Here is a 72,089-nt window from a genome sequence, read left to right on the forward strand (position 1 = left end):
TTGGTGTGATTAAGAGGTAGAAACTTATTGATGTGCAGACATGTAGTATTGTGGATGCTTGTATGAAATTTGGAGGATGGAAGCAGCCGTAAAATACATTGCATTCAAGATCAAGATGGTTTCAATTTGTAGACATTAGTAATTCCTGGACGATGAAATTTACTGCAAGATTTTGGACCAGCTACGACTTTTTCATGCAGAAATGAAGCAGGAGATCGTTGGAGAACAAGACCTGAACGCCGCATGAGAGAAGACATACTAACTTGGTAATGGATGTACTCTTATCTACGCCATTTCCCCCTAAATAACATTTTGTTGTTCTCTGTTCTCTTTCAAATAATTTTTGTAGTGGAAATTGGTTTAACGTTTGCTCAGAAACGCCACATGGACCACCCCAACAATAGCTTTTCCGAATCACGAAGTCCGATAGCTTTTCTGTAATACGAATTCCGATTTGCATTTCATTCTTTCCCTTTTTCACGGTCATTAACGATTTTAAAAGCCCTTCTTATTCACCATTTCTTCCCACATTTTCAACCTTTTCTTTTCTTCTCTTTTTCTTTTTTATTAACCTCTACAACTGACACGTCTCTTGTTCTCATGTCTTGTTAACTAATTTTTAATTGGAAACTAGTAGCACACAAACTGAAAAACTAATTTTATGCATTCTTTTGTTAAACTTACATGTGTTAATTAATTCGGCGAGTGATGCAAAAAACTGTTTCTATCATTAAGTTTGAATCAATATGTTCCATAGGAATTTGTAAATGTTCAGCAAACGGATTTGTCCATGGCAGCATACCATTCATCTAAGAAACAGGGCACTCTTGAAACAATTAACTGCCAACAGTAAATATGAACGTAGAGCACAACTAAAAGATTATAAGTCATTTAGTGCACTATACGAAACGGTGCGATTAGATGTTGTGGGGTTAGTAAATATTTACGAAAAACGTACAACACAAATTATTATGCTGATAGTAAAAATAAAAATCGTGTGTTCCACTCAACAGGATCACTTCACGAGAATAATCATACTATTTTGTTCTTAAGATAAATGGAAATAAGTTAGTTTTAATACACCGACCAAAAATTCAAAGATTTTTTTATTTGCACAGCCCAGCTCATTTCATTTACAAGATTACAAAAGCGAGTGCAGACTAACACTTTCATTGCCAATAAGTGCATGGAACTGACTCCCCTGTTTTAACAGTTGATGAATATTACATGAATATATGTCAATCTAAGTATGATAATCTAATTTCGTTTCATATTGCAATTACAGTGGGCAAATAAAATCACTTGTGCATGCGCTGGAGCCCTATGTTTTGCTGTAAAAGATTTGCAGGCGATCAATCAAGTGTACAAAATAGTTGCAAATGTAAATCACTTGTATCCAGAATTATATTTATATTTGCGTTAAATTATGGTAGTAAAGGAGGTTAGTAATTCATAGTACTACAGAATAATAAAAATTATCACTTTACAGACGTGACAAAATATTTCTCAACGACTGATAATAAATTTACAGTTCTTTTTCAGTAACAACAATTGATCTATTAACACAAATAATATTCTCAAAAAGTGGAATTCTGATTATTACATACCGTGGTGGACAGAACATTTCAGTATTAGAGAGCTCTGCACCTTAATGTGACAGCATTTGGAGTACAGATTTCATTTCTATAAAACTAATAAACATTTACTATCAGATACAAGTAAAATGATTAAATCTCTGGTAATAGATCTTATCAGGGTACATAATTTTACAGCTTCATCTCTCTGGTGCAAAGGTTTTCTTTTTCTTGTTTCAACAGAATCTTCGATAGGATTGTCTTTGTGTGTGATCACCATGAATTATTTTAGTTCATAGAAACAGGAACTTCTTTTTCAAGATAAAAATTTAACACTTGCATTGCAAAAATTGTGTCTAGAAAAAATAAGTTATCAATCCAGCAATTCTATAAATTTCTTTTCTATGTGAATAATTCTCTGTAGATTTCTATTAAAAATAGAAAAAATAGTGTGACGTTAGCAACTTTTTTACAAAACGCTCTATTACACTCTGCAATTTACATAGTTCACCTAAGAACATAAGTGGCTTTCCTTTCAATTCATTAATGGCGTTTTAATTAATGTTGCATTAACGGTTAATTTTTTTAGCTGTTCATAACACCAGAAAATTTAATCTAAGCCCGACATTTGTGTACGAAATTTTGGAAATACGGTGCGATTTTATTGAAAGCTGTAGAAATCAGAATTCATCAACGATTCAGCTGCAAAGAGTTTGTGTCTAGCGTTTACTCATTTGACCCAACAATGCGTAGTACGAATAGGATGCATTCACCAGCTGTAAGATAAATATGTATTATGAGACGACAAGAAGTAATCTGCTGTTAGTATAAATCTATGAGCACACAATCCGTGACCATCTGGATTACAGCACTACTGGACACAGACTGTGTAGCAAAGTATATTCTATACAAAACCAATAACAATTTAGAACAAACATACACACAGAGATAATCGAAAATAGTAAGAAAAGCACGTACACCTGTATCTATACACATTGGACGACTTTTCAGTAGTAAATATGGACTATTCTGTTGAGTGCACAATATTCATTTCGAGTGCTTACATTATTTCATTAAATACGTCAGCAGAAAAGTCAATCATTTATTGTGTTGTAAGGCACTGATTCTCTTTGTCTAACTACGTCTTCCTCTATCCTCGAGCATATTGAGCTTCATCTGGTCATTTCCGATATCTGATTTTCCTGACAAATTACTTTTAATTGTGCAGCAGCTGTGTCGTCCACAAATTCAGAACTGAGGCTCCTTCCTTTAAGCGGCCTTGTTCGTATTCATATGGATGTTGTGATTCTGAAACTTCTTTAGCTTGAAGCTTTGAATAATGGGTAAAACTTCAACTACAGTGGTCAAAAGGGATACGGACGTTTCTAAGCAATTCGACAAAGTACTGTACACGATATCCACTTACATAGTAATTTCGAGCAAACGAGAAACTCAGTGCCAGAGAAGGTCTCAAGTTTAAGTACTGGCATTTCGCATCAGTCACCTACGGAATATTTTCTCACTGAATCATGCAGTAGAGCTGTATGTCCTCGGGAAATATTACAGCTGTAACTTCCCTTTGCTTTCATCTGTTCCCAGTACCAACATAGCAAGGCCATGTTGGCTAATGTTATAAGGCCATGTCAACAAATCATCCGCACTGTTGCCCATGCAACAAGCGAATAGAGTGCTGCCTTTCTTAATTAAACATGTATCAGTTCACATCTCCACAGTTAAACTCCCAATGCCGTTGCGGTTACGGTACAGATGTCTGTATTCTTTTTCCTCACTCCAAGATTCGTAGACAAGGTTTCATTTTCATGTATTTTACATGAACCTTCCAATGAAGCCATATCCCCTAACATACAAATCCTGACAATCAGTAAGTAAAGGTAATTTTCCTTTAGTATTAATTTAATTATCAAAGTAAATTTATAGTGAAATTGATTGCTTTACTTAAGTTCGAAAGTTAATACTTTCTAGCCGATATTTAATTTCAATTTAAAACAGAATCACAAGGTTTAACAAATTTTATCAGACATTCGAAATAGGTTCTCATAATTGCACTGATGTTTTATACGTACTTTTGTTCGGTGAGAACGCTTGGTCTTATGTTCCATTGTCGTACCAGCGTTTGGAATATTATGTGTTACTTACAAACTCAGAGTAATATTAGTGAGTACAGTGTTAAGGAATCATGTACACGCTACCATGAGGATGTAGTAGACGTTGTTTTCCAGAGGAAGTTCAGATCAGACAGTTAGAAACATTTAATCGATTTATAGAACTTTTCGTTTGACTAGCTGTGGCGTTTGTGCTTAACAGAAAATAAAAATTAAATACTAGCGAAAAATTTCTGCCATTTAAGTAACTTTGTTGCTGTTTTGGTCATCAGCCCAGAGACTGGTTTGATGCTGCTCTCCATGCTACTCTATCCTGTGCTACGTTCTTCATCTCCCACTACCTACTGCACCTACATCCTTCTGAATCTGCTTTGTGTATTCATGTCTTGGACCCCCTCTACGATTTATACCTTACACTCTGCCCTCCAGTACTAAATTGGTGCTCTCTTGATGCCTTAGAACGTGTCCTACCAACCGATCCCTTCTCCTTGTCAAGGTGTACCAAAAATTTCTTTTCTCCCTCAATTCCATTCAATACCTCCTCATTAGTTATGTGATCTACCCATCTAATCTTCAGCATTCTTCTGTAGCACCACATTTCGAAAGCATGTATTCTCTTTTTGTCCAAACTATTTATCGTCTATGTTTCACTTCCATACATGGCTACACTCCATACAAATACTTTCGGAAACGCCTTCCTGACACTTAAATCTATACTCGATGTTAACAAATTTCTCTTCTTCAGAAACGCTTTCCTTGCCATTGCCAGTCTACATTTTATGTCATCTCTACTTCGACCATCATCAGTTGTTTTGCTCTCCAAATACCAAAACACATCCACTACTTTAAGTGTCTCATTTCCTAATCTTATTCCCTCAGCGTCACCCGACTTAATTTGACTACATTCCATTATTCTCGTTTTGCTTCCATTGATGTTCATATTATATCCTCCTTTCAAGACACTGTCCATTCCGTTCAACTGCTCTTCCAAGTCCTATGCTGTCTCTGACAGACTTACAATGTCATCGGCGAACCTCAAAGTTTTTATTTCTTCTCCATGGATTTTAATTTCTACTCCAAATTTTTCTTTTGTTTCCTTTACTGCTTGCTCAATATACAGATTGGATAACATCGGGAGAGGCTACAAATCTGTCTCACTCCCTTCCTAACCACTGCTTCCCTTTCATGCCTCTCGACTCTTATAACTGCCATCTGGTTCCTGTACAAATTGTAAATAGTCTTTCGCTCCCTGTATTTTTCCCCTGCCACCTTTAGAATTTGAAAGAGAGTATTCCAGTCAACATTGTCAAACTTTTTCTAAGTCTACAAATGATAGAAAAGTAGGTTTGCCTTTCCCTAATCTTTCTTCTAAGATAACGCGTAAGGTCAGTATTGCCTCACGTGTTCCAACATTTCTACAGAATCCAAACTGATCTTCCCCGAGTTCGGCTTCTACCACTTTTTCCATTCATCTGTAAAGTATTCTCCTTAGTATTTTGCAGCTGTGACTTATCAAACAGATAGTTCGGTAATTTTCACGTCTGTCAACACCTGCTTTCTGTGGGATTGGAATTATTATATTCTTCTTGAAGTCTGAGAGTATTTCGCCTGTCTCATACATCTTGCTCACTAGATGGTAGAGTTTTGTCAGGGCTGTCTCTCCCAAGGCTGTCAGTAGTTCTAATTGAATGCTGTCTACTCCCGGGGTCTTGTTTCGTCTTAGGCCTTTCAGTGCTCTGTCAAACTCTCCACGCAGTATCATGTCTCCCATTTCATCTTCATCTACATCCTCTTCCATTTCCATAATACTGTCCTCAATTTCATCCCCCTTGTATAATCCCTCTATATAGTCCGTCCACCTTTCTGCTTTCCCTTCTTTGCTTGGAACTGGTTTTCCATCTGAGCTCTTGATATTCATGCAAGTGGTTCTCTCTTCTCCAAAGGTCTCTCTAATTTTCCTGTAGGCTGTATCTATCTTACCCCTCGTGAGATAAGCCTCTACATCTTTACACTTGTCCTCTAGCCATCCCTGCTTAGCCATTTTGCACTTCCTGTCGATCTCATTTTTGAGACGTTTGTATTCCTTTTTGCTTGCTTCATTTACTGCACTTTTATATGTTTCATCAGTTAAATTCAATATTCCTTCTGTTACCCAAGGATTTCTACTAGCCTTCGTCTTTTTATCTACTTGATCTTCTGGTGCGTTCACTATTTCATCTCTCAGAGCTACACATTCTTCTCCTACTGCATTTCTTTCCTGCGATCTTATCAATCGTTTCCTAAGGATCTCTCTGAAATTCTCTACAACTTCTGGTTCTTTCAGTTTGTCCAGGTCCCATCTCCTTAAAATGCCACCTCTTCGCAGTTTCTTCAGGTGTCGAAATGGCTCTGAGCACTATGGGACTTAGCATCTGAGGTCATCATTCCCCTAGAACCTAGAAGTACTTAAACTTAACTAACGTAAGGATATCATACACATCCATGCCCGAGGCGGGATTCAAACCTGCGACCATAGCGGTCGCGCAGTTCCAGACTGAAGCGCCTAGAACAGCTCGGCGACAGTGGCCGTCCCCTTGCTTTCAGCCGTTCGCAGTACCAGCACAGCAAGGCCGTTTTGGTTAGTGTTACAAGGACAGATCAGTCAATCATACAGACTGTAGCCCCTGCAACTATTGAAAAGGTTGCTGCCCCGTTTTGGAACTGCTCGTTTGTATGGCCTCTCAACAGATACCCCTCCGTTGTGGTTGTGCGTACTGTATGGTTATCTGCATCGCTGAGTCACGCAAGCCTCCCCACCAACGGCAAGTTCCATGGTTCGTGAGGGGTTAAGTAACTTAAGTCACGAAATAACGAATATTAGCATGTGTCTAATTTGAATTGACGACTGTTATTATTTACATAAAAAAAAGATGGTTAACCAGGACTGAATCACACCTCTCACTTGCTTAAGTTTGTACATAACTGTATTACACCTTAGAACTCATACCTTGTGCAATGTGTTATCGTAATACATGGGTAACAGTATCACAGTCAAATTGACGAAGATGTACTGAGATCGGGAAAGCAATGAGTCAGTATGTTTTAGTTAGACCTTAACCTCATGTCAAGTTAAATTCAGAAAAATACAGTAGCAATATCTCCAGTTTTTTATGTTGCATCAAGTACTGATGTTTAAGCTACCATGATAAGTGTCTCTGCACTGACCGAGACGAAGGCTTCCCTGTCAATGGGGTAGATGTGCCCAGCTGTGAGGACCAGTGGCTTCTGGGCGCGGCTGATGATGATCCTGAGTGACTGCTTGATGCGTCTGGCCGTCCCCACCCAAGAGCAGCTGTATGCTGCCAGCGACACCGCCTCCGCCTACAAACAGAAACACACCTTAAGGTAGTTTCTCCGTACTGACATGTTGAGGAATCATCACTTGTGCTGAATTAAAACTATAATATTTGTTTCCTCGAATGTGACAACAAAAAAATGGTTCAAATGGCTCTGAGCACTATGGGACTTAACTTCTAAGGTCACCAGTCCCCTAGAACTTACAACTACTTAAACCTAACCAACCTAAGGACACCACACACATCCATGCCCGAGGCAGATTTCGAACCTGCGAGCGTAGCGGTCGCGCGGTTCCAGACTGTAGCGCCTAGAACCGCTCGGCCACAATGGGCCGGCATACGACAACAGGTTTTCTGCTAACATCAATCGTTTATTTATTTTCTCCACTGGTTACTTAGGTCTATTCTTCCGTCTCCATCAACGGTGACCTAATCGATATAATAGGAAATGTCTGGACTGTTTGACTCATCATCACCCGTCATCAACAGAAAACTATAGAAACTAGAATTTGGCAGAGGTTGTTGATCTCATAGTGTACGCAATATGCAGGAAGGTAGTTCGCGAAATTTCACCTCTAACAGAGGCTGAAATAGATGATGAAACGTTTTTTGAAAAGATGTCTCTATTAAGGCCGTTATGACACGAGAATTACGAATATTGGTATTTGGCCTGTCGTTCGGAAACAAAAAAATTATGTGTTGAAGTATTTTGTGAGATTTAACTCATGAAGGAGCTAAACAGTAGATGTAAACTTTTATTTCAATAAATCATTCTTAAACAACTACTAAACAATTTTTAAATTAACATCTATCAAAATTAATATTTCGCCTCTCGGTTAGAGATTTAAAAAAGAGAATGGGTTTCTGTGTTTTCGGGAATATAACCCCTAAGGGGATGAAACAAGGGAAGAAAAGTTTAACGAATTACCTAATTATGAAAGCAATTTTGAAGCTAAATCTATAAAAACTTCTAATTGACTTTTCCGTTGGAATAAAACATACGAGTTTTAGTATTTTTGGAAACTCAACCCCTAAGTGAGTGAAATCGAGTATGAAAATTGTTACGAAAATATTCCCTCACCTTAAAACATTTTAAGAGTAAATTTGGAAAGGGATTTTTTTTTAAAATATATGGCCATTAGAGCAATTTTAGTGCTAAAACTACGAAAATTGGTATTTGGTTTCTCAATTAGAAATAAAACCATACGTGTTTCAGCATTTTTAGAAATTCAGCCCCTAAGAGAGTGAAATATTGGTTAGAATTTTTAAAATAAATTGTTATTAAAGATCTAGTAAACCTTTTTTAAAGCTATATCTATCAAATATGATATTCCACTTCTCGGTTAGAAATAAAAAATATGTGTTCCAGTGTTTTTTTTCCAAATTCAGCCCTAAAGGACTGAAATAGGGGATGAGGGTTTTTATGGAAGTATTTCAATATGAAAATAGTTTCGGAGCTAGATGTGTGAAAATTTGTATTTAGCTTTTCGCTTACAAATACACCGTATATAACGAAAATAATTAAACTCTCAATAACACCGGACAAAGTAGACAAAGACAGCCAGTGCGTGACTTAACATTCATAAGTATTCTAAAAATGTAGGTCATTACCCAGTCTATTGACGTTGTCTAAGTGCGTAAGACATTCTGTGTGCACGTTAATCATTATCAGCACAGAATCCGGCACTAAAGACGACGACACAACTTGAGGTAAAGCATCCACAGTTATCTTGAATAGCTTAACACGTCCTGCACATATAATCCAAGTTCTCGTCAGCATCTGAACCTCAACGTTGACAGTTGAGGTCATTTCCATAACTTGGTATGGTCCCTGCAACCGAGTTAGCAGTTTCTTCGTTACCTCCATACGTGTGTATGGCTTTGTTACCAAACCAAATGGCTAACCCTATAATGTGGCAAACTTCCCACACGTTGCTCCGTCCTTTCTTCACTTTCAGACCTTTATATTTTCTCGTCTCACTTTCTGAAAAACGTCTCGCGACCATTTGCAGTTTCTTTTTCCGGATTCGCCGTCGGTTCCAAGGTTTCGTTTTATCAACTTGGAAGTCAAAGGCTTTTCCTGCCGTATACCACCTAATGCAGTTGAAGACCAGTGGCTGTATGCGCTTTAGAATTGTACGCCGCGCTCATATATGAATTGTATCGGCACCACAGTTTCAGACAGGGGAGTTAGATTTGGTGCAATATTTCGGAGTGCACAAGTTACAGCCAGGTGCGGGGCAGATTGCAGTAAGTTACGCTGATCAGCGGTTGCGAAGTGGAATGGAGGCCACAGGGGCCATCGAACCGCTGAAAATCATAAACGCAGTGGTTTGCATGTCGCATGTTACAGGGGGAAGGGGCCCACTGGCGCAACCAGGGTGTGGGGCGTACGTGACTCAAGAGCGATGCGTTAGCGAAACAGAGGCGCGCAGCCAAGTATACATAGGTGCCATTTTCTAACGAGATTCATTGAAGTGTGGCAGCTCTCCTGGACGGCGGCAAGTGTCACACCGCCGGGCTACACGCGGCAACACATGGAGCGACAGCGTCCCAGTCCATGGCGGGTCGCTGGTTCGACCCTCTGAGGCCGGCGCGGGGTCCGCAACCAGCCAGAGGCGTGCCAGTCTTTGGCTCGCTACCACGGGCAGTCGTCTCGGCTCCCGACACAGGCCGGAGACTTCCCGAGGCGCGGGCCGCAAATTCAGACGCCGGATAGCGGGGGCTGTCGTTGCCGCCACGTTCCCCGCTACACCAGCCGGGGAAGAAGCAGCAGCGGGGCCGGCCTACGGCTCCCCCGGCGGAGCAGCGCGGAGTCAACGGGGACAGTGGCCGCTGAGTCGGCTGCTGGCGCAGCCATCCTGACGTAACCGGAACTCTACACCTGGCGAACAAGGCCGGCACGACACAGCATTGTGTTGCACAGGTCGCTGGGGCAGTGGCCTCAGCATTACGGGGCCTGTGACACGGACCGAGGTCAACGAAGCACTCTAGTGGGAACGGATAAATCATTTGAAAAGCTCGTCCGAGTTTTATTTAATACGGCACCTCCTGGCACCCAACCACAACAGAATGCACACATTCCACTTGTCATGATTACCGTTCATATAACAGCTTAACATCTTAGAATTCGAACGATGAACACTCTCCGTCCTCCCGTTTGCTGAAGGGTGCGTAGGACTTGTTCGGGGTTTGTGAATGTGAAGCAGTTGGCACAGATGTTTCATCATATCAGACATAAGTCAGTGCCCCGATTAAATTAGAGTATGGGGGATGTGTGCAACCAATTATTCACCATTTTTGTGCTACCGTGTTGGCATGCTTCATAGGAACTGCAGTCATCGCTATGAACCTTGTATATTAGCAGTTCATTATGGAAAAGGAAGGAAACACAGTCTTTACAAATTTTAGACACCCTTGCTCCCATAGTTCCTTTCTCGTTTACAAAATATCGCAATCTTTCTCGAAAGATCTTTTGTGTACCACCAGTGGAATACAGCTTCACGTAGGCGTAGAGTGAAAGTAATAATTTAAGAAAAGCTATATTAGGCAGTCAGTCACATCGATTATATTTTTCTAGTGTAGATCATGATGTGTTACCTTCTTCACCTTCGATAGTGCTTGGTGAGGGGAAGCCTTACTGAAAAGCTTCTACACACATCAAAAAACGTTTTGCATCACCTCGGTTCCGAGAGTTCCAGAACCTGTACCGAAAACTGGAATAGAGATCAACATAAACATTATTTTCGCACTTTGTATTGCTCATGTTCTACCAACATTCAGCGACACCTTCGGAGGTGGTGGTCCAGATTGCTGTACACCGGTACCGCTAATACCCAGTAGCACGTCATCTTGCATTGATGCATGTCTGTATTCGTCGTGTCATACTATTCACAAGTTCATCAAGGCACTGTTGGTCCAGTATGTCCCACTTCTCAACGACGATTCGGCGTAGATCCCTCAGAGTGGTTGGTGGCTCATACAGTTTATAAACAGCCCTTTTCAATGTGTCCCAGACATCTTCGACAGGGTTCTGGAGAACATGCTGGCCGCTCTAGTCGAGCGATGTCGTTATCCCGCAGCACGTCATTCACAAAATGTGCACGAGAGAGGCGCGAATTGTCGTCCATGAAGACGAACGCCTCGCCAATATGCTGTCCATATCGTTACGCTATCGGTCTCAGGATGGTATTCACGTATTGTACAGCCGTTACGGCACGTCATGGACGTCGTAACACGACGTCCGGTAGCTGCACGAAAAGCATCATTCAACATGGTGCATTGCAGTCAGGGTTCCTCCGAGCCCTAATCCGTAGGTAGCGGTCATCCACCGTAGTAGTAGCCCTTGGGCGGTGGCCTGAGCGGGCCATGTCATCGACAGTTCCTGTCTCCCTGCATCTCCTTGTAACCTCCCCCTCACTTATCGACCTTAATGATAGTGAAAAATTAAACCGCGTGTACCTAATGGAAATTTGGGAAAAACAATCGTCACCGAAGTTAATCTGTCGATAAAGAGGGAGGAAAGGGTTACATGCAAATGAAACTGGTGGAAATTAATTTTGAAAAGGGGTAAGGTTAATAAAGAAAGTAAATGTGCGGCCATTACGTTAACAATTAACTAGCGGTAATTAGATATTTGAGATTTGGGGAAATAACGGTCGCCAGTCCTACGGACAATTACTATAGTAACTGAAAAAGAAAGGTAATTACACATATAATTAGCACTAGAAGCGTGGCAACTGAAGGTTGACACTTGTAGTGTGAAAACTGAAAGTTTGTCAGAAGTAATAAATTTCGCTACACTCTGACTTAATTTAGCAAAAGAATTAATAAAACTGGAAAATCGAAAGTTAATTTAGTGACTGAAGTTAATAGTGAGCTTTCTTTCTGAAGCACATCGAAATTCAGTAAAATACAGTTAGTCTTGGACTACCTCAACAATCATTTCAAAAGCTACTTGAATCTACGCAATTTAGAAATAAGAGATTTAACTTTGAACTTGAATTAAATGATTCTGAACAATTAACAATAGTAAAATTTAGTACGTACCAAGCTGAGCTGCAGTCACAGGTAACTAAAATACGGAAACAAAACTCGCACTCTTAATTTGTGCTTGTGCAATCTAAATATTGTAGCCAGCTATGAATACCTTAACTGAACTTTGAAATTAAAGCAGTGAAATCGAATGATGCTGGCGTTTGAATTTCAACGACACTCGGGTTCATTTCGGAAAAGGAAGGGACCCTGCTTGGTAATGCAATTGGGACAATGAGCAACAAAGGTTCATGCTCAGTTGCTGTAATTTTGTGAAGCAACAATTTTAAAAGTTTGAAAAGCTGAGGTCTGCCATACAGTGCTAAAACTTTACGTGCTTCCAATCTTCCTTGTAGGTTGATTGAAGGTTTGAAGCCGTCGATCGAGGAGGTGGCGACAGTCACTCATTGTCGGCCGTCGCTGTTGCAGAAGCTGGATGTTGGCGCGCCTTCTTCTCGACACGGTCACCAGACGAAACGGGCTCTTGATGTGCGTCAGCTAATGCTTCCAGTCCGCGACACCATGTCAGAAACTATCACCGCAAGTCGAGCGCAATTACATGCTGCCAAACCCCGAAGGCACGGCAACTCGCGGGAGCTTCACGCAACACACCTGCTCAACCGCACTACTCCAGCCAGACCCTCTCTCTGCTCAGCCCGCGCTCCACGCGGCAGAGATAACACTACCAAAGATCCTAAACACTTTCGTTCTTCACACGACCTATCGATGTATTCGTTCGATAGTGTAGTTTTCCCTAGGCCAGACCTAGCGTATAAATACAAATAATATTCACAAAACAAACCAATTATACATCGACATAAATGCATATATATACAAATAGTAAAACAATTACAATATATAAAGACACAGAAATGTCATATCTTGAGGTAACAAAACAAGGAAAAAAATTATAGTACAACAGATGGAAATAGGACGATATGCATTTCCGGCGTTACACCAGTTATATATCGACATAAATGCATAAATATATATATAAACAAATAGTAAAACAATTGCAATATATAAAGACACAGAAATGTCATATCTTGAGGTAAGAAAACAAGGAAAAAAATTATAGTACAACAGATGGAAATAGGACGATATGCATTTCCGGCGTTACATCCTCCATGTCTGAACAACCCCGCTTTGGTTCACTCCGAGATGCCTGGACACTTCCTTTGTTGAGAGCCCTTCCTGGCAAAAAGTAACAATGCGGACGCGATCGAACCGCGGTATTGACCGTCTAGGCGTGGATGAACAACAGACAACACGAGCCGTCTACCTCCTTCCTGGTGGAATGACTGGAACTGATCGGCTGTCAGAACCCGTCCGTCTAATAAGGGCTGCTCATGCGTGGTTGTTTACATCTTTGGGCGGATTTAGTGGCGTCTCTGAACAGTCAAAGGGACTGCATCTGTGATACAATATCCACAGTCAACGTCTATCTTCAGGAATTCTGGGAACCGAGGTGATGCAATACTTTTGTGTGAAGATGGTAGGCAGATTTTTTTTATCACTCCTAAAATAACCTTACTAGGCCTAAGATCGAAGTGTTAACAACTTTACAAATTTATAACAATATTAGACAATTTGGACGTTAAAATAGAATTGTGACTCTAATATAGATACTAGCCATGTTTGAAACGTTAAGTATCACTTATACATTAATAACACTCTTCCAGTAAAACTGCTTCCCCTGTTAACGTTCCATTTTAGCCAACGCGTATTTTGTGTAGTTATAGGGCTGGTCATGTTTCTTAAGCCTAAAATGGAGAAGTGTCCATAGTCTGCTTATTATAGTTTTAGTCACGTTTATCTTGTAGTGTTGTAGAGAAATTTTGAGGTGAGGCACTTAATATCAGAGTCGACAGTCATTTTACAGGCATCAGTATGACTGATATTTTAGAGGTAGAACTAAGATTGTGTTTGGATGCTGAAGCATTTAATTTGGGACTCTTTGGAGCCGTACACGAACTGTGGTTCAGAGATCGAACAAAGTTTGTTAACAAGTGCTGCTCAACTTATAAGTTAGATCACTCGCACTAAGTTACACTAGTATTGTTATTATAGTTAAGCATTTACGATAAATTATCGAAACTTTTGAACTTGGCACCAATTTACAGTATATTCAGGTAATGTTTACATATTTTTGATAAATAATACAGACTTGAAATTGCTGCCATATTGTCAATAACTTTAAGTATTTTTGATAAATAATCGAATACTTGTGGAGCAAAATTCAGATCCTCCACGCACTTTTGTACGTGGGGGCATAATGGCAGCCAGATCAAACGAGCTACTTCCATCATTGTTTTTCATTTTTTTGTGAATTTCCTGTTAGTATTACTTGGTTTCTTCCGCCATTTTGAATTTTTCAGTGATGTCATTTTTGCTTTTTTTATTTCCTCTCTTGAATTCCGTGGCTGCATGGCCAATTAGTGCAATTGGCGGTGCGTGCTCCAACCTTGCAGCAGGTTCCCCATCGTCATTCTGTCGAGTAATGATGTTAAGCTAGATGACCATACTGGCACTATTAGAAATGTTCTAAAGGAGAAATCTTTTTGCTCACACAGGCTTTCATCTTCTTCCCTGTCTCTGATATTCATGAATAATATAAATCTAACACTAAACACTCGTACGTCACGAAGCAAAGGCTTAGTTACGTGCGAGGAACGAAAACTTGCTATCTGAAGAGCGAACAACTTTTCAGGGTCTCGCAGTCAGCAATGCCGTCATTTTTCTTGACGCTTTGCATGAAAACTGTATAACAACCAGCTGCATAGTTGTAGGGCGTTCATGACTTGGACATATCCATACGTTCCCTGACCACATGGTGACAGTAAACGCAGGATGGGCAAGGCCAGATTATGGTTGCCCGACTAATAATACACCTTATATCCTCAGGCACACATGCGCCGAAATTTTAACATAGCACAGTGTTAAATGCGCAGTGTGATTACGTCAAGTTACAAACTATCAGGAATGATGGAGCCCTTTGATCACATATACACCTCGCACTTCCATCCTTATTGTGGTTAGTGCAATTAACATCGTCATTATTGTAATGTAATTTAATTTTTTTATTTATATGTTATACTTTGAAGTGATGTGAAACGAACAGCAAAATAAGAGTGCTGTACCATCATTTTCCCACATTTACTAAAATAGTTGTTGTACGAGACTTCTACGATATTAAGGACAAAAGCAGCATAATATTGTAGCATCCTATTTTCATAGTATCATTAGGGTTTGTTCACCACGCTATAATGCTTTCGAGACTTTTCAAGTCTCGATTTCCGTACCTAGTTCGCTTGTTTTCTTAACTTACACGAACAAGTTTTTAGTACTTAACTGTCTCAGATATATCAACCGGTGGAGACAAGTTTGACTGAGATTATTATGCTGTTGTTGTTTCTTATCGTTTGGGTCCATTACAACATCTATCCACTTTAAAGGTGCATCTCTGTTACAGATACGTCTGTAAGTAATGATTTTTCAGTTGTCATCAGTATTGTGAAAGGTTTGATGTGGACGGCGACGACTCCTCTCCTGTGCTATTTTTTCATGTTTTCAACTACGATTCTCGAATATATATTGGATATATTCCAATCTCCGACTTCCCATATACTTTTATCCTTTACAGCTAAAGTACCATGATCGTTAAATCCTGATGTCTTCAGACATGTCCTGTCAATGTGCCCCTCCTTCTTCTTTACGTTAGCATGTACTCCTCGTCGATTCTGCAGAAAGAGTCCTCATTTCCTAAGCTGTCAGTCCACCTAATTTTCAACGTCCTTTTATAACACCAGATGTAAATTGCCACAGTCGAATATTAACTTCGACACACAATGACCTCGGAACGTCCTTACTCAGAAATTTCTTTCTCGGGTTAAGGCCGATGTCCCATGTCAGTGGACTGCTTTTGGCCAACAGCCTGTCTAGTCTGCTTTTTATGTCGCTTCTCCGTCTGTGGTGTGTTACTTACCCCCTAAGATAACAGAGATCCTTGACCTCGTTTACTTTGATCCCAAATTTTGATGTTAACTTTATCGCCAGTATCATTGCTGCTACACCTTATTACAGCCAGACAGGACTCTCCGTTGGCGTGATAACTGTCTGGAGTGCTATATGAAGCGCAACTCTTGTATATATCGTTACTACATTCTCTAGCTTACAATTGCGACTCGCATAGGGAGGTGGTAAGGTCACGTGAAAGATACCACAATACTGACCTACCAGCAACAATATTTCTCAAAGCTATTATTGTTGCCATGAATTCGACCTGTATATTCTTTGAGTCGACCAATTGACACCATAGTTGTATTACTAGAAAGTTCTCAGCCACACCTGTCGTCCAAGAAGGGCTTTCTTTTTCTGCAAGATTGCTATCTACGCTTTTCTCAAGAATGGTCCAATCTCCACCCCACTGCTACCAGACTTTGAGACGTAATATGCCTGAACTGACAGTCACTGTAAAAAAATTAGATGCCAGCTAAAGGATGGGAAAAGTTAAATATAAATAATCTATTTCACGGGATACTTGTCTGGATGTGGCAGGTCCTAGCACGCAATAACAGATTTCACTGCTTCTAACATCACTGACAGTTTGTCCCCATAGCTGAAATTTTATTATGATGCTCTTTCTGCACAAGATGTATTTTTAAAAAGCTCACAAATGTTTTGTCAGACCTTCTACCATGACAGTACATTAACCAGCATCAGAAATATACACTGGTGTGCGAAACCGAAGGACGAAAGTACCATTCGCATGATGTATTACTGCCAAGTAACAAAAGATAAATAGATAGATATCCAGCGATCACAGGGCATGCAGACCACGAGCTGTTTCCACAAACTTCCTTCATTCCGAGGCAAGTTTGTGTTTCGTTACAAAGAGTTTTTTTTCAGAATTGGGTTGTTAGCCCAATGCCCAAACGTCGTCCTTTATCCGGGCTTGGGACCGGCAGTGGCTGCTGCAAGGCAACTGACTCCAGCTCGATGAAACTTAGACCGTACATAAAAAGTGCTGTTACAGTACAGTGCAGATAGTAACTGAAAGAAATACGCAGTGACACAAATGTAAATGATAATATTTCCGCTGAAGTCAACGCTGTTCGGTGTGGTCCCATGGAAACACAAAAGGCGGGCATGGTTCTTAACAGGTTGTACTACCGCCACCGTCAGTAATGCATGCTTTGCAAAATGTTCTTATGCTGACCACAAGGTTGGTAAGGAGTTCCTATCGTAGGTCGTTCCATTCTTCCACAGGGTCGGTTGACTACAGCTATATGGTTGATGGGCACGTGAACGTTCCTCAGTTCGTCTCCACAACGCATAATACACATGTTCTATGGGATTCAATTCAGTAGGAAGGACAGGCCAGTCCATGCGCCGAATATCCTGCCGTTCCATGACTCCTACACTTTCGCTGTTCGATGCGTACATGCATTGTCATCGACAGTAATTAAGTCAGGGCCGAATGCATCCCTGGAAAATCGAGCTTGGTGAAGGTATACGTTGTCACGATAACTCTTACCGTTGAGTGTGTCTTGTCAGAGATTTTGGATCAGTACACCCATACAACATACTGGCTTCCCACACCGTAACAGCTCAACCATCAACGCTATCATGTCGACGTAACTGCTATGGCGAGTGGTGGGAACACGTAATGCACCCAGGAACATTGCCTAGCATGACAGCTTTTGTGGTTCAGGAGTCCTGTTGTGGGATGGCATCAGGTTGCATGCGTTGTGCTGACCTCCAAATTCTTGATCGCGGTACACTCACCGGACAACACTCTACTCTTTCACCCTGTGTGTCTTTTCGGGGGTGCATTCGGCTCTCACTGCATTTTTATGGAAGACAATCCACGACCGCATCAGACATCGCTGGTAGAGGAGCTCTCGGAACGAGAGCACATTAGGCAAATAGACTGCCCTGCCCGTTCCCTCGGCTTTAATCCCATCCAGATTATGTAGCACTGCAGCACGTACTGATGCACCAACTACCCTCCAGCAGTTGTCATCCCCACTGGTGGAGGAATGGAGCGCCCTTCCACAAGAACTCCTTACCAAATGGTTCAAATGGCTCTAAGCACTATGGGATTTAACATCTGAGGTCATCAGTCCCCTAGTCTTAGAACTACTTAAACCTACCTAACCTAAGGACATCACACACTTCCACGCCCTAGGCAGGATTCAAACCTGCGACCGTAGCAGCAGCGCGGTTCCGGACGGAAGCGCCTAGAACCGCTCCGCCACAGCGGCCCGCAACTCCTCACCAACCTTGTGGTCACCGTAAGAGCACATTTGCACCGCACGCATTGCCGTCCATTGTATTCCGCCTTCAGTGTTGTCGAAGGGACCATCATGAATTGCGTTGACTTCAGTGTAATTACTGTCTTTGAGTAAAAGTATCTGTTATATTCATCTCATTGAGGATTTCCTTCAGTTACCTTCCGTGCAACACTGCAACAGTTCTTTGTACATTTGGTGCAAGAGTCATAGAGTTATGTTATTTGACAGTGATACAACACGCGAAATTTAAATTTTGCACATCAGTGAAGTTCGCAGTGAGGTCCAGTGGTGAATACTCGGTCTAACTGTACACAACAATGGTCTCTTCGCTGATCCGTCCGATCTACGTAGAACAATCAGCAAATAGCCTGTGGATAAGTAGTATGTTGCACATAAATAGGCGGGAAGAGCCAGTACATTCCGATTGTATTTCCGAAACTTAATCACTGGAATCAGTAACAAACGCAAAAGATCTGCAACTAACAGCCTAAAATGCCATAAAGTCGAAAGACTGCATACAATTATTTCTAGGGAAAACAGATATCTGTCTGTGCGTCATCCGATGAACTCTCAGTGAATTTAAATCATAAACAAAAGACGTGTCCTACAAAATCTTGTTCCACCGATTCTCCAGGAACATCATCTTTTTGAGACTTTTAGCAGGTAAGATTAGTAAAGGACATAGTGAAGATCCGGAGAAGACTGGTGAGTCCTCGACATTTCGTATAGTAAGTGCGATTGCTTTACGGGGATACTCATCAAACTCTAAAGGTAGACGCTACAAGAGTAGCGTAGCGAATCACGTAAGGTCTCTGTAAAATTCCGAGAGCCTTCGTTCCAAGTAAAGTCTGACATGATATTGTAGCCGCCCACATACGTGCCACGAACTGATCCTGACAGGAGTGTTAATGAAACGAGAGCAGTTACAGAAGCTTATCGACAATCGTTCTGCCAACGTACCACTCTCGACAAGAAAAGGAAATTGTATTGCTACTGGAAGAAAATTTCGCCATAGATTTTAAGTTCACTTGCGGTGTATAGCTGTAAAGCGAATTTATTTCATCTGACCAACAAAGATTTTCCACCAGAACGTGTGCTAGAAGATTTTGTAATCAACACCAAAAACATAAAGCTTTGCCGCCACGGTCAACATGAACAGCTTATAATTCTTTCTTGCGCACCAAACTTCCAGACTTACTCGGCACACCACAAACTGCTGTCCGTAACAACAATTTCCTGCAGCTTGATGTAGTTCAATAATATTTCAATGGTAGTGATGAGTGTATCTAAATTTAGACTTGGGAAATCTTTGTTTGGTTCAGAAGGGCTTGTAGTGCAGCAAGTGTCTTCTATCACTTCAACAGTTTTAAAATATTTTGTTGGGTTGGGGCGAAGGGGGAGGGGGGGGGGGGAGGGGTCTCGTAGAAACCGAACAGTGTCATGTTTGGCATGATCGGGCGGTTATTACTGTGAAGGTAACAAGAACGTAATCAGACACAGGGTGGTGTGTTAGAACACCTCATGTAAATACAATTAGACATGGCTGTAATAAAACTTACGAATTTCTTACAAAAATTATCTGTATAATGGTGAGCTAAAATGAATACGTTTCTTAAGAAAATATTGATTTGATGGTTTTAGGTTGCCGTTGTCATATCTCCAAAGCGTTCTCACCTGCTCCGTTACACTGTGTGCGGCCCAGCAATATAGGAACACTTGGCTACCGGGCATTGGAAGGTAGAGCGCGCACCTAAGCACTGCAGTCGAGTCTGTACTCTGTAAAAACAAAGTCACAAATGCATCACAGTAGAAAAGCTAAAGATTGGAACTCAAAAGGTATCGTAAATTTGTTGTGGCATGCAAAACAGTGTCATTGAAGACTCATAAATATGTTTTCAGTAGTAATTAATTATAACTTCCGTACGTAAGAACATAAGTGACATAGTTAGGCTGATAATTACAAAATCATTCACTTTTTTTCATCAGGCTTCTGAATTATTTTATATAGTTCGTCACAATTTCCTCTCTTGTGCGAACGTAACCACTTATATGTTGTATACAGGGTGAATCACCTACAACTTGGACTGCAGATATTGCAGGGATGGAGACTGCTATTATGTGCGACTTTCTCAGAATGGATTGGTAGTTAGGGGCTTATTTTGTTAGTCAATAAGCAGATCGTAATAATGCATAGAAAGTGTATTTTTTGTGCAGACATACAATTCTCAAATGGAATGATGCCTATTGAAATCAACAAAATAAAAGTAGGTAAATTAGAATGCCAGTGGTGGTTGTTGGAGGATTCTAGTGCAACTCGTTTTACGGGGTATCGAATTCTGCAAAGTTTCCAGATCGACACTTGTTCTTGCCACTCAGCCTTCGTAGTTACTAGGTACGATGTTGTTACGGATGCTTGTAGTATGCTAAGATGCTCCATAACTGCATTGAAACTTGCTAGTCACTTAGTGTGTGGCAATCCAAGAAGAAGGTTGTGACTGGGCGATGAGTTTTAGCAGTGCAGAAGAAGCCGACACGCTCATGATGTATGCACAGTTCGATCTTGTACTATGTATGCGTCAAGATTTCCCAATAGATGTCAACCATCTTGGCAGTTATCAACCTCCTCAATGAGTTACGTGAAAGTGAATCGTAACACTTAGACAACATAACAGAAGTAAACAGGTCACTACAGAAGAGGGGGAAATTATTGTTCTTGCTGCTGTTGCAGTTCATCCTCATCTTAACTGCCCTGCAGTGGCAGGATGAAGTGGAATGAGTCAGCCAATAGTCCGAAGCACTCTGTATCCCTACCACATCTCTCTCAACTAGGAGTAGCGTGGAAATAATTATCAGAATCGTGTTAACTGCTGTACGTGGTAATTAAGACAGGATACTCAAGATGTATCAAGTATCTTGTTTAGTGATGAAGCCACATTTATCAATCATGGCCAGGTAAACCACAGAAACGTGCACTTCTGGTTTCGTCGGGTGCTACGTCAACGTCCGTATAGAGTAAACGTGTGGTGTGTGGTACTGAACCACCAGGTCGTAGCCCCGTTTTTCAAAGCCGGAACAGTTAAAGCACAAATTTATCGCAGCCTCCTAACAGACCATCTTCCACGGAAGCTAGAAGACATTCATTCCCCTATAGACCACGAGGAACCTGTGGTCCCAACATGACGGCTGTTCAGCCCATAGTGTCTTAACGAATTGTTTCCAAATCGCTGGATCTGACACAGAATATCTGTAGCCTGGCCGGTCAGTTCACTAGATTTGACTTTTTTCCGCGGGGAAAGCTGAAGGAAGGTGTCTACAAGGATGTACCAACCACAGCCCATGATAGATAACGATGTGTTACTGCAGTCTGTTCGGACATTTCCGTTCAAGTCAGTGTGCAGCAGTCGTTCAACACCAGACTGGAAGCGTGTACTGCTGCTGCCTGTGGTCATTTTGAAAACAACCTGTGACGGTCAGTTGTCCCCGTTACTGGTCAGAACCAACATAAGTAGTGTATGCACTTGCGTTGTTCTTTACGTGTGGTACAAGTGTCGGTGCGAGATTTTTTACAAAATGGGGTATTTTGTAAATGACTCGCACTAAAATCTTGCAATAAACGGCGCTGACATTTTAATTTACCTTACTTTTAGTTTGTTAATCTCAACAGGGATTTTACCACTTAAAAATTGAATGTTTGCACAAATAATACGCTTTGTGAGCGTTATTATTATCTGTTGATTGGCGTAGTGGTCAGCGCATCGTTCTAGTGAGCAGAAGATCTGCGTTCGAACCCCGACCTTGGTACAAATTACCATTCACAGCTTCACTTTTCAATATGACTCTACACTATGCTTAACAGGCAAAGCACAATGAATACGAATACGTCTGCTTCCATACATATGATACTAGACGTCTGGTGACATACACAACTACCGTCTTGGGTTACGCAGCTCCAAAATGTTTGCGCCGCCCTCAGACCATACAGAACATGGTGTTATGGGTCGTAAGTAATGCCCCAAGATACACACGAACCGTGGATTTAGCTATCGAATTCCATCTCGATAATTTTGTGGAGGTATTCAAACAACCGACCTCATGACAATACAAGATCTCGAGACCATCGAACAACTACTTTACACTGAATCTGGAACTATTATCATAACCATAGGTGGATACATTATTGGTTTAAAAATTTTACTGATTTCATTGATTTAGTGAAATGTTTTAAGAAATAAAAAGTTAATAGAAGATATTTACCTCGGTGACAATTAACCATCTATAGAAGGCTTACCACACAAACAACGCTGTATTGGCGAACCTCTGTATTACAAGCCTGACTGGGAACTCCAGCTGCACTCATAAAGCCAACAAGTCGAATTAAGCAGGGAATCCGAACAAACAAGACAAAATCCCACCCCACACGACTCTGCGTAACCAGCTGCCTACTCTATAATCAAACAGACCAGTCAGATGACGACCTGGTATGTTACAGGAACAGTGACGCTGGAGCTGGCCCAGAAGATATCGCCGGAGACCAGCTGCAACGGCTATACCTCTCTACTAACATCTCCTGAGCATGAGAGACAAACGTTTTCCCTACAGTCCTTTCCGTAGCATTTTCTTCCCTCTGCCCCTAAAACCGCTACCCTTCTGCCAACTATCTCCTCGATGGGGTGGACATCACAGACCCACACACTGTGACTCGTATGATCAATACTAACCCCGATGGAGAGGTGACAGGACTTTTTGTATTGGTCAGCAAGCTAGTGGGGATGGGGGGGGGGGGCCTCCGCTATATTTTAAGAAACCGTAAATTTGCATGTGAAGATAATGCAGGAAATTGAACTTACCAAGCGCGTACCGCACAGCAGAGGGAAAAGGGTGGGTGAAACAGGTCAGCTCCTAAACGTTATGAATACATTTGTTACCACCTTGAAGAAAGTAGCTCAAAAGTTCATGATGTAGACAAAGACACAGCTGTGTGAAGAAAGTTGCCGAAGAAAACATGATGATGATGCAGGAACAGTCATGTGTTTGTAGTGAAATATCTATATGTACAAATGTATTTGTAAAAGCACAACAACTGCACACCACTGGTTACACTATTTCTCCACTTAATACTAGTGCACAGTACACAAAGTCTACACAAGAGGTAAGTAAAGACAATATCATTGGTGTCCCAGAGCCAATTAAAGCTAGTTTAGCCATTTATGTTAGGTGGATCCCATTTGGGGTCTGTCGCTATGTTGGTGTACGTCTCAGTTTCACAACTTTTGTACACTCTCTCAGTGACAAATATGGCAATATTCCATAAATTTACGTTATTGTCTTAAGATACTTTTTCTCTGCAGGCAGTCATTTATTACTCAACTATATTAAACTCCTCCCTCTATTTCTCCTTATCCCCCCTCTCTCTCTCTCTCTCTCTCTCTCTCTCTCTCTCTCTCTCTCTCTCACTCTCTCTCTCTCTCCCACACACACACACACACACACACATTATATTACCCTACTTGAAGAAATTCTTTTATAGAGTAGAAGGTATTAACAAAGCGATATGACTTTTGTTTGAACCTCAGTTGTTAATATCTCTTAAGGCCTTAAAATCACTGGGAAAGAGGCCAAGGATTTCTATGGCAAAATACTTCACACTTTTCTGTGCCAATCTGGCGGAATGAGGAATAGTAATATACATACATATTTATTAATTGTGTCATCTTTTTAAAGTGTGTGTTACTGCTGCCGAAAACAAGTGAGAAATGCTACAGGGCGTTTGTCAGTATGCACAATTGTTTATAGTCATTTCAAAAGAAATTCTGGAGTGGGCAGATCATGTTATCCTTATTACATCCTTATGTGCAAGCAACACTTTCTTCATCAGTGACGAGTTACTTGAAAATCTGATAGAATAAACCCTTAATGAATGAAACTAGCTAAAAGTAGTGCGAGATAGAGAAAGCATAAGGCACAGAGTCAGAACGATGCAGGCCAGACCATTTGTTACCTGAAAACTCAGACGACACAACTACGAACACTGAACAACGGTCCCTCTTCCAAAATAGCGCCACTCTAAAAAGCTCCAGCCTGCTGGAGTAATTGTAGGGGAGCAACCTGTTTTAATCAATGCAACGGAAAAACTGTCTAAATTGTAAGTTTCAGTTTTATTTACTTGTTGACTAGTTTCTGGTCTGCATCTATTTTCAAATCATCCAGATGGTCAAAACGGTATTTCCGAAAATATAAGAACCATGTGAAGATAACAAACATAAATATACAGCAAAGCGACGAGTAACAGTTACTGAACATAAGGATAAAACTATCTCTCTGTAATTTGCTGCCGGCTGCTGTGAGCAAGCGGTTTTAGGTTCTTCAGTCCGGAACCGCGCTGCTGCTACGCTCTCAGGTTCGAATCCTGCCTCGGGCATGATTATGTGCGATGTCGTTAGGTTAGTCAGGTTTAAGTAGTTCTAAGTCTAGGGGACTGATGACGTCAGATGTTAAGTCCCATAATGCTTAGAGCCATTTGAACCATTTTGTAACTCGGTGTTTTTCTTTTGTATTGACCACCATTTTTCCTTGTCAGCCTAAGTATAAGAGAACCAACAGTGAAAAATCTCACGTCTAAGATGGTCAACAAACGACGGCGGAATATTAACAGGTTCGTGACCCACCTGAAGAAACTGATATTCCAAACAAGAGCAAGATCCCTGAGCTTGTTTTTGTAAGTGTTGTTTTAAACCTTCTTTATGAAGGCATCAGACCCTATTACAGGGAGAACTATAGGAACCAGGCCAAAGGTAGAGCAACAGAGTTTACCAGTGACGCTTAGCACCTCTCTCCCTATCCGTTGGCTGCAGATCTCTAAGAATCAAGCAGCCTGTCGTAATTGTGCTGAGGTGGAATCATATGCGAACATTTGAAGACATTATTCAGAATTAGGCAGAGTACCCAGCCATGGTTACCTCTACTCCCAGCCAGGAAGCAACATCCCGCCGCTACCGTGCGAGATAAGACAGGAGTGGGCTGGACCTCAGATTCAAGAATTTTGCTTTTGGAAACTGGGATTTGCATCCTCTGATGTTCTTACGTTCGTGTACCGTGAATCGGCACATCGCTGGCATCAAATAATCTGCGCTGACACTAACGTCACCCCAAGCTGGAGGCGAGAAGTGCACTAGCTAGCAGGTGGGGCAGTCAGCGTCACTGAACAGTTTGAGACGGAGGGAAGGACTTCTGGCAAAGGAGTTGGCAGTTGGTTGTCGGACGGACCTGGATACGGCAACCGAGTGGAACTTAATGATACTGCTTCCTGTGTTTTGGATTGGAAAGCTGCCAAGATTGTGCTTGATGGCGACATTATTTAAGATGTATTCTTGTGAAGTTGCATGCAGGACTGAACCTTCTCAAATGAATGATGCAGTCGGGTGCCATGTGGAAATGATGGATAAGCTCTGTTAAATAGATTTCACGGCAGGAGAGCGAACCTTCGATTAAGTTTTCTGTTTTATACAGAGTAATCCACCCTGTGTTATGATATGTATAGGAGTATTTCACCAAGGCAGCTTCAATTACTATGTCTTGTGCTGTGTTGCTACGATAAGTGGGTGTCATCACTGTGGTGATTAGGGCCATGCTACTGTTGGGCTGTGGAGAACATTATTTGTGTTTCCTTTCTGTATTTTGAATGTCTCCTGTGGTTGTACCAAGTTAACCGAGTTCATTTAATATTTCAGTTTGTAGTCTGAGAGAGGTTGTCAGCCACAGTTGTCTCTCTATCCCTCCTCTCTCCTCCCTCTCACGAAACAAGCATCAAACGAAAAAACTACAAAGAACGAAACTTGTCTAGCTTGGAGGGGGAACCAGATGGCGCTATGGTTGGCCCGCTAGATGCCGCTGCCATAGGTCAAACAGATATCAACAGCGTTTTTCAAAAATAGAAACCCCCATTTTTTATTACACATTCGTGTAGTATATAAATAAATATGAATGTATCAGTTGGACCACTTTCTTCGCTTTGTGATAGATGGCGCTGTAATAGTCACAAACATATGGCTCACAATGTTAGACGAACAATTGGTAACAGGTAGGTTTTTTAAATTAAAATACAGAACGTAGGTACGTTTGAACATTTTATTTCGGTTGTTCCAATGTGATACATGTACCTTTCTGAACTCATCATTTCTGAGAACACATGCTCTTACAGCGTGATTACCTGCAAATACCACATTAATGCAATAAATGCTCAAAATGATGTCTATCAACCTCAATGCTTTTGGCAATACGTGTAACGATATTCCTCTCAACAGCGAGTAGTTCGCTTTCCGTAATTTTCGCACATGCATTGACAATGCGCTGACGCATGTTGTGAGGCATTGTCGGTGGATCACGATAGCAAATATCCTTCAACTTTCCCCACAGAAAGAAACCCAGGGACGTCAGGTCCGGTGAACGAGTGACCCATGGTAAGGTGCTTCGACAACCAATCCACCTGTCATGAAATATGCTATTCAATAACGCTTCGACCGCACGCGAGCTATGTGCCGGACAGCCATCTTGTTGGAAGTACATCGTCATTCTGTCATACATCTTGTAGTAACATCGGTAGAACATTACGTAGGAAATCAGCATACACTGCACCATTTAGCTTTCCATCGATAAAATGGGGGCCAATTATCCTTCCTCCCATAATGCAGCACCATACATTAACCCGCCAATGTCGCTAATGTTCCACTTGTCTCAGCCATGGTGGATTTTCCGTTGCCCAGTAGTGCATATTATGCCGATATGAGTTACCGCTGTTGGTGAATGACGCTTCGTCGCTAAATAGAACGCGTGCAAAAATTTGTCATAGTCCTATAATTTCTCTTGTGCACAGTGGCAGAACTGTACACGACGTTCAGAGTCGTCGCCATGCAATTCCTGGTGGATAGAAATACGGTACGGGTGCAATCGATGCTTATGTAGCATTCTCAACACCAACGTTTTTGAGATTCCCGATTCTCGCGAAATTTGTCTGCTACTGATGTGCGGATTACCCGCGACAGCAGCTAAAACACTTACTTGGGCATCATCATTTGTTGCAGGTCGTGGTTGACGTTTCACATGTGGCTGAACACTTCCTGTTTCCTTAAATAACGTAAGTATCCGGCGAACGGTACGGACACTTGGATGATGTCATCCAGGATACCGAGCAGCATACATAGCACACCCCCGTTTGGCATTTTGATCACAATAGCCATACATCCACACGATATCGGCCTTTTCCGCAATTGGTGGACGGTCCATTTTAACACGGGTAGTGTATCACGAAGCAAATACCGTCCGCACTGGCAGAATGTTACGTGATACCACGTACTTATACGTTTGTGACTATTACAACGCCATCTGTCACAAAGCGAAAAAAGTGGCCCAACTGAAACATTCATATTTCCTTACGTACTAGACGAATATGTAATACAAAATGGGGGGGGGGGGTTCCTATTTTAAAAAACGCAGTTGATATCCGTTTGAACTATGGCAGCGCCGTCTAGCGGGCCAACCACAGCGCCATCTGGTTTCCCCCTTCAAGCCAGACGAGTTTTGTTCTTTCTAGTTTTTTCGTTTGATACTTATTTCGTGAGATATTTGGCCCGGTCACTGTCAATGGACCACCCTGTATACAGGGTGAAGCGAAATTCGCGAACTTGGGCTTCGCAGCGCGACTCCTCACATGCCAGCGATAAAAAAATGTCTGTCACAAAATCTAGTCTGGCGAGTACATCCGGCAGAAAAAACAACGTTAAAGAGCGGCAATCTGTCAACACTGTAACCCCAGGTATGATAACTAACTCTATTAGCGCTGTTGGTGCAGTAGCTACAGCTTTGGCTTTTCATGCAGAAGGTTGATGGTTCTATTCCAGGTTTAGGCGTATGTTTTTTATTTGGTAAATGTAGTCCAGGTGGTACGGAATCTGGTATCTTAATCGTCAACAGCGATTGAAGCGGGTCCTCTAGAAAATATTTGCACTTACATACTACAATCATAGAAATGGAAGATTGGTCAGCCCTTTCCACGTCGTAGTCATGAATTCATTCGCACCACTTCATCTACTAGATGCGGAATCTGTTTCCTTTTTACCCTCCTCCAATGGACCCATAGGTTAGTACCACCTATTATCCTTGCCTCGTTTAGGTTCATTACATTTCCTTAGGGCCTACGTTACCAGTAGAGCTATCAACGTGCTTTGCGAATATGTCTAAAGTCGATTACTATTTGTATGTGTTGTCACCATGTTACTACTAATTATGCGTTTCAACACTGAGTTTGGTAACCGCATGCTGTTTGGTACGTGTCTCAATGCATTAATATTATTATTGTTATCACTAGTCTATCGATGGGATTGCGGGAACCTCATGTCCATTAGCGTTAGGGAAGCAGTGTAATTCGGAATCCAACATTTCACAATTAACGGTATTGTGATAAATCATGCAGAACAATATCTGTCAGAGGGGTAAGGCGCGTTAAGTGGAACAGCTCGCAGGACTGAAGGCTTGCGCTGTCCACCAGACAGAGACTGGTTGCTAGACTGGTTGCTAGTGAAGTAAAGCGCCTGTGACAGACTCCTATGTACATGCGTGCACGTATCAAATTCTCTATGGCATACACAAACGACGAATATGTGGATATACTCCTGGTCTTTAGTGCATTTGACAACCGGGCTGGTGTTGCAGCTCGTGAATATGCTGCTAGGAATCCTCGTCAACTCCATCCAGATCAAAATGTGTTTCGTCGTCTGGAGCTGCGTCTTCGGGAATCAGGTTCTTTCCTTCCACCACTGTGTGACTGAGGTCATCCATGGACTCGCCGTACTCCAAACCTATTCTGAAGGTCATACACCAAGAACTTCAACGAAGCACGGCAGCTGCGTGTCTTGTGACGCACGGACGTTAACACGCTGCACGAGCATCGGCTGCATCCCTATCATTATGCTTTCAGGCAACACCTGCATCCCGCAGATCGCCAACAGCGGATGCAATTCTAGGCATGGTTCCAACAATAACAGGAAGCCATCTATGAATTCGTGAGCACCATAATATGGTCGGATGAAGCAGCATTCAATCGTGAGGGTGTCTTTAATTTGCATAATGCCCACGTATGAGGTTAAGGCGCACGTCACCCGCAACCTTGGATATCAAGTTCGCTTTGGTGTCAACGTCTAGGCCGGAATACTGGGAGACAGGGATTTGGACCCCTACATGTTGCCTAACCGGTTGGCTGAACGAAGGTATCATACATTCCTCTTAAACTATCTGCCTGATGCGCTGGATGATGTTCCACTATATGTCTGGCAGAGGATGTGGTTCCAACGTGATGGTGCACCTGCACACTCTGGAATTAATGCGCTACTGTATTTGGACAGAAAAATTCCAGGGAAATGGCTCGGACGTGGTGGTCCAGTTGTATGGCCACAGCGTTCTCCCGACCTAAATCCTCTAGATTTCTTCCTGTGAGGACAGCTGAAGGAGCCTGTGTACTCTACTCCGCCGACGAATGGGGAAGAATTGGTAGCGCGTGCTCATGCTTCTCTTGTTACTGTGGACGAAGCTCTGCTGCAAAGGAACCAGAGCTGTATGATACGGCGGGTTGCAAAATGTTTGGACGTGCAGGGAGGTCCTTCGTGCATCTGTTGTTCTGAGGACAAAGTATTCTTTGTGAAAGTCAAGCAATCATAAGTATGGACATTGTTATTGTCACAGCCTGCTAATGTGGGAGTCTGAGCTGTCGTATTACATGTAGTATAAATGACAAGTAGACGTTGTGTTACTGTACTGTGCTATCATATTTAGAATATCGAAATTGATATTTCTTTTGTAGTTATTCTGTCCTGTCATTTGTTTCAACTGTCTATTTCTTATTTGTCTAGCCACATATTTATTATGTTCAGCGTTACAAAATGTTGTAAATCGATGATACATGTGGCCTAACAATCGTTGTATATTGCAGTATGAAATGTCAGAATGAAATTAGCAAATGAAAAAAAATACGCCCCAACCCTGGATCGAACTATCGACCTCTTGGATGCTAACCCAAAACTCTATCCACCGAACCAACTGCACAGCGCTGCCAGCTGTAACGACACAGATAGTTACCGTACATGTGGCTATAGTGTTTCCAGATTGCCACTCTTGAACGTCCTTTTCTACCGGATGTAATGTACTCCCCAGACAGAATTTTGTGACAAACAATTTTTTGTCGCTGGCATGTGAGGAGTCGGGCTGCGAAGCCCGCCCGAGTGCGCGACTCTTTACATGCCAGCGATATATATATATATACATATATATATATATATATATATATATATATATATATATATATATATGGGGGGTGAGTGAGTGAGCGTGTGTGTGTGTGTGTGTGTGTGTGTGTGTGTGTGTGTGTGTGTGTGTGTGTACGTGCCTTTGTGTGTGTGCGTATGGTGAGTGCACTACCAGAGAATGTTGCAAGCACTGCTCTGTCTAATAGGGCATGCTTTCTTAACTGTGATTATTATCAAGTCCTTTGTTATGGTGAAAGATTAGGGTTTTATGCTATCTGCTTGCTTACATGGAACTGTGACTGGAGTTGGCGCTCCTATTTATGATGACAACAGTTATAAATATTTTGGACAATTATTTTAAGTGCTTTGGAATTCTTTTCTTTGCAGATGAGCCTAGTGTGGGCTTCCACCGTAGTGATCACTACAGTGGCTGGTGTATTGGCTGATGGGGATGGAGTGACTTTACCCTACCTAGACATGGGCTGCACGTGCGGTAGTTATTGATATTGTATGACAAACTGCCATTAAAGAATCCCCAATTATAATAGATCCTTAATCATTGAAAGAATGGATCAATAGTCAGAGAGAAGTTGTTGGCCTTTTGACACAGGTATCCACAAGCACACAGTTGTACCAGTGACAACACTCTACCCACACAGCAATGTATATGGGAAGCCACAGTTAATGACATCTGCAGAGCTGTGAAAGCCAGATGCAAGCACAGTACAATCGGCATGGGATGACTGTGGAAAAACTTGTTTCTTGACTGCTCTGAGGCTGTAGTAACAACACAACTTGAAAGATGGTGTTTAAGCCATGATGCCCAGCCTGACCAAAGATGGTATCTGCATCAGGGTATTTGGGCATTGAGCTGGCCCAGGTTCGACCTTAAGGCCCACCATAAGTCGACAACTAGTGGTCACCCTGCAGATGGCCCTATGTAGTGATGGTGCCAATCTTAGTGCATTCAGACCTCAGCTCAGGCAGGAGTTTGCACCTACTGGTGGCACAGCAAAGAAAAAAGTGTGAATAAAGCCGATAAGCTGCCTAACTTTATGAATACACTTCTTACTACCATGAATGAAGTAGCATAAAAATGTGAAGGGTATATCGCTGCAACATTTTGTGCTGCAAGAGATCTCCATCTTGTAGTCAGCAGCTGTTCTAAAGTTGTCACAAGGTGTACTGTACACACCTTGATCTGGATGTGACGAACATCTGAGAGTGAGGTACTGATTTGATAGGGGGGGAGGGTATTAATAATAGCCGGTAGGTCAATGTGTCTGAAATAGCAGCAAGCCTACCCGAAAACCCACAACAGCCCGGAACAGCAGGTACTACAGCTGGATAGCGATGACTTCTTTTGTTGTGCTTTTCTTGTTTAGTCAGCTCCCCCCGAAACGCTGCAGGAACTGTAAAGTTTCACAACTTAGATTTTCGGAGGTATTGGCTGGTATGTTCTGCTTCATCAGCATTTGAATGACTGTTCCTGTTCCCTGAATAAGCATTGTTGCTCAGTGGTACCTAGCCTCGTGCTGATATCCGTTTCCTCTTCTACAATGTCATTCTGCTGAGTGATGTAGGAACAATTCATCTCTCACAGTGAGACAGTGATGCAGAAATTTTCTCATACAGAAACATCGTCGAAACACAATAACGATGACAGCTCCAGCATCTACCCATAGTTTTTGAGTTTCCTATCGTCATGGGTTTTTTATATATACACAGTAGGTGAGGTTATGTCCCACAGGGATTGTTAAGGGAAAGGATTCACACAATTTAATTGTTATTATTCTATTCGCTGTCGCCATGGATGGCATGATGTCCACAATAAAGAGTCCTATATATTGTTCCTATTTGCAGACAGTTATGGCCTTTCTGTATTTCTTCTAACCTTATAAAGGCAGCTTGTTAGTTATAAGCATTCTGTCTCATTTTTAATCTACCCACTTTACATATCTTTTAAAAATTCATGTAAGTTCATGGCACGTCTGCAGACTCTAATCAATACTATTTAAAGCTCTATTGGGCCTCAAAGAAGGGAACCATAATGAACTGGATATACACTCTGAAGCAAAACTACGAGACACCACGAAGGAATTATCCAAATGAGGCGAAAATCTGTAGATGTGTAGTACATGTACAGACAGTCAAGTTATTGTGATTTCATAAAAGTTGGATGATTGCCTCATAGAGACAACTTATCGGGTATAAGCATTCTTATCTTCTTTTTAATCTATCCGTTCTACATATATTTTAAAGATTCATCCAAGTTCGTGGTTCATCCATAGATTCTAATCAATACTATTTACAGCTCTGTTGGACATGAAAGAAAGGAATCAAAAAGAACTGACTATACACTCTGAAACAAAACAAGAAAGAAACGTAAGGAAGGAATTATCCGAATGAGGCGGCATTTGGTAAATGTGAAGTACATGTACAGACAAACAAATTATTGTAATTTCAGAAAACTTTGATGATTTGTTCAAGAGAAAGAGCTTAACAAATTGAGCAAGTCAGTAACACTTTGGTCCACTTCTGGCCCTTATCGAAGCAGTTAAAAGGCTTCGCATTGATTGATAAAGTTGTTGGATGTCCTTATGACGGATATCGTGCCAAATTCTGTTGAACTAGCACGTTAGATCGTCAGAATCACAAGTGGATTGAACGGTTTGCAGGGCCCTGCCCACAGTGCTCCAAAGCTTCTCAACTAAGGAGAGGTCCGTTGATCTTGATGACCAAGACAGGGTTTGGCAGGCATGAAGACAAGCAGTATAAGCTCTCACCGGGTGCGAATAGGCCTTATCTTGCTGAAATATAAGCCCAGGACGGCTCGCTCTGAAGACGTCTTCGGCCTGGAATCCCAGTGACTGGAGTAGAGTTGCCTTTTTTTTCTTAGAGTGTATAAAATTGTTTTAATTTTAAAACTTGGGGACAGACGGCCTGTTTGCGTCAGTTTTATGAAGCTTTGTGTATCTCAGCTAGACATTTGGTACAGAATTTATATGAATCATCAAGAACCAGGTACCTGAAGATAACTGACGCTATCACCTTGAGGAGTCGAAGTGGCCAACTCAGTGAGCTAGAGAGCCATCACTTGCTATGCAGTGGCAGAGTCACGTGTTGCCTCTAGCAAATAGGTTTCTCGTTGTTGCTGAATAGTCACCATACCACGAGTTTGTCCCATATATAACTGAATTTCACAAATCATCTGTGAGAAGCCAGTTTATCTGTGAACTGAGTAAATTATAATCTAGTGACTGTGTGGTGCAATAACAGCCCTAAAGCAGAGTAGGATAGTAAAGAGGTGTAGAATTATTCCAGAGAGATAGAATAACTCTCCTCGGTATTTAAACCAATATATCAAGAAAGTTGTAATGAGCACCGCGCTTGTTTTTCAGCACTGACGCACTGGGATTTGCACGGAGACTGTCTTCGTTTTAGTTTAATTGCATCACCTTAGTCATGTTACCCTCATACACATATCACTCGTCCATGTGGAACGGAAATTTCTATTAGTAGGTAAACATCCATTCTGATTAGTCGAGCCGGCCGGTTCTAGGCGCTACAGTCTGGAACCGAGTGGCCGCTACGGTTGCAGGTTCGAATCCTGTCTCGGGCATGGATGTGTGTGATGTCCTTAGGTTAGTTAGTTTTAAGTAGTTCTATGTTCTCGGGGACTGATGATCTCAGATGTTAAGTCCCATAGTGCTTAGAGCCATTTGAATTTTTCCGAAAAGCGAGTCAGCCTCACAGAAAGAGGTTGTATTAGAATTTGCCTGTCATATTGAAATGGGGAATATTATCAGATTTCTCGAATGTTATAGAATACGTTATGTTTCAAAACAGTGAGGGTACAGAGCCTATGGACGGTTTATCTCGAACACTACGCTTGCTTCACAGTGTGTTACCGGTCATCCGGGAGGTGTCGCAGGAACGTTAAGAAAATATACTTCGGGATATAAGTTCTAAGTTCTAGGCGACTGATGGCCTCAGAAGTTAAGTCGCATAGTTCTCAGAGTTGTTGGAACCATTTTTTTGATTAGTCAAGGCTCGCTAAATTATTGTTCTTTGCTTTGGTTAAAATTCTTTTCCTTACTTGTTCCTCTTCTTCGTTCACACAGATATGAGTAGTTTATGAGCGTATTTTGTTATGTAAATTAGTTTCAAGGTATTCCCACTACCAGCATTTGAACATGTAATAACATATTGCCAATTAATTTACATACTCTACCTAGTTAGGTTTAAATACAATCTGTGTTTTAAGCGGAACAGGAAGACGAGGACAGTTGGGATTGAAGATGTGAATTCGAAACGGAAGTACGCTAAAGTTCATGGTTGTTATGAGATTGAGTATGTGAAGCCATCGACTGCGAGTTCCATCTGTCGTTCCCCAAGGAAGTGTTATCACAGATCCTCTCCTGTTCCTAATGTATACAACCGTTTTAGGAAACCACTGAGCACCCTCTTAGATTGTTTGTAGATGCTGTTGTACAACGTCTAGTAAAGTTATTAGATAATAAAAACTAATTTCAGAATAGTTTAGACAAGACATCAATGAGCACTAAAAAGAAAACTTTTTCATTTAGGTTACAGAATAAATCACCAAAATTTGAAGGTTGTCGGTTTAACTATATCACAAGGGAATAAAATTGTGAACAACTTTAAATTTTTACCATATTGTGCGGAAGGCGTTTTGTTGACATAAAACATTGGACATATAATTAGTATCCAGAAAAGGCTGCCCTCTTCCCGAGTACTATTATGTTTCATTGGATCCTTACCAGATAGAACTGATGGAAGATACTGCAAGAGTTCAGAGAAAGGCAGTTCGTTTTCCATTACCGTGAAAATGAGGAGGAAGCGGCTGAATACGATATGCAGCGACACAAGCCAAAACAGAAAATCAGTACTGTATCCAAGGCGTGAGACAAAGCCAGGCAGCGTTGCAATTCCAGGTACCAGCTGCGTATTCGATAGATAAACCCTCAGGAAGTCGACAACACTACACTATACAGAAGTACTTATCTTCTGTAGCTATTAAAAATTCGATATGGCAATTTATACATTCCCGGGCTAGCCGAGCAAGTCGTCAGCACTGCAAGCCTAAGCGCTGATGCCCACTCTGTGATGATCTCTGCATTTGGGTTGACGATCTATTCCTGATAAAGCTATCATCATTCCAGCTGGGCTGCGAAACAACGACTGCTGGCTGTGCTGTAGTCATCGGGTCGCCTTCACTACGCCACCATCTCCACAACAACAACCGCTGGGGATCATGTCAGTACCTCATGGTCTCGCAAGATTAGTGTTGCGACTTGGTTCGCCCTTAATGGTTTAACTTCAGTATTGTCTTGCGTATACAACTGCGTCTTCAGTTTCAGCGATCAAGATTGTTGTTCGACATAAAAGTCTTGTGGGTATAGTACCGCGTCAAACTGCATAAAACTACTACTGGAGAAAATATACAATATGAAGCGGTACCATACCCCGAAAACTTTTACGTCGACTGATTGGCCGCGGAAGCTTACGCATTTAAGATTGTTGCTATACACAATCGAAACTAGTCGTCATGTTTTAATTTTCTAATGTAAATTACGGTCCAGGCAATAAAAGATTATTTTAATTTTTTTATTTTCATGAATTACGTTAAGATTGCTTACAGGCTTCACAAATTTTCTCCAGGTTTTGACTTCCCTTACTACTTCACATGCTGTAAGTCGCACTACCTGCCTTGATTGCTTAATTCCGAGTGCTATGGGCTACTGGTCTTCTGTTATATTTAATGGTGGTCTCGATTCATTCCTAGATGGTAATGCGCACTATGTCCGTCTACGTTAGAGTCACTTACGTTACTCTGATCGTTTCCAAGACCGATAAGGCTAGTGCTCTGTTCTTTTATATCTCGTGTACACTCAGTACAGTTGAACACAACTGACAGCGTTCGGTCTGTGAGGCCAATTTTCACAAATGCCTAAAAGTTGTCAAACATACCAACCGTCATAATAGTAGGAAACTGGATCGTAGCTGATGTATTGCCCGGCCATGACGATAAATTATGGAAACAAGCTTATTGTTCCAACACAACCAAATTGTTATCCCTTAAGTGAGTGTTTCAAAGCGAATTTTTATTGGTATGTGCATTTGATTTCCACTGATTTCCAAGAACAGGAGTGCCACCTGAAGCTCGAGGACCTTATCGCTTCCCTCACGCAACAGTGATTTTTTGAAATGGTAATTAAAACTTTATAAACAACCTGAAATGGAGACGAGAAGCATGTGCACGTATATACCCTTATACAATTAACCAGTGAGCCAATATCTATAACGTAATATGTTCCTGAACATATGTGGCTTCTCGTGTGAAGCTGGGAATTTAATTCCCGAAATCTGTTGTGAGATAGTAAATGAAATTTGAACACATTGGTAATAACTATGAATTATTTTATTAACTTCAATGCCCTGTTGTATCTTTGTTTCATAATGCGTAATTAACAAGTGCAGTGTGGTGCCTATGAGGTGCATCATGCCGCAACAACTGTTAATACCTGTGAATCGACTATTAATGGACTCTATGAGGATTTATTGCAAGCTCAACAAACTGACTTTTGTTCACTAACCGCAATCTGTGTAGTAAAATACACAGTATTGTGCAATCTGACACTCAGCTCATTTTTTTCATCTGTAACGTTTTTCATTCATTTGTGAAGACTTAAGATTTTATTCTGTCCTCTCCACAGAATATCTGCGGTATGCCTATAATATAGCGATTGAAATTCACTTTGAAAAATAAACTGAATAGATGATTTCGTCATTTTTAAGTACATGCCACCATGTAACTTTGACCACAGACTGCTCACCATATCCACTTGCTACTGACCATATCCACGTATTGTTCGCTGTTGTATAAACATTTTACACACTGATAATAATATAACATTTCGTTTGTAGCATTTAAAAACTGAAAAAAATCTTACATATGTTGCTTGAAATAATGCCACACACACGAGGAGGACGCTAACGCAGAATTGAATCATTACAACGGAACTCATAGTGTCATCCAAGTATCTGATAAAGCTGAAACAAGAAGAAAGTAGCTTTAGTGCCATTACACATGTGCTAAGTTAACAGTACATTCATTTTGAAACACAAATTGATTGCACAGTGCAGAATTTTCAAATTCAACAATATAAAAATTTCGCTTCATTGCAGCTATAGATAATTCTATAATTGTTACCAAAATTAATTACTTTTGTACTTACAATGACAGTTAATGGTTTTCTGTTAGAATTATGATCAGTTTACATTATGATAAAATTGTCAACAATTTGTGCTTAAGACCCTGTAAAAATATAACTTGTTAGAAAGATTAAAATGTGTTTTGTTGTTAATTATTACTGTCAATTAATGTGTGTCGCAAATAATTTGTTATGAAAATAATATATGACACTATATTTAGCTATGAATGTGATACGACATGAAGATATGGATGGTGCGTACCGATAAAAATATTTACTCAACTGAAAGATACACACCAAACTGAAAAAGAGACCTTCGCTGTAACAGTGTTGTTCATAATCTTCTTCTGAGGTATGGTATGGTGGTATTCCTAGTTGCATAAGTAGTTTCCTCATTTCTGCAGAGTAGCTTCTGCACTTAGTTGTATGCTGGATTCCTCTCAATCAGCACAAAAAATAAACATTCAATTTCTTTGTGCTGAAGGGACGCGTGTATCACAACTTTATCACAAAATTAAGGAGTGTACAGAGAGCAGTATCTTACATGGCACATAAAATTCTGGTATCAAGAAAACCATCGAGCTCCTTCAAAAATTTCGATAGGGGTTTCCCGGCGCATCCTTCTCACATCTCCGATATCTCCCTATGTGACTCGCACATATTCAGCCCCTTGAAATGGTCTCTAAAAGGTCAGAGGTTCACCTGTGACAAAGACGTGCAAGATGGTATGGGAAACAGGTACGTCACCAACCCAGAAGTTGAAGTCATCCACTCGCTTCCTGTGCTCTGCGACCAATGTATCAATATCAATGACAATTATGTAGGTATACTTTTCCACATGAAGTGTAATTGCAGTATTCTTATGTAAGTTTATTTACATGTAACTGAAGTCTCCTTTTTGTTTGGGCAAACATTATATAAAGTTCTCACTGTTGTTTACACTCATCAGCCAAATTATAGTGAGTATTTCGTAATCTGTGTTGAACCAGTTGCTGTGCCACGGCTTCAAATGAAAGGAGAATTCAAAAATACTTGACATAACAAGTGTCAGGGAAGCAGGAAAGAGAAAGGATATCGATGCATTTTTTGGTAAGAGCGCCCAGACCTGATACAGCAATTACTTCCACCGAGACCATGCCATATGCAACGGTACCACACATCTGTGTTTGAGCGCTACTAGCATGGCTGAGCACCACTGACAGACCAGAAGCACCAAGCCTAGATGGATAACACTGACCGTAGTTACCACGTGGCCTAGTTTGTCATCAAGCTTGACCATGTTCTATGTGACAAGGGATGCTAGTCTGTCAAGACACTTATGTGTCAAACCTAAATAAGTGCCGAGCACTTACTCAAGTATGATAAATCATTAAATGCAGCCAGCTACATAAGGAATTCTATGGCAGTCATTATCCTGAAACGGGTCATCTAGCTGCTGCTGTTGTGTGCTGCCTTCACTAACGTACCAGACTGCATGCTGCATTTAAGCCCAGATACCACTGAGAGTCGAACTGACGGCTTTCAGCTGGTGGGTCACCAACCAGCTGACTTCCACCAACTGCCGATCTCGTTCTTGGGGAGTGAGGTCAGCTTCTAATGTACTCTACCAGTCCGCTGCAGACCAGACTACAACATATTTCTTTCGAGATGCATAGGGTGATGAAAGTACCTTGTTAAATGGAGCTTAGAATTCCTTGATAGTCTTGATTTCAGTAACTTGCAAACTATTCATTGCTATCATTTCTAAAAGATGTTCTGCAACAAGTATCTATCGATTTTCTGTCTAGGATCTTTGGTCTGTGCCTCTTTGACACCATATTGCAGTTGCGTGTGTTACCCTTTCTGGTGTCCACTCGCTCTAGCGGTTAGCGGTGCCATGCTTGGGCATCGCTTGAAAGACACTTGGTGTCTGAAGTCGTGTGCGAGATACATTCACGCCTGTGGAGACAAGACGATCGGCAGTGTCTGGAGTCGTGCGCGAGATACATTCAGGCCTGTGGAGACAAGACGATCGGCAGTTTTGAGGAATACGTTCATTTTATTTGAAGTGATTTGTAATAGGCAAGGTCATTAGTTTTCTGAAAATGAGGTACAGTTCTATTTAATCAGAGTCTAATGGTACTACTTGCGTTAGTACTGCAGTTCCTAAGGCATTAGCCCGATTATAAGTTGTACCATAATTTTCTTTTCTCCTCAGTTGGATTCAGTAACTTCTAAGTATTTACCTGATCTACCCAACTAATATTCAGCATTCTCCTGTAGAATCACATTTCAAATTCTTATTGCTGCACAGTTCTTCATATATGTTACATTTTTCAGAAACGACGTGGTAATACAAGTTTCATATTCGACATTAGCGTATTTCTCTTTTTCGTAATATCTTTACATTTTATTGTTAACAACCCACATTTGACATCCGCTTTGATGGTGAGGTTGTTAGCTACTTCTGCCCATGTAGCAAAACACTCCATAGCTCTCTCTTCCTTTCTTTTTTTTTCTTTTTTGGTTTATCAGTCCTACAACCTCTTATCAAGTTACAATCCATTATTTCCGTTAAACTAAACTCTAAACTTCTAAATGAAATCCTGTCCCTGACAGAATTGTAATGTCATCGACTTACACTAACGTTTTTAGTGCTTCTCTCTAAATTTGGATTTGTTTTCCCAATTTCTCTTTGTTCGCTGCGTTCAGACATTGAATAACTCCTTTCTCAGCCAGTGCCCCTCAGTTACACTCTTCCACTCTTAGCTCTGCGGCTTATTGTCTGTACAGATTGAAGATAACCTTCCGCCCCTTGTGTTTTATTCGTGATATCTTCAGATTTTCAAAGAGCCAAAATACGCTGCTTATATGGACACTGGCATTATGTTTACTTCCGAATTACTTGTCACACCTTTCAAACATCAAAAGACTTTTAGATGTATCAGTCAAGGTTACTGAATCAAATACTAGACTCATGGACACTGTCTCTAAACAGTTAACGGAAACTGCGGACAAGTAGTTTTGGGAAAAGAATCTAGTGAATTCGTAAGTTCAGCTAAGTTTATACCATCCATTTCTCTTAATATACAATGTTTTCATAACTAAAATTCTAGTTCCAAACTGCTGTAGAAAGGGAACCACAGCTCAAACTGACATCAATTTGAACAGTATATTATCAACGGAGGAAAAAACGTCACGGAACGAAACAAATATTAAATAAATTTGACTAATAGTTGGCGCTCTGTAGATCAGAATATGAACACCAACAGATACGTGACATGTGGCTGTTCCTCCGGATGCCCGACATCACTGTCTCCTCGATGGATCACGCGCTACTGGTAAAGCTCATCTAATAAGAACGATGACTGTGTGCCACTAGCCCCGCAGAAGTTCCGCACGCTCAAACGTATGAAAAAAAAGGCATTTCACCGATTTTTGCTAAGGGTTTGGAGAAAATAATTACAAAATTCGAAAAGACAGTTTCCTTTTAAGTGCACTATGGCAGAGGGAGGAAAGCAGTTAATCCGACGATGTGGCCACAGCACTGCAGCAGGTGTCGAGCAGTGGTGTGCAAACATGCAGTGCATGCGGAATTACCCCAACACTGAACATGCCTACAAACACAGCGCACAAAACCCTAGGAAGCATCCTGGAATCCTCTCCATACAAAATCACCCACGTTCTGGAGTTGCTTCCGGCTGACCTGCCAGCAGGTTAAACGTTCGTTGTCGAATATTTTGCTTGCTTCGAAGTGAACAATGTATGGGCATGGAAGATTCTGTGGACAAACGAAGACGATTTCCACCCCCAAGGACATATTAATAAGCGGAGTTGCAGAATTTGAGCAACGGAACATAAGCACGCACATCAGCCGGTAGTACCACTTCACTCTGCGAAAGTGACTGTGTGGTGCAGCTGACGGCATCGTATATTGTAGGGCCGTACTCTTTCACTGGTCACTGGTCTTTTGCGCACCAACGCCATTCCAACCCTCCAACAGCGTGGATAAGTGGGTGTTGTCGTTGTTGTTGTTGTGGTCTACAGACCTGAGACAGGTTTGATGCAGCTCTCCATGCTAATCTATCCTGTGCAAGCTCCTTCATCTCCCAGTACCTACTGCAACCTACGTCCTTCTGAATCTTCTTAGTGTATTCATCTCTTGGTCTCCCTCTACGATTTTTACCCTCCACGCTGCCCTCCAATGCTAAATTTCTGATCCCTTGATGCCTCAGAACATGTCCTACCAACCGATCCCTTCTTCTAGTCAAGTTGTGCCACAAACTTCTCTTCTCCCCAATCCTATTTACTACCTCCTCATTAGTTATGTGATCTACCCACCTAATCTTCAACATTCTTCTGTAGCACCACATTTCAAAAGCTTCTATTCTCTTCTAGTCCAAACTATTTATTGTCCATGTTTCACTTCCATACATGGCTACCCTCCATACAAACACTTTCAGAAACGACCTCCTGACACTTAAATCTATACTCGATGTTAACAAATTTCTCTTCTTCAGAAACGCTTTCCTTGCCATTGCCAGTCAACATTTTATATCCTCTCTACTTCGACCATCATCAGTTATTTTGCTCCCCAAATAGGAAACTCCTTTACTACATTAAGTGTCTCATTTCCAATCTAATTCCCTCAGCATCACCCGACTTAATTCGACTACATTCCATTATCCCCGTTTTCCTTTTGTTGATGTTCATCTTATATCCTCCTTTCAAGACACTGTCCATTCCGTTCAGCTGCTCTTCCAAGTCCTTTGCGGTCTCTGACAGAATTACAATATCATCGGCGAACCTCAAAGTTTTTATTTCTTCTCCCTGGATTTTAATACCTACTCCGAAATTTTCTTTTGTTTCCTTTACTGCTTGCTCAATATACAGATTGAATAACATCTGGGAGAGGCTACAACCCTGTCTCACTCCCTTCCCAACCACTGCTTCCCTTTCATGAGCCTCGACTCTTAGAACTGCCATCTGGTTTCTGTACAAATTGCAAATAGCCTTTCGCTCCCTGTATTTTACCCCTGCCACCTTCAGAATTTGAAAGAGAGTATTCCAGTCAACATTGTCAAAAGCTTTCTCTAAGTCTACAAATGCTAGAAACGTAGGTTTGCCTTTCCTTAATCTTTCTTCTAAGATAAGTCGTAATGTCAGTATTGCCTCACGTGTTCCAACATTTCTACGGAATCAAAACTGATCTTCCCCGAGGTCGGCTTCTACCACTTTTTCCATTCGTCTGCAAATAATTCGCGTTAGTATTTTGCAGCTGTGACTTATTAAACTGATAGTTCGGTAATTTTCACATCTGTCAACACCTGCTTTCTTTGGGATTGGAATTATTATATTCTTCTTGAAGCCTGAGGATATTTCGCCTGTCTCGTTCATCTTGCTCACCAGATGGTAGAGTTTTGTCAGGACTGGCTCTCCTAAGGCCGTCTGAAGTTCTAATGGAATGTTGTCTACTCCCGGGGCCTTGTTTCGACTCAGGTCTTTCAGTGCTCCGTCAAACTCTTCACGCAGTATCTTATCTCCCATTTCATCGTCATCTACATCCTCTTCCATTTCCAAAATATTGTCCTCAAGTACATCGCCCTTGTATAGACCCTCTGTATACTCCTTCCACCTTTCTGCTTTCCCCTCTTTGCTAAGAACAGGGTTTCCATCTGAGCTCTTGATATTCATACAAGTGGTTCTCTTTTCACCAAAGGTCTCTTTAATTTTCCTGTAGGCTATATCTATCTTACCCCTAGTGAGATAAGCCTCTACATCCTAACATTTGTCCTCTAGCCATGCCTCCTTAGCCATTTTGCTCTTCCTGTCGATATCATTTTTGAGACGTTTGTATTCCTTTTTGCCTGCTTCATTTACTGCATTTTTATATTTTCTCCTTTCATCAATTAAATTCAGTATTTCTTCTGTTACCCAAGGATTTCTACTATCCCTCGTCTTTTTACCCACTTGATCCTCTGCTGCCTTCACTACTTCATCCCTCAGAGCTACCCATTCGTCTTTTACTGTATTTCTTTCCCCCATTCCTGTCAATTGTTCCCTTATGCTCTCCCTGAAACTCTGTACAACCTCTGGTTTAGTCAGTTTATTCAGGTCCCATCTCCTTAAATTCCCACCATTTTGCAATTTCTTCAGTGTTAATCTACAGTGCATAATCAATAGATTGTGGTCAGAGTCCACATCTGCCCCTGGAAATGTCCTAGAATTTAAAACCTGGTTCCTAAATCTCTGTCTTACCATTATATAATCTATCTGATACCTTTCAGTGCCTCCAGCATTCTTCCATGTATACAATCTTCTTTTATGAATCTAGAACCAAGTGTTAGCTATGATTAGGTTATGTTCTGTGCAAACCTCTACCAGGCACCTTCCTCTTTCACTTCTTACCCCCAATCCATATTCACCTACTACGTTTCCTTCTCTCCCTTTTCCTGCTATCGAATTCCAGTCACCCATGACTATTAAATTTTCGTCTCCCTTCACTATCTGAATAATTTCTTTTATCTCATCATACATTTCATCAATTTCTTCATCTGCAGAGCTAGTTGGCATATGAACTTGTACTACTGTAGTATGCGTGGGTTTCGTGTCTATCTTTGCCACAATAATGCGTTCACTATGCTGTTTGTAGTAGCTTACCCGCACTCCTATTTTTTGATACATTATTATACCTACTCCTCCATTACCCCTATTTGATTTTGTATTTATAACCCTGTATTCACCTGACCAGAAGTCTTGTTCCTCCTGCCACAGAACTTCACTAATTCCCACTATATCTGACTTTAACCTATCCATTTCCCTTTTTAAATTTTCTAACCTACCTGCCCAATTAAGGGTCTGACATTCCACGCTCCGATCCGTAGAATGCCAGTTTTCTTTCTCCTGATAACGACGTCCTCTTGGGTAGTCCCCGCCCAGAGATCCGAATGGGAGACTATTTTACCTCCGGGATATTTTACCCAAGAAGATGCCATCATCTTTTAACCATACAGTAAAGCTGCGTACCCTCGGGAAAAATTACGGCTGTAGTTTCCCCTTACTTTCAGCCGTTCGCGGTACCACAGCAGCAAGGCCGTTTTGGTTAGTGTTACAAGGCCAGATCAGTCAATCATCCAGACTGTTGCTCCTGCAACTACTGAAAAGGCTGCTGCCCCTCTTCAGGAACCACACGTTTGTCTGGCCGCTCAACAGATACCCCTCCGTTGTGGTTGCACCTACTGTACGGCTATCTGTATCGTTGAGGCACGCAAGCCTCCTCACCAACGGCATGGTCCATGGTTCATGGGTGGAGGGATGAGTGGGTAGGATTACTTTTATACAAGATGGTGCTCCTCCGCACACTGCACAGCCAATGAAACAGTGGCTGCAGAGGCATTTCGGAAATGTTGGAATCTTCAGCCGTCATTCTCCTACAGCCTGTCCACCCATATCACCTACTCTTAATCGGTGTGAATTCTAGCTGTGGGGTTATCTGATAGTTGTTTCTTCAGTGTTCGAACTGCGAACGTAGCTGAAACTGAAGTGTGTGGAACACGCTGTTTGCCGCGCGGTCTGTGCTGCCGTGCCACTTATCGCAAGGCTCCTCCCCCCCCCCCTCCCCCCCATCGGATTTTCGAGTCCTCTCTCGGGCATGGGTGTATGTGGTGTGTGTTGTCCTTAGAGTAAGTTAGATTAACTCTTTCAGTCCGAACAGGCCTTGAAAGGCCCAATGGTACCGACCAGATGCCGTGTAATCCTTTCAGCCTCCGCTCAGATTAAGTACCATGTAAGCCTAGGGATCGATGATCTCAGCAGTTTTGTCCCATAAGAACTTATCACCAAACACGTTGTTTCTCTAGTTCAACTTTTGGCAGAAAATGGTGGACGGCATATCGAATCCGCTTTGCGCCGGTTTCAGGACAGTTAGAAAATCAAGCGAGGTGGCGCATTCGACTCGCACTCGGGAGGACGACGGTTCAATCCCGCGCCCGGCCATCCTGATTTAGGTTTTCCGTAATTTCCCTAAATCGCTCCAGGCAAATGCCGGGATGGTTTCTTTGAAAGGGCACGGCCGACTTCCTTCTCCGTCTTTCCCTAATCGGGTGAGATCGATGACCTCGCTGTCTGGTCTCCTCAGCCCACAACCCAACCCAACAGTTAGAAACCGATGCCATTTTGCTTCTTATGATATTTTTTCCGATCATATGTCCTACAACTCTTTCGTGGTGAAAGGGATTACCTAACACAGTGCTACAACTGTTGGCTACAGAAGTTCTGCAGTCAAGCACGTTGAACAATATGGATGTTTCGATGTGCAACTTAAATCATCGTCGTATTGGGATTCAGCTGTCATACGTAGCCGACCACATTTCTGATAAGACGGTTACAGCATCATCTATCGGTATATATATGAACATGTCCGAAAGAACAGATACCATCTTTATGTATATATGCAGTTAAGGCTCACCGGCCATTTGACCATCTTCTTCTTTTGTGCGGATGCACAAACAGGGCCTGAACTTTTACGGGTATCGGCAGTAAAGCCGCGAGTAATGAGTATAATAGGCAAGGGCACTATGAATATAATGCGGGACAATAATCTGAGAGTCTGGGTCTCACGGGAAGTGTGCCAGAGATAAGTCCCTGGAGTCGCAGAAGCCTCTGTGCCCCCGGTGGCTCAGATGGGTGCCGGCACGGTAGCTCAGCGTGTTCAGTCAGAGAGCTGGTTGGCCTCTGTAATAAGAAAACTGAGTGGAAGGATCAACAAACGATCTGTAACGGATGTCATGTGACGTCCGCTACGACCAAACACAACGATCAGTAACAAACAAAATGAAAAAAAAAAGGATAGAGCGTCTGCCATGTAAACAGGAGATACCGGGTTCGAGACCCGGTCGGAGTACACATTTTCATCTGTCCCTGTTGACGTATATCAACGCCTGTATGCAGCTTAGGGCATTCATTTCAGTGTAATTAGATCTATCGGTAACTTTTTATCTTTCTACAACGTTACGAAACTGGAACTTTAGTTATGGACAACCACTAGTTCTGCGTAAGAGTCGCTGCACCACGACAATGTGCTATGACTGAACATTACAACAATGTATTTGTCGTAACAGTTTCTCTTATGCAGTCGTTTTTAACACTCGAAGCAAATATTGGTAAAACAGTGCTATACAATGCACTAATAATCGTTCATTCTTCACAAAAGCTTAGCAGTGCTTACCCAAATGTGTGTGAAACAAGTTACCCAGTTTATATAACATACCTGAGAAGCTTCTGATGAGTTTCAATGCAAAGACGCAAATTGTCGTACATGTTATCGTAAATGTTTGCCGCCATGCCTTTCACGCTTTTCTCCCCGACTGCTGCTGCCTTTCCTTCGTGGCTCTCCTCTTTCAGGCTGGTAATGCGCCGAGAGAGTATCTCCAGTTGCGCAGCCACGAGAAGCATGACGGACACGAACAGCAGGTCGAGGCTCCAACTGAGCTGGGTGCCGCGCGCCGACGCTGCGCATTGCAGAAAGTACGATAGCGCGTACTGGTTGGTGTTGTTGTCCCAGGCGTGCTGGGCGAACGGCAGGCGCCGCTCTCCCGGGTGCGCGTAGAACGGCATCGGGTACCACACGAAGTACTGCGAGAACATCAACAGCGTCCAGAAGAGGGTGAGGCGGTAGCCGCGTTTGTGGGCTACCTGCTGAATTTCATCCAGGGCAGGGTCCTCGGAGGTGTACTCGTTCTGCATAGACATCATCATCTCTACGCGTCTGGCCATCGCGAAGTACTGCCGCTGGTTTCGCATGAAGACAGCCATCTTGACGGTGCCGCAGCCGTTGCTGACGCTACTGGTAAGCAGCAGCGTGGTCTCCTCCATGTCTCCCCAGTAGAAGTAGAGCGACACCGCACTCTCTACCGCGTTCACGGCTCCTACTATTAGGCCCATAATGGCGTACGCGTCGTACAGCCAGCAACCGGGTAAAGGCCACACGCCACATAACCACAGATGGCGGATGTTCAGCTTGAGGATCGACTGCCCGCTCTCTGCCCAAGTCAGAGGCCGATCGATATCCTCTGCTACTCCCTTCGCCATCTAGTTTCGATGCTAGTCCCGGAGACTACGTTTTCGCTTCCTACGCAGTGGACCGTATGCTCTGAGCTCTTAGCGAGACTACCGCACCACGACAGTTCAGCAAGTGAAGGCTACTCTTTGACGTTCACCCTCTTACAGCCATTAGATTGAAGGAGACTTATATTATATACAGAGACGCAAGTGGTACAATTAACAAACCTGATAATGGGTCTTAAATAATCGAGCAATGCTGCAAAATTCTGCAGCTGATTCATTTATAGTCTTTTACATTTACTGATGTCTGGGTTATATAACATAAACAAACGGAACACGGCAAGGCGGATAAAATATGAAAGTCGTCCGTTGGAACAGCTCGGAGTAACCGAACCTAATCGATGATGCTAATTAAAAGTAATGACATTCTCCCTTCCGTCTACAAGGGAATATTGTTCTCATAATGTAGTTCATAAGAACAGTGACCTTTCTTATGAAATTCATGTGCTACTGCATTTAAATTGGAATATTACTCTACCAAAAATCCAGTTGTATACAGGCAATCTTCTGAATTCATTACAAAACTATTTACTTGAGGTAAATGTTGGATGTTGACAAGATAATAACGATGAATGACAGTCAAAATTTCTTGTGTTTAACTCAACTATCAAACATCTCGGTAAGTAGCTTCCAAGCCAATGTGCTTACCTTTCTTACAATTTCTTTACGCAACTCCCTCAGCAGTATCAGGATTTAGTAGCAAATGAAGTGTTCTGCTAGGCTGGTCTCTATTTTCACGAGTGCGCCACCACTATTGCAACGCTGATGACGAAGTATTCGACATATTTCTACGCTCTCGTTCATATTTTTCGGAAATGGACGGTATTATCATAAGCAATGCATCCAAGGCAAGATGCGTACTTTATTCCAGACTCTGTATGAAAAATAAATGTACTGTTGAACATCATTTAGGCTCCCGAAGGCGGTGTGAAGGTGAGACCGTGGGGATACCGATATCTTAAGGAAATTTTCGTTTTGCTTTTGAGTCTTTCATTTCCATGGAAAAATTCTTGGGACCCTGTGTGACCTAGGAGTGTTAGATGTGCAACTGTAGCAGAAAAATTGAGGAATGTTGAGTACCGTCCGAGCTACAGAAACATTTTCATAATCTATCACTACAGCCCCGAGTACCTCTTAATGTAGATGCCCTTACAGGACAATACCAACTCCTCTGATACTCTGTTTATGGATTCTTAGTCTACTTAGTCCTTGTGTTCTTGTGATCACCCTCTGAAATTAGATATGAGACTTAGAGTGTAAAGAACATTTTCCTTAAGTTAGGAACATGTGAAAATATCGACGTGCTGTCGACGTTGCCCTTTGGTAGTCTGTCGATATTACTCCACTCAGACATAGTTTGGGGATCAGTTTTTAATGATTTCGTCAATGCTCGAACCGTTACATATGGATAGGAAAAAACTGATCTTCCAAAAATGTTACACAGTTACCTATCTTAACACGTGTCAAAATACATACACAGCATATTTTTCGAAAGTGGTGTTCAGGTTGGATAAAAAAGAATGAACTTCAGCTTTCCTTAATAATGCAACTCTGTTGATACTCATTGTTGACAGTTTTCTTACGCTTATCTTGGTATTCCTCCTTTTAAAATTAAAAACTCATTCTTCTCCATCCATTTCGGTACTTTTACTGAAATTGTGTTTGAAGTCTGGTTTTCGAAAAAGTCACAGGCAATTTATCCCAAGTCAGCCAGGAAAATATAGAATAATTTTGCCATTGTACTCACATGGTTGACTATTTCTTACTCTTGTTCATGAGCAAAAAACAGATCTTCTCCACAAGGGACGCCACATTGTTGAATTTGATTTTATTCGATCAGAAACGTAATTTTTAGTATTCTCAGTTCCTTTGATACGCCGTTTCTGATTTCTCCAGTCCATTTAGTCCTTGTTTTCTTGTGTTCACCCTCTGAAATTAGGTATGAGACATTACTTAGAGTGTAAAAAAGATTTTCCTTAAGTTTAGAGCATGTGGAAATATCGACATTTCCCCTTGGTAATCTGTCTACGTAACTCCACTCAGATACCGTGTGGGGGATCAGTTTTTAATTACTTCGTCAATGCTCTAAACGTCATGAAAGGTGCACTGGAAAACATACTCTCGAAGAACATTGGACATTAAATTTTGAAATGCTTACCTCAATTTAAGCATAAATTAAAAATTAACTTCAAAATTCAATAAAACATCATTTTAAACGCCACAAGTAGACTGTAGTTTACAACTACTCGCCTCTGAAGCCTACTTCTGACGTCATCTGCTATGCTGCAACACTGTGTTGGCCGTTGTGGCCGAGCGGTTCTAGGCGCTTCAGTCCGGAACCGCGCTGCTGCTACGGTCGCAGGTTCGAAACCTGCCTCATGCATGGATGTGTGTGATGTCCTTAGGTTAGTTAAGTAGTTCTAAGTTCTAGGGGACTGATGACCTCATATATTAAGTCCCATAGTGCTCGGAGCCATTTGAACCATTTTTTGCAGCACTATCTCCCAATAACTACACAGCTACACAACTGACAGAAATGTGGCGTCAGTATGGCCTGGTATGGTGGTCTCCACCTATCACACTCCGTACAAATGTACTATATCGTAAGTGGGCCAAATAGTGTGAATGTAGATGCACGGTGACAGACAAGAATATTCAGTCTGCCATTCTGTGTGTAAGGATCTTGACAGTCAAGATAGTTAAACAGTTTATTCGTCTACAGAATATTATATTTCACATGCCATCTTAAAACAGAGAGATTGAAAGTCTTCCATTACATTAAACCTTATCCTGCGAGCTTATGAAAGACTGCGACTATGTTTTCAATTCTCTGAAACATTGCCCCTGTATATGATATTGGTCCCATACATAAATAAACTGCAATCTGAATGACATTGTCTTTAGTTTCGCAATGGTAGTAACTTTCTTATAGCGCAACGAAATGATTTAAGTGGAATTTAACCAAAGTCAAACTAAGGCAAGACTGAAACCATAATCCTTACAACTCACCTCAAACAACTAGAGTATTCACTACATATGTCTTCGAAGTGCAACTTGCAGAAGTAATTCGCGCTATGCAGGTGGGCTTGGAGTCTTTACCCCACAACACCTAGTATGTGATGGAGACCTGAAAGAGGGTGACAGCACAATTCAGCCCACAGCTTTTCTTCGTTGAATACACAGGTGCTCGTCAGTTTACCAGAATTATGCAACGTCGGTGGTAGTCAGTGTTTGAATGGGTGACTGCTTGTATACGCTCCACGCTGTTGGTTGCTACCCGTTTGCCTTTATGGCAAATTGGAGGAGGGATAGCGGTGCAAACTCGCTGATGTCGAGTCTTCGTGCTAATCTCCTGGATTACATTCTAAACTTCTCTGCACTGTCTCATCAAACGAGGGCAAGTGACACTGTTGATGGTGATCCCTGCGGTGAAAGGTGGCGTTAAATCTGGTGTCCACCCCCCCTTTCTTACTTTATTAACATCTGGTATTTACATACATGAAAAATCACAATAAAAATATGCGTCTAAAATAAGCTAAATAACAAAAACATAGCAATAAAATAACGTTCCCTAGCAGCAAAGTTGTTTTCTAATTTAAATTTCTTCTTGTAAAGTATATTGGTCTCTTTCCTGTCATGCATCAATTCGCCAAAGGACTCTCCTATTCCAAGTTTGTCAAATGTTATTTGCAGCATGTTGCCAAATATCCTTCTTGTGTTATCGACACTTCTGCTTCACCAGTAAGCCTTGTCCCAGTAGTTACTTCCGTAAAGTTGTCACTCCCTTCGATGTTAATTCTGTAGCTGAGAGTAATGTCCTAGTAATCACATTACAGTGTCATTTCTTCTGATAGGATGCAGTTAGGATGTCACGTAAATGGTTTCGGAGCTTCTTGTCCGCAGGTCAGGTCTTTTCCTGATCTATCTACGGCCACGTAAGTGACAACAAGAAGTTGAAATGATGAAGATGGGTATCAACAATCCACATTAGAGGCATTTATCCGTTTCATTAAGCTATATTCCTTGGAGATTCCGTTTTTTGCAATGGTAATGTTAAGAACTCCGTACTGTGTATATGTAACGTCAGGTGCACGTATTTTAAAATATTTGTCCACACAGTCTCGCAGTCGGGGTCCATTGCTTGTATTCTGTATTCTTCGGTTCTTCCTCCTACTTCCGTTCCTGTTCGAAATCTCGTGTCAGGTGGTTCCTATTAAAGTGACGAGCGTCTGCGTTACTGACTTGGAGGTAGAATTCTTTTTGTTTTAGTTTGTAGTAATTTTTCTTCTGTCTATTGGGGGATGTATACATGCTGGGACCACAGACTGGAGATGCTTTGTTGTTGTAGCGCTTAGACTACCATTTAGCAGTGTCAGTATTCTCTTGAGGAACAACGCCTTTGCTTTTCCGTTGATGTGAGCTAGATCGAGCCTACCACACTATTTCGATTACGTTAGCGTATCATATGACAGCTTGGATATGTTTATCCTCCATATGTATGTGACAGAGAAGTGTCCCCATTGTTCATTTAAACTATAATAACGTTTCAGCCTTGACCACAGCTACTGTTGACTTCGTTACGCCTTATGCGTCTCGGCGTTATGCAGTTTTCAGAGGATCAAATAGATGATACACAATGTGTTGTGGATCAACAAATAAACAAAAATAAATAAAGCCATCCAACATATAGAAACACAGGATTTCGTCAGATAGTGCGAAGATCAAACTTACGGCCTACATGTCACGGGAGTAAGACTTAGGATATACTCTTTCTCTATATATGTTGGATAGATTCAGTTTTACTATTTGTTGGTTTCTAGGACATTGTGTGATATATATTCCATATTTTGATAATGGCATAAGGCCGAAAAGCGTAAGGTGTAACAAAGTCAATAAAAACTGTGGTCACGACAAAAGTGTTATTTCCTGTTAGTTACTTGTCTTATCCTGTTTCATTGCATTTTTGGATTGGAGAGAATAGCGCAACGTAGTATATTTTGGAGAAAGCAGAAGTGTTGACGATTCTAATTTCTTTCAGTTAGGTTGACGGTGCCCTAGTTACTTTCCATAGTTACCCCTTTCGCTTTGTTTGTGACACACATCCAATTATTGCTGCCATCTTCAGAAGACCCCCATCTAAGATGCCTCCTAATGTTTTGTGTCTATCCTCAACTCGCGACCATGCTACATTCAAGTTGCCAAATCCCCTGAGATTTACGATTTTAAGTTTACCAAGTTCTTCCTCCGATGTTAAGCTATGTTTCTCAATGCCTCGTCTTCATTTCTTATTAGAATAGCCACGTCATGAACACGGCATTTGATCAGTCATTGAAATAGCGGATAGCGAGTACTTAGAAAATCATAATGGCAGCTTCAGCGACAGCCTGAAGAGAAACCCAGAGCGGACTCTCATGTTGGATACCCCGCTGAATGTTAAAACATTTTGTTAACTGCCTTTCACTTGTACCCCCGCGGACACGCTAGTGATCACATTTAGAATGACTAGCATTACCTTCTCTTTCAGACCCACTTCTTCGTTATTCTCATTATTTACTGGTGGCCGACAAAATCATAGGCTTTATAGAAATCGACGAAAGAAAGGGCTCATACAGCCGTCTGAACATTGGAAATGTTATGCTACAGTTTGTTTTGAAAACACAGAGTATTCATTAGCCTAAGTTGCCCTCTGGTACGTACATAGACTTAAAGAAGGAAAGATTCTGCTATAAAACGAATATTTCATCCACAGTGTACCAGCATACTGGAACGAGTGAACAAGACGAGAATGTAAGGACGCACAGAGGTGGTGTGCTATAATAATCGTACTTGTAACACAATAAGAAACCATAAATCGCCGTTGGTACACATTTGGAACATTACCAATTCAGTCCATATTGACGACTATGTACACGGAAGAGCCAAAGAAACTGGTACAGGTTCCTAATATCGTGTAAGGCCCCCGCGAGGAAGCAGACTAATGTAAGAAGTTGTGCTGGAGGTAACTGACATTATGAATCCTGCAGTGCTGTCCATAAATCCATAATAGTACGAAGGGAGTGGAAATCTCGTCTGAACCGCACGTTGCACTGCATCGCAGATATGCTCAATAATGTTCGTGTGTGGAGAGGGCCGGCCAGTGTGGCCGAGCGGTTCTAGGTGCTTCAGCCTGGAACCGCGCGACCGCTACGGTCGCAGGTTCGAATCCTGCCTCGGGAATGGATGTGTGTGATGTCCTTAGGTTAGTTAGGTTTAAGTAGTTCTAAGTTCTAGGGGACTGATGACCCCAGATGTTAAGTCCCATAGTGCTCAGAGCCATTTTGTGTGGAGAGTTTGGTGGATAGCAGAAGTGTTTAAACTCAGAATAGTGTTTCTGGAGCCACTCTATAGCACTTCTGGACGTGTATGGTCTCGCATTGTCTTGCTGGCGTCCATTATTATTTTGATCTGTTGTTTGCAACTTCTGTCATTATGTACTTTGTATGCTGAGAACAAATTGAGATGGGAGTCGTTGATACACAATCGGATACCCATCATTTTCAGTGTTTTATGCTGAGTGCCTGTACTGACAACAGAAAAGTGGGTTCTGTTGCTTTACCAACAATGCTGCACCGCCATAGTCATCATCTCTAACGTCTTCAATGACAAAGGAGCCTGGGAGTAATAACTGTTCGTTCAGCTTTAACCATGTTTCTGCGATGGCACGAATTTCTACTTTAGTTTCGAGCAGAAAATGTGGAAGGCTGTCCTTGTTTGACATTGGCGATCTTCATTTCCATTGGATGATGTTATAGCAGATTTTAGGGAGTGGGGAGTGTGGTTAATATATTTATAATTGGCAACTGGATTCAGTTTGTAATACTGGCGTGCGCCCATCAGTGCCCTGCTGGTACGGTATATCATTCTTCACAGCCATAATTATACGTAAAATGGTGTTGTCGAGTATTTCTGAACATCACTCTGACGCGGAGTCTACGATGTTGTGGTGGTTATGGGTTGGGACCCATTTGAGCTAGAGGAAGTCAAGGTTCTGGATGGTACATTGCTGTGCTGATAACTGCGTTGAGCCACGGCTGAGTGGGATGGGGCGCCGGCCGAAGTGGCCGTGCGGTTAAAGGCGCTGCAGTCTGGAACCGCAAGACCGCTACGGTCGCAGGATCGAATCCGGCCTCGGGCATGGATGTTTGTGATGTCCTTAGGTTAGTTAGGTTTAACTAGTTCTAAGTTCTAGGGGACTAATGACCTCAGCGGTTGAGTCCCATAGTGCTCAGAGCCATTTGAACCATTTTGGGATGGGGCGGAAATTCTATACCCTGTCTCGGAATGTTTGAGGTGGAAGTTATTGCATTCGCATGAGGTCTGTGCTCAAACACAGCTGATGCTTTTCAAACGGTAAAATTATTCAGAGACATGAGGTTTTTTTTGCCTTGTATGTGACATACATTGGACCGGTTCGGGTAGGGCAACACGAGAATCGGCACAATAATATGGGTTGGTTGATTGGCCCTCCTAGAGGCATCGCTTCTGTGTGGGCCTGCACAGCACAAACATCTTGTGTTTCTGCACTATTTGCTGCTATAACCCAAAAGCAAGCGACATAGCACTATAAGAGGCTGTTCAGGTTCACAGTTTTACTAAACCTCCTGATGCCAAATACTTCGCAGCAACACGTTATTTCCGTTAGCAATTCTTTCTCCGTAAGAGAGGTTTCAAAATTATTCATGATGCCATGTTTAGTAGTGAAAACATCGGAACATATGCTTCCAAATTTGCTTTGTCTAAGAAAGAATGTTAGCCAAAGCATTTGCAGTTAATCCTAACACAATCTAAATCCTTGCCACCATAGTATTGGTTATTTACTTGAATAATTGCCCACATTCCCGTCTATTGCTTTTGCCTAGTGTCATAGGGTGAAGGCTGCCTGTGCTTTTATCTCTTCTTTTAACAAATAAGATGAAATACCCTTTGTCTTCAGTTGCTTGTAGGTTATCACTGTAACTTACGTGTTAGTGGATGATAGTTCCTTCTTCGATGGTTGTCCTGACCTTTCTTCTCCGCGCAGTCTCGTTGACGTTTTTGTGAGAGCTACAGGTCCCTTGTTGCATGTTCATCGATAGCAGGAACATGTTGGTGTGTTTCTGCGTTATGAGGTGAGATGATTGCATCGGTAATCATGTCACTGATTGGTTCATGAAGTGTATCAGTATTCACTGTAGTATTATGCCTCTGGTGTTGGGAAGTTTGTGTAACAGCGCGGGCCGCAATATTCACGGTCAGTGGTGGTGATCGCAGGGTAGCAAAACTTTATACGCTTTGGCAGAGCCTGTGGAAATATATCAGACACCTTTACGAACTGTCACTGCTTACAATGCGTGAGCACTAGCTGGGTAGAAAGTGTTGACACTGTGGTAGCTCGCCGATGTTTTCTCTTCCGTGTCTCAGAGTGAACATTCAGAAGGGAAGAAGACATTGTTGGGAACCAAGGCAAATCTGAGGTTATTTGTGTCACTTCTTGTAACAGGGTAATAATGGTGTCAGACTAATGTATGCATTACTGCAGTGCAGCTCTTCTTAAATCAGGCGTGAGTCTGTTAGGGGTAGTAGTTGTGTATGCCTGCGACGTTGCTTGATTAGCTTGTTTTGCATTCAGTACGATTACTTTACGTCTTTGGATCATTCAATTTCTGTTTCTTTTACAGTGTCGGATTCGTGACTTTCATTATCATTTGCTATGGGTGTATTACTCTACTTCTTTCTTTTGGTGTGTTTTAAGTTGCGCTGAATAATTTTCTGCTACTACTTGCTCTGATGCTGCTTCGTCCTGCAGGTGAAGGTGGCAGGCAAGTCATATTGACCACGTATTCGTCTGTGTTGCTGAGCATGTTAATAGGGTGGCTTTCCATTCAGCTAGTCTGCATTTACTTCTTGGCTGTCACTTTCTTCCTGTTTGTGTGCATATGCTGACAGTCTTGGAATGTTGTCGCTGGTAGACTGGTAAGAGAATAATCATCTAGGGGTTGAAGCTCTTTTCTTCCGTGTTTGCTTTAACAATAGGTATGTTTCTTGATAGGGTCCGCCGTTAGCAAAACACAATTTTATTTTTAACCCAAACATGTTTCACTGCAGTTCCAACATCTTCAGTGGGCTTTTACTTTTCATCTGTTAAAGATAAAGAGTGTTCTTTGCTGTTTGTATACATGTAGCTATTAATCATAAAAACCACACCGTGTGGTAAAAAGGTATGAATTCGTAATTTATGTGTTTTTAAAATATCTGTGGTTAAGATTTAAAAAGTAATAGCTACGTGTATACAAACAGCAATGAACACACTTTATCTTTAACAGATGAAGAATAAAAGCCCACTGATGATGCTGCAACTGAAGTGAAACATCTTTGGGTTAAAAAACAAAACTGTTTTGCTAATGGCGGACCCTATCCAAAAACATACGTATTGGTAAGAGAATGTGCATTTTCAACTTCTCGCGGCGTAATGAATAATCCATTAAATTTCGGGCATGCAGCCGCGCAAATTTGGTAAGAGAATGTTTGTGTATTGTCACTTCTTGTAAGAGGGCAGTATCGGAGTCACACTCATGTATGCATTACAGCAGTGTAGTGGTTTCCTTACTGGCGTGACCTTATTCTGTTCGCTGGTGTACAATGTGGTCGGAAAAACTTATAGAAGATGAGGCTACTATTTCATGTAGTCGTTCCAATAACTGATTGAACTCTTGTGCCATTGAGTCACTGAAAACTTTATTATCTAGCTTTGCCCTGGTATGTATTTATTGCAGTTCTATTAGCCAATCTCCTCATTCACCCTCTCTTTATCCCTCTCCTGCACCCTCCTCTCTGTCCATCTCCTTCTTACTCACTTTCTGCCTGCCATTTTCGCGCCCCCCTCACATTTTTTGTCTCCTGATCCACGCTCTGTCCATCTCCTACCGGCCCTCCCTCTGGGCATGAGCTTTTCCCCACTCCTCTCTCTGTGCATATGCTCCTCCCCCTCAGTCATCCGGCCCTTTCCTCTCACTCCATCGCCTCCTCCCCTTCTGAGTCCATACCTCCTTCCCATTTACCTTCCTCCGTCTCTATTTATCATCTCTCTCTCCCTCTATCCATCTCCCCCTACCCTCTCTCTGCCCATCTCCTGCTCTCCCTCTCTCTGTCCATCTCATCCTCTACTATTTCTCTGGTCATCACCTCTTCCCTTTCTCTGTTTCTTTCCTCCTCCCCCTCTCTCTGTCCATCCCTTCCTCTTTTATTCCTTTGTCCATCTCATCTTTCCCCCTTTCTTAATCCATCGTTAATCCATCTTCTCTTTCCCTTTCTCTGTTCACTTCCGTTTCCCTCTAATATCTGTCTCCTCTGCCCTCTATCTGTGTGCATGTCTTTCTTCCACATCTCTGCTTGACCATCTCATCCTCCCACTTCTTTCTCCCACTTATGACACCCATCCAGTAGGAGGATGCTGCTTCTTACCCCCACAGTACTTTTTTGCAGACAATAAGTAACACGTGTACCAAGATTTGTGGAAATCGATCCAGGAGTTTAGGAGGAGATTCCTACCCATGGCCTCACCAAAGTACCCACATCTCACATACGTCTCACATAATTTTAACGAATGTCAAACATATTTTTAAACGTAATGCACCAGTATCTGTCGACAATATTGCCCTCCATTTTACCCAGAGTTCGAACTCTATGCCATACCTCCAGAACTATACGTAGCACAATGATATAACTTTGCTACTGTGGACATTCTCTGCGAAATGTGTTGAGAATAGAGTTAGTAACAGAGAAATAATAAATTTTAAGGACACGTGTGATGCGGAAGTTTCACTGTATAAAGAGCGAAAATGTTGTAGGCGATATTCTTATTTTCTTTCCTCATTTAATAGGGGATGTCAGCGGGCAGAAGTTTCATAAAGGCCTTACATTATGTGTAAACTTTGTTGGGAGTCACCCATTCTCAAATACTGATGATAAATACTGGGAATTAGTGCTTTGTGAACTACTCTACTTTTTCCCTTCCATCTTCGCCTCTTTGATACGTACACCGTTCGTATCCCCATACTGATTCTTCCCATGCAAGAAGTGATATATGTACCACGTTTGGTCGATATCGGTCCACTGACTTAGGATAAGATGAGGATATACATAAATACATAAATACTTTTTATAATAAGAATGGATAGTGCAAAAGACGCACGCACTTGAGTGTCCATTTTAGGCGACTGCCAGTTTCGGTAATGCCGCCATCGACACTGTTTCCATCGCACGTTCGTCGTCTCTTAGTGGCAGTCATTGAAGCAACGGTTTTGGTATAGAACGTTCGATGTTGGTTCTGCTTTTCAGTGGTGGAATGTCTTTATTACGTAATGAGCCTGAGCTTTGTTCGGTTCCGGATGGACGGGGCTGAACTTCGGCACTTGAGAAATTTTCAACTGCTGAGGCTAAGGCCAATTTCTTACATGGCTGCAGAGAGCTTTGCAAAACGGAAACCCGTTTAGGACAGTTTTGACGAAGGTCACCGTTTTATTACACCTAAAGCACGTGAAAGTTCGGGTTGAATATCAAACCTGTATTATGAATGCTGCAACCATGATATGGGACGGAATATTGATTTTTATCTGCATTTATGCGTGCTTGTCACTGAAAAATGGCAACCTATGTTGACTGGAGAAGCGTTGATATGTAATGTTTATAACATCTCTATATTTGGTTAGTACTTGTTTCTGAAAGCAGTCTTCTACTTGATGCAGTTGATCAAAGACATGAACAGCTTTATAGTAAACACCTGAACAGGTGACATATATAGTACTGGAGAGTTCTGTCGTGATGATAAAACTTACTTCCACCTCTATGTTCATTAATAGCCGTTCCAATAACTCAGGATTTAGCCGTTTTATGAAAATGTTATACCGTCCCAAGACATAAAACGCTGTGTGAACATAATCTCTTGTGATTCCTACTGTATAGAATATGTAATCATGTACCTCCAGTGAACTTGTCGAATTCAAGTTCCAGGGTATTCCTCTTTGGAACCTTGCAGAGATTTTGCTAGTTAAACCGATAGGTTAATAGCGAATGAACACTCAACAACATGTTAGACATAATAACACAGCCACACAAAAACACACGCACACACACACACACACACACACACACACACACACACACACACACAGATGAAACACAAACGCAGATGACGCAAATCTTCTCAAAGGTGCCTGCCGTTGGAGCTCACGACACGTCCTCACACTATTGCATCTTAAGCGGAACTTACCACACAGTGATATTCGAGAGGAGAACTCTATGTGCCGGTGCCTGGTTGGACCTTCTCTGTTCTATCGTCCAACACAAAATGAGATCACACTAGACACACACACACACACACACACACACACACACACACACACACACACACACACACACACACGCACACACAGACACAGACGTACACACACACACACACACAGACACCACCTACACTTACCAGACACAGTTAAACACGTAACTTTGCACTTCACAGAGAACATCTGCCAGAAAACATGAGGGACAGGAGAAACCTTTCCGCTTAGGTGGCTCAACCTGACCCTTGGCGTCTCTGAGCCAATCATGTAATACGATTTTCCTTTTACAGATGAAATTTATCTCAAAGTTTCCATCACAGCAGCCACTTCAACTGAAACACAACCATATCTAGATACTGAAAATTTCATTTAAGTTACATTTGCCACCAAAAAACGTGTTCACAGTTTAACATGTTACGATAGAGAGTCGGAATCATTGGAACATTTTACATTCCAGCGTTATGGGCATACTGCAAGGCAGTGTAATGGGTCGGAGTGACTAATAACTAGACATAAGTTTTAAGCTAGTATTCTATAACTGGATTTGGATATTGTCCTTGCGTTGCTGTTTTGTTGGTAAAGTTTCTGCAATGACAGAGTCTGGAGGGACAGGGTGTTACTGGGACTGAAGCTTTTCAGTCGTTAATAAATCAGGTAGCCCACCTGAAGTCAGATAAAACAGAGATGCACAAGCGAATGATTTATGTGAGAGACTGTGGGGCATCATCCAGTTTATCTATTCCCATGGCCGATACAGCTGCTGCTAATTTGATTATTCCCTTTTTTGGCAAGCCATTTGAGGATATATTGTCCTCCCTGTATAATCTGAAGATGGAAGCAAAGGTTGGCTTTCGGATAGATAGTCAGGTGTTACAAACGGCTAAGTTACGATTGAACGGGGGGGGGGGGGGGGAGTGGGAGGGAGAAGGGATGTTCAAGCAACACTATACGATATAGAAAAGCATCAAGTTCTTTTTTTTCAGGAGTAGTTGAGAGGGACGTCACAGAAACACAGTAAGTGAGTGAAAACTATCGTTGGTAGAATAAGAATAGTTAATAGATAAGCTCGGAAACCTATGGGAAGTGATGAAGCAGGCTTTAGAGGCTTTCCTGACAAGCCTCCCAACTGATACGTCTACGAGGTTTCGGGCTGGTACGCCAACCTTAACGCTGCCATTAGGTTGCCTTCTGGACAGAAGAATGACAGAATGCGTAAGAGGTATTCTATCAGCTTAAATGAGATGTTACATGAGTGTGCATCCCAGGGCACGACCAAAGGCACTGAACGTAAGCTTCAACGCGCGATGTGTACCGTGGTTGAGTTTCATAGGTGGGGCTGTGGAAGCAAGGACTCGAATGAAAAGGGACAGAATGTTCAGGAATTAAACGCAAACAAGGACCCCAAGCTCATCGAGTGGCATTTCGATTGAATTGAAATTCTGCAGAACCGTGTGCGGATGTGAAATGTGGCGTACTAGGATTCGCAAGAGGAAGAACCATACATATTTGTTGGACACAGGAATACAAGTGTCAATGGCAAGTCTATAAATCGTAGGTAGAAAACCGTTAAACCCATCATGCTATAGTTTCCGTGGGGTGGGAGATAATGACGTGAGGTCACTGGTTTCAGCGGGTTTTGTTTTCAGTTTGGTGCGAAACGATTTCAGGAATGCATGGAAGGGGTGTCTAATATAAGTGAAGGTAACAACGTTGTCCTGTAGCTAGACTTTCTATTCAAATATCATGCCAAACTCAAGGAGACAGTGTTCTTAGTTGGCTAAACTGTCACTAGCAATATATTAAACCCTATCGCTAGGTTCGTGTGGCTTAAGGAACAAACCAGTTAAACTGTAGACAAAAACACTAAGACTTAATTCGCACCATATAGTGCCAGATCGCAATGGGAACCTACTTTAGGTGGGTACAGACCCGTACTACCTATTACCTTGTGTGTGATGCAGCCAGCAGTAGACAATGGTGTGCTGGATGCATCATCGTCTTCCATATGATGAAGTTTTGTACATGTGCAATTAATGGATGGTGAAAAAGCGGTACCTATCATGGTCAATAACTTTGGCGCCCACCAGTTGAAGTTAACCAAAGGATTATTGGCAGCAAGATTAAACAATTTTGATGAATAAGATTGGATTACAACACGTGTGGACCATAACAACATGCAAGCTGCCACGACAATTGCGTTATGTGTAAAGCTATAGGATTTGGAGGGAACAGTGAAGGTGGAAATTGGGAATATTATTTCCGGAATTCGAGAATCTATTTAATCCTCAGGGCCCCAGGCACATAATGCCCTTAATGAAACGTAGAATTCCAACATGGAGTGAAGCACCTGTTTACAGTAAACTGTTTCCTGTGCTCCGATATTTACCAACAAAAAAAAAAAAAAAAAAAAAAAAAATGTGGTTCAAATGGCTCTGGGCACTATGGGACTTAACATCTGAGGTCATTAGTTGCCTAGAACTTAGAACTACTTAAACCTAACTAACCTAAGGACATCACACACATTCATGCCCGAGGGAAAATTCGAACCTGCGACCGTAGCGGTAGTGCGGTTCCAGGCCGAAGCGCCTAGAACCGATCGGCTATTTACCGCCAATTATGGACGACTTCGTAACTGAACAGTGCATATTAGATGAGAGCACTAGCCTTTGGGAGCAGGTGTCATAGTCATTCCCAAGACGTCAGCAGATGGGACGAAAAAGTACAGACCTTGTTGTAGCTCCCTGCACTTGAATAGTAGGGAAGTCCTTGTAATATCGACCAACGTGTAATTCGGACCAATCCTTACTTCGGTGCAAGCACGATAGACGCCATCACTTTCCAGATACCTCTCTGATCGGCCGTGCAAAGCATGTGCCACCACCATCTACCGTCACTCGAGTGCAAAAGACGGCCTGAGAGGGTGGTGTGTTCTCGCGGCACGCGTTACTTATAAATTGTCACCAGCTGTCCGCCTGCTTAGCTGGGTGGTGACGTGTCCGCCTCCGATGCAAGCGGGCCTGGGTTCAATTCCCGGCTGGGATGGAGATATTCTCCATTCGGGGACTGGGTGTTGTGTTGTCCTCATTATCATTTCATCCTCATCACCGGCGCGCAAGTCGCCCAATACGGCGTCGAACGAAATAAGACTTGCAATTGGCGGCCGAACTTCCCAGAATAGGGTCCTCCCGGCCAACGATGCCACACGTTCATTTCATTTTTTGAGACCAGTTGTAGCGTAATGTATTGTCCACAGAACAATTCTAAGGTAAGTTCACTGGTATATTCAAAATATATTGTGATGGTGTAATGCTGCTTCGACATTCTTTGAGCTGTTCTCTCTCGTGTAATTTGGACCACACTGAAATGTGTAATTTGGTCCACTGGTCCAGATTACACACCAGTCTATCAACTCGTATAGTCGTCCAGATGACCACCAGGAAATCCAGAAAAGCAAAAGGAAAATATGCTAAATGGAAACATGATTTGGCATTGGCATTAACAGCAGTGGAAATGAGCGTACGGCATTGTGGGCCGGGAGTCCACCATTCGGGGAAGTTCGGCCGTCGAGGGCATGTGCTTATCGCTTTCGACGTCACATTGGGCGACTTACGTATCGGAGAGGGGGATGAAATGATTATGAGGACAACACAGCATCGAATCCCTGAGCGGAGAAAATCTCCTGCCCCAACCGGGAATCGAAACCTGGTCGCTTGGCGTGGCATTCCGCAGCACTCAGCTAACGAGGGCGGACAGATAACAACGGGAAAGGTGCTGACGTGTCGACGGTGAATAACATTATTCCCAAAACGACTGTCGAGAGATATATTTCCCACAAGAAGACGACATAATCTGACGTTCCCATTGACCGTCCAATGGATTTGCCTCCTGCAGCCGAATATGACCTTGTTCAGCATCTGCTACACCTGAAAAGGGTCTGTAATTTCAATTGCCTTACTAAATGTTTGCGGAAATGTAGAAGTAATAGAATTAAGTTAATTCAGAGCTTAATTAAACTTGCCACGATCAATATTCTTCAGTGTAATTGACGTCTTGTTTACCTTCAAAGAGTAGTTTATCATTCTTTTCTGTGTGACCGGGAGGAGTTTGATGAAGCTAGCTTTCAAAATAGCAGAGGCCAATAAAATCAACACTCGCTTCAACAGGGACCAGAGATCGGCTGGTAAGAAAGGATCGCTTGCTAAGAAAGGAAAACATCAAGGAGGAACTATCAGAAGTTGTGAACGAGCGCAAAATGTGACAGGGTTCTACGCTCTTAGTGCTTCAGGAGTCTATGTGACACTGCTGCTCGTCTGTCCTAGGAAGATAGTGATGGAACCTCTTTCTTTTGGAGCACCTCCTGGGGCAATATTTTGTTGCCAAGAGAAGGGATGGATGAATGCGGAAGTTTTCTGTAGATGGATGGAGCACTTTGTGTCCACAACAAAAGTCAAGGCGCCATAGAAATTGCTTGAAAAATGGGATAATCATGTTATCGCTGCCATCTCATCGCACACACCGGATGCAGCCTTTGGACGTGGTTTCTTCAAACCGTTTAATACATACTTTGGGTCAGCAGTTGCAACAAAACTAAGGAAGAATCCTCGGAGACAATAAAACCATAGCACATAGTGACCTCACTTGGAGTAGCCTTCCCTAGGGCAGCGACTATGGTTTCCGAGTAAGTGGACTACGCCCAGTGGATAGACATGTTTTTACCGAAGGTGACTTTCCTGTCTCATCTGTCACCGACCAGCCTGAACCTCAAAGGGATGAGAATGAAGCGTCCAGACTTTCTCATTCAACCACACACCCACTGCACACATCCTCAGACTCCCCAGACTCGCCGAATGCCTTTCATGACTATGTTCCAGCAAAGAAAATTAGACCCTTTCCATCAACCAGTGTAGATGGTTCAAGAAGGAAGCGTCGTAAACTTGATACAGCATGTGTAATGATTCTAACTCGAACTCCTCATGAGACAACGCTGGTAATAACGCAGTCGAAAAACGTAGCAGAGATAAGCGACGACTGTTTGCAGAAAAAAATTATGACTGAAATTACAGGGTCTTCAGATGGAAATGAAAATTTCTCTCTTGTATGTGGAGCATATACTGGAGAAAACCGCATCTTCCACGGAGTGGGAGTAACTGTTCGTCAATTACGAGCGAAGCATTAGGAATCTTTCTTTTGCCGGCCGGAGTGGCCGTGCGGTTCTAGGCGCTACAGTCTGGATCCGGGCGACCGCTACGGTCGCAGGTTCGAATCCTGCCTCGGGCATGGATGTGTGTGATGCCCTTAAGTTAGTTAGGTTTAATTAGTTATAAGTTCTAGGCGACTGATGACCTCAGAAGTTAAGTCGCATACTGCTCAGAGCCATTTGAACCAATCTTTCTTTTTCTACAGTTGTCACAAAACAGTTCTCATACATAGCGAACATCTGCAAGTTTGTCGTCTACAGGTAGAACTTTATGGGTGACCAAGTCAGCGAATCTTATTATTCTCCTTATATCCTCTACTCTATGTACTGACGTATACTGGGATTTGCCTTATCATCCGAGAATTATTCTCGTACAGTAACATCCCAACTTTTCTCAACACCATACTGCAATAAAAGACTAAGAACCGAGCCATTTCGACAAGTGAAACGTTTGTACATGTTTTATCATGTGAAACTGCTGCTCGTCTGTTTTCTATATCTGTACCGTTGATGATTTCATCTAGCATTTCGTAAGAGATGAAGCAGACCCAGGCGTCCTTACATTTACAGGTTTTCCATCTATCAGAAAGATCTGATGCCTTCTCTATGCGAGAAGTTTCAGGAGGGTCTAAATTCTAAATAGTTTCATTACAGCAGTTGTATGTTGTATAGTAAGGTGGGCTGCCAGCGTTCCGTTTAACGGTTAGGCATATTCAGAATAACGCTAATCAGCTGGCTGATTCCCTCCGTAGAATGTTTAATGGTAGTGGGAAGGACGCAGAATGTGTGCAGGATTCTGGTCACTGTAATTGGCTCTTAGTGAGATTGAAAATTATTTCAGATTTGGCTGAACAATTGGTTTAGTATCCCTCACTTAGTAGCATTTACCAACAGCTTACTCAGGGTAGAGAATTACCAAGTTTCAGTAAAGATCCGATTAGTTATCACACTAGAGGAAATGATAAGTTAGAAATATTTACATCAAATAAAGTAAGTAGAAACAAAAGGCAAGGGCCGGTGGGACACTATTGACTTTAAGCTCCACAAGGCTTTTGTTGTATATGTCTGCTTTTTATATAAAAGAGGTAGGGCAGTCAGCTTCAGAGTCCTGGAGACAGGGTGGGCAGGCGCCGAAACCTGGGGCCCTCTCCCTACCCCTGAACCATCTCCTATATTTTTTATTTTTTGGTACTTTTTTTATTTTCTTGTAGATCTGGGAGGGAGGTTAAGCAAAACATCTTCATTCATAGAATGATGTCCTTCTAGGGCTAAAGAAAGTAATTAAACAATAAGAAAACGAAATTAAGTATAAATGCAACGCAATGGCCATCCTGATGGCGTAACTAACACTAGACACTGCATCCCCACTCCCATCGGTAATGGGGTGAAAGTGTACGTACCGTCTCCAAACGATGAAGTTCGTTCGAATGGGGATGAAAGGGAAGACGAGCCGGAAGGGCTGATGCTGACAGGTAGTTGCACAAGAGATGATTCTGAAGAACTGTCAAGTCCCATAACATAGCTTAAAATGTCAATTTTCGCTTTGTTAATGAGGTGACGTGGTAGTTTCCTAATGGACGCTGTGATGCTTCTTACGAACTGCCCAACATCATCTTCCCGGTCCCGATTATTAGCCAAGCGCTGCAGCAATTCCAATCGTTGTTGGCCCCTTTGGTTGATTGAATCCCAGTGTGTTTTCCTCTATCTGCGAGCTGAGATGGAAGAGTTGGCTTCCTATCATCCGACAATTAACATCACATGCACCTCACTCGGCAGGTGAGCGCTAAAATTATTGAAATCCACAAAAAGACTTAAGGTGAGATAACAACAGTGAAATATGCGCCCCTGCAATTGGTGGCTCATGAGAGGTCGGGGCTAATTTTTCATTCAGAGCTCTCATGAAGCTGTGTTGGCGGTGAGTCCACATCTTCTTCATGGTGGTCTACTAACAAACACTGACCATTCCTAGACGGCCCTCTATGGTATGGATGGTAAGCGTATCCTATCACACTTTGATGATTATTCCCACAATGGTGGAGAAGCAGGATCCCTGTAAACTGTGTGTTATCGGTATTAGGAAGACCATTGCCAGATGAGGTATCCTGGACTCCAGACAGATGAAGACAGTCACCTGTTGGACCAAGTTCGAAGATCACAGTAAGTTGCTATAGACATCCATAAGTTTGCCTTATAGGAGGCGTGTACAGGTAAGGTGCGCAATCCATAGACTGTCATACTTGTTGAGGACCCTCCAAACGTTTAATCGTATCTCGGATATAAGACCAATGACCATCACCCCAGACTTTCCCTAGCTAAAGCAGCTTCTGTCTGTGGCACTGTTTTCAGCAATACTTTCCAGTGATCTTAGTTCATCTGGCATATGCACTAAAACACTAGATCGTCCGTATGTGCATAGCATATAAAGGTGAGGTCTGTCAACAGAAGACCGTGCAACCAGAGTCATAGTCGGTGTAACAGGGGCCCCATGAAAATAGCACACATAACTAATGACAGGCCGAACCTTACCTCACAGAACTGGCGATAGTGATTTTGCATCCTATACGTTCGTTGATAGTAACCTCTGAAGTCGCGCCACACAGAATGCGCTTGCCAGTGTTTAAGAAGGACTGATGCAAGGACAGCTGTCCCAGCACCTTCTCAAGGTAGTCGTGACATACCCTATAGAAAGCTTGGTCAAAGTCCACTAACACTAAGGCCCTGTGCACTCAGTGCAACTCCGCCAGTGCCACGACATCACCGTAATCACTGAGCCTGTCTGAATGTTGCTGTTACCGAATAAACGCTTCTGGTCTGTAGAGACGACTTGGTGCAGGACACTCCAAATGTAGGTAGCCAGATTACCCGTAGAGATCTTGAAATCGCTGTTGATCAGCATAAGAGATTGGTGATGGTCAGCTCCCCCTTTGGCAAATGGCTGGGGGACCGATAAAAGACAAAGGCAAATGACATCTGCACTGCAGTGTTCATCAGTATTTAGTGCCTTGTAAACCATTGGAGCATCATAACATCACGGAACTATCAGAAGACTCTTTCGGAAGACCATATGGGATCAGTGATTTGTTGGTTGCCCCTTTGCGGAAGGCTTCGGCGACGTCTTCCACCGTTATGGAGTCCGTGAGGGTCACTACCGCATCACCATTGACGGTCCAAGGCAGCAGGCGGAGAACATACCCTATCTCTATAGCATCGTCGTCGTCAGCAGCACAGAACCGCCGGTAGTGATCCAAGAAGTGATGATCTAAGACGACGTTGGTGATATCCTTTTGGGCCATCAGGCGCCGGCCATATGGAGTATCCTGTTCGATATCTGCGACGTTTGTAGACAATATAACACAGAGCCCCTGATCTGGCCTAGACTTTGTGCCTGCACAAGGCTGCCATCGCTGCATCATGTATGTATAGTGATCTTTGCTTGCAGTCACAGAACCTCAGCCTGACGCCCTGGCCATCGAGGTTGGGAGGATATCTCCTGTAGTAGCATAAAATGATATTCTGTGCTGTGCTACTGCCAAAATAAAGGCTCTCAACCATAGTGAATCATTGCACACTACAGTGCAGATTTGGTGCAATCCAGCCACCACTGAATCGTGGAAGGGAACGTCAGATACCGCCTCACATAGTTTCTCCAGCTCTCCACTATACTCTACCGACACTCTGGATCCTCGAGGAATGAAACATTCATCATCCACGAGCTCTTGCTTCGCCAAGCCTTCTGTTGTGGGAGGGACATGGGGCAGTTGATCATAACGGCCATCGGCCATATCTCAGCATCAAACGTGTCTGCCATATGTCACTGGGAGAAATAAGCCCAATCAAGCTGACATGCTGAATGTCCGGGAATATATGTATATGTGAATGTTCTGCCAGGTATCGACGAAGAGAAAGTCCTGTACTAGCTGTTGCAGGTGTCTGCTGATGCTAAAGCGGGGTAGTTGATCGTGCGGCAACAGGACACAATTGAATCATCCCCTAGGATGATTAAATCATAGAGTCCTCCGAAAAGGGCGTGACCTTCTACACATAAAATCTTAGATGGTATCTCCTCTTGTCTGTACCCGAGGTGGCATACACATTCACAATCCTGGTACCCTGATAAGTGATAGCAAAACCTAATGGTGAGAGGATCACAATGCCTTCGTTCACATGATGGCTGTACCGTTGCCATTATTCATACATGGCGCCTGGTAAACATTGTATCCCTAAATAAACGGGAACTAGTTGAGGCCCGCTCACAACACGACACAAAAATCATGTTATTGACGTTATTGAGACTGATAGTGCCAATACAGGAAGCCTGGTATGCGGAGGCCGTGTTGATTGTGTTTTTGGGAGAGGTGGAGGTGGGAGACATAAAGAAGACCTCCTCCCCCTCCTGTCACAACAGGTCTCCTCCTATGCCTATTTACATTTAACTGTCATGATATGAAGCAACTGCAACCAATGCAGCTCTTTCAGCAGACATCAAGGCCTTGAGGCCTTGACATCGTAGGCACACACAGTTGGGCTGCGCTGCGATCATCCCTAGGAATTAAATGGCTGACTGAAGATTTGAACAGGTCCATGGTGGTGGCAGATACTAAATCCACCCACTGCCCATCATCCATAATCATGGCACAACGAGACGTATCCTTTGAATCCACTGCCAATAGAATCCTTAGATGGAAACCGACGATCATATCTTCCTGATGGGCCTGGTCGACGCAGTCAACATCTTCATCCTCTGTAGACACCATCCTCCATGTATCAAATGGACCAGTCCACATTTCTTTCAAGGCTTCACAGCCCATCGTTTTCAGACATGAATGTCGGTATCCGACGACAACTGGTGGTCATTGCCATCGAGGACAGAAGCCTCGATTCTCACGACCAAATCTGTGGTGGCCAACCTCTCGTGTGGTGCTGTTCCCCCTTCGCATTGCAAGACTGTGGCTGGGGAGGTGAGTGGGAGGGGGAGTTGCTCTGGCAATGTGGAATGTCCGTCTATAGTGCCCTGCTGCAGTATGCAGTATCAGAGGCTGAACGCGACGCTTCTGTCGACAGTGGATGATCAGATGAGACATACTGAAGGATCAAATCATGACGACGGAAGCACCGTCAAACGGTGCGATGTATTCTTCTTCCCCATTGACAGTTGTGTGATGCAACATTGCATACAGTTTTATCTGAAAAATCCCTCTAGCCCGCATCCCGAATTAGACTTTGGCTGGCCATCGCAAATTACGATGGCATGACATCTGCCGATGGTCAAGTAGTATTGGAGATGATAAGTAAGGCTTACACGCACTTGAATGATCCCATTCACAGTAATGTGTGTCCATTTTTGCACCGTATATCTTGTCACAGTGCCGTAGGGTCTCAATTCTACGAGCACCATCTCTCATGGCTCATCAACAGGCGACTCGATTACACGAACAAACCTCTGTTCCACTTTCACAGGGTAGAAGTATTAATCGGAATGTTTGAATTGAAGGCCGTTCGTCATATCGAGAATCCTTTCAGAAGCCATATCGGATACCTGTTACACGTAGACCACGCTACTCACGATGGAGAAGTGAATCCCTACTAGTTCATGATAATCGATACGAAAGTCACCTCGTAAAATTGTTCCATTTCGAATGCTTTTGGTCGTGCAAACTCGGTCGTAAAACTGATCTTCAGAGTCAGCTTCCGTTGTGATAATGACATGGTGTAGCGAAGGAATTAAGCTGCATGTAGACGACTGTAAATCACAACAATACTGTGCGTGATAAAGCAGCATGGACGTAACAAAGGCAGCCTGGGCAACCTAGGCAACAAAAACGCTATGCAACAATAACTCTTGTGACTGGAGAAATCTCAAAGGTATACCGACATACAGTAAATAGAGATAACTCCTTTTATTTTTGCTCTAATACTACCACAACATTTACAGCTACGACTGGTACTGCTAATACCACCACTGCCTCTACTACAGTTATCGTTGAATTAATGACTTCTTCCAAACAAATGTAGAAGTCAAAATGGAGCAGGGAACATGGATAATTGTAAGGAGGCTTCTGAAACACTGCATTAATGGTGTTTCGGCAAATATTTTGAATTACGCAAAAAGCGTAGAAAACAATTTAGCTCTGACTTGATAAGAAGGATGCCGAAGGATAAGTGGAAAAATCCTGTTAATTTAAAAAGTAGGACCTTCAATGACGTCTGAGACCCTGTATCTGCATTGTAGGGCTAAAATTTTCCCTTAGTATGGCACCAGTGTTAGCAATCCCCAACTCTGACGAAGATTTATATACTCCAAACGGACGCTGAATGGGAGCTGTGATATTGCATGGGTGTGAAGGCGATCTTTGTCCTTTTGCATATGCATCCAGGGCCATATCAGGTCTGGAAGCTAGTAATTACGTCCAAGGACTAGAAGCTCTGGCAATGCTTTACGCTCTGTATAAACTTTCATTCCATTTAGAACATCTATCTATCTTACTTGAGACAGATAATCAGATCCCTTGATGGGCGTTAGCTAGCCTGCAGAAGACTGGTCGTACAGC

At 42.3% G+C, this 72,089-nt stretch overlaps 1 protein-coding gene across 1 annotated transcript; it reads right to left on the reverse strand.

The window, feature by feature from the left end:
* Positions 1–1,221: 1,221 nt before the first annotated feature.
* On the reverse strand, positions 1,222–48,078 carry LOC124545406 (odorant receptor Or2-like). Its single transcript, XM_047124321.1, has 5 exons — positions 47,138–48,078; positions 37,630–37,729; positions 20,037–20,138; positions 6,902–7,057; positions 1,222–2,350 (listed from the first exon to the last, which is right to left on the reverse strand). Exons 1-5 carry the CDS (start codon positions 47,956–47,958, stop codon positions 2,294–2,296), a joined length of 1,236 nt encoding a protein of 411 aa, XP_046980277.1. The 5' UTR covers positions 47,959–48,078; the 3' UTR covers positions 1,222–2,293.
* Between the last annotated feature and the right edge of the window lie 24,011 nt (positions 48,079–72,089).

This window comes from Schistocerca americana, chromosome 8, assembly GCF_021461395.2.
Source record: "Schistocerca americana isolate TAMUIC-IGC-003095 chromosome 8, iqSchAmer2.1, whole genome shotgun sequence".
NCBI lineage: Eukaryota > Metazoa > Arthropoda > Insecta > Orthoptera > Acrididae > Schistocerca > Schistocerca americana.

What these genes read in the sequence shown, in the direction of transcription:
- LOC124545406 (XM_047124321.1), bottom strand. Translation starts at nt 47,958, where the DNA reads ATGGCGAAGGGAGTAGCAGAGGATATCGATCGGCCTCTGACTTGGGCA. An exon ending in ACTCATCAGAAGCTTCTCAG is followed by an intron (nt 37,730 to 47,137) that starts GTATGTTATATA and finishes TTCTTGTTTCAG; the next exon opens with CTTTATCAGATACTTGGATG. An exon ending in CACACAGTGTAACGGAGCAG is followed by an intron (nt 7,058 to 20,036) that starts GTGAGAACGCTT and finishes TTCTGTTTGTAG; the next exon opens with GCGGAGGCGGTGTCGCTGGC.